We start from the raw sequence: 69763 nt of genomic DNA, 5'->3' as shown, positions 1-69763 counted from the left end.
CGTTGTAGGTGTTTTTGGGTAAGCTTGCAAGAAATTAAGAGCACGTAAATAAAAGCTAGGGGCTGTTTAGATAAAGACACAACTAAATTAGTTTTAGTATAGAGCTTTTGTCAACAAGAAAGTTATTTGTCCCTAGGCAATCGATAACTAGACCGGTAATCATTATTGCAATTTTATTTGAGGGAGAGGCATAATCTAACATACTTTCTCTACTTGGATCATATGCACTTATGATTGGAACTCTAGCAAGCATCCACAACTACTAAAGATTCATTAAGGTAAAACCCAACCATAGCATTAAAGTATCAAGTCCCCTTTATCCCATACGCAAACAACCTACTTACTCGGGTCTGTGCTTCTGTCACTCACGCCACCCACCATAAGCAAATCATGAGCATATTGCAAACCCTACAGCGGGAATCCCTCACGCTTGCGCGACACGGAGAGCATCATAGGACAGCACCAATAATAAAACATACAACGCAAACCAATCATGATCATCAAATAGCCATTAGGACAAACAGATCTACTCAAACATCATAGGATAGCCATACATCATTGGGAAATAATATATAGCGTTGAGCACCATGTTTAAGTAGAGATTACAGCGGGTAAGAGAGAGGTTACACCGATGCATAGAGGGGGGAAGAGTTGGTGATGATGGCGGTGAAGTTGTTGGTGAAGATGGTGGTGATAATGATGGCCCCCGGTGGCACTCCGGCGCCACCGGAAGCGAGGGGGAGAGAGCCCCCCTCCTTCTTCTTCTTCCTTGACCTTCTCCCTAGATGGGAGAAGGGTTTCCACTCTGGTCCTTGGCCTCCATGGCGTGGGAGGGGCGAGAGCCCCTCCGAGATTGGATCTATCTCTCTGTTTCTCTCTGTTTCTGCGTTCTGTTCTGGCTCTGTTTCACCGTTTCGTATATATATGGAGATCCGTAACTCCGATTGGCCTGAAACCTTCGCCGTGATTTTTTTTCTCTGAATATTAGCTTTCTTGCGGCAAAAGAAGAGCGTCAACTGCCTTACGATGGGCTCACGAGGGTAGGGGCGCGCCCCCTACCTCGTGACCACCTCGGGCACTGGTTCGCGTTGATTTTCCTTCCAAATTTTCCATATTTTCCAAAAATAAGCTCCGTCCGTTTTTATCCCGTTTGGACTCCATTTGATATGGATATTCTATGAAACCAAAAACATGCAACAGACAGGAACTGGCACTGGGCACTGGATCAATATGTTAGTCCCAAAAATAGTATAAAAAGTTGCCAAAAAGTATATGAAAGTCGAATAATATTGGCATGGAACAATCAAAAATTATAGATACGACGGAGACGTATCACCAACCACCTTGCCACGAGGGTGGAGGGCGCACCCTCCCCCCCTAGGGCGCGCCCCCCTACCTCGTGGGCCCACGGTGGCCCTCCTCCACTTATTCTTTCAGCCACACACTTCATCTTCCTCCCCCAAACATGAAAAACCAACTCAAACCCGAGTCCAAGCTCGTTTTGCTGCCATTTTCGATCTCCTTGCTCAAAGCACCTCTCACAAAACTGCTTGGGGAGATTGTTCATGGGTATGTGACTCCTCCATTGGTCCAATTAGTTTTTGTTCTACTGCTTTATTCATTGCAAATTTTTGCTGCTTAGGTGACCCTATTCTTGAGCTTGCATGTCAAATTTATATGGTCGAAAGTAGTTTTGATGCATGATATAGGCTCTAGGCACTTGTAGGAGTAGTTGTTATCAATATTATTGAGTTTGGTTTACTTTTATTTTGAAGTTACTAAAAATTTCAAAATTTTTCAGAAAATGATGAGGAGATTATTGAGGGGCTCATCGAGCCAAAGCTCAAAGGAAAAGGCACCGGAACCTAAGTATAATTTGTCGCGCACCGCGGAGGTTCGGGCGTGTGAATGGCCTTCCGAGGATTTCTTAGAGTAGCCGGGATTTATGAAGATTTTCATGAGTTGGCTCATAATGCAGGCCTCACCGCTTTCCTCCACGACCAATGCGATCAGTATCTCTTACTCACAAATACCTTTGTGCAAAACTTTCATTTTCATTCTAGGAACTCACCACCTACGGTGGAGTTTCATTTATATGATGAGCATAAGAAGATGTCACTTTATGATTTTTGTCGGATTTGTTTAGTCCCTTTTGGGGGAAAGACAGAAGAACCACATCATGATGATGTGGAGGGATTTATTAATACTATCACTGTAGGGGAAACTAGGAAGGTTTCCGATGCACGAATCACTATCATACATTTTCCTGTCTTACGTTACTTTGCATTATTTGCTAGTCGTTGCTTAATTGGTCACGGAAACTATGGAAACCTTAGTATCCCTGATATTATTATTTTGCTCCAAGGTTTATACAATGATAACACTTTTAGTATGGGCAGCATTATTGCTAGACGGTTAAGTATGAACCGTACTAAGGGTCCCATCTTTGGAGGCATCTATGCTACACGCCTAGCTGCACATTTTAACATTCCTATTAGGCATGCTGAGAAGGAAGAAAAAGTGCTGCCTCGTGTTTATTTAGATTATAAAAGTATGGTGGCACATGATTTTATTGTTAAGAATAGGGCAGGAGAGCTTAAATATCAATTGTTCTTTAATAAACATAATCCTGAGACTATATTCGGAATACATGCCTACATTACATTGACGAATTGGAGCTAGTTCTGTGTCACCCTATGTTATGACTGTTACATGATGAACCGCATCCGGCATAATTATCCATCATTGATCCAATGCCTACGAGCTTTCCATATACTGGTTTACGCTTATTTACTTTCCCGTTGCTATTGTTACAATCATTACAAAATACCAAAAACATTACTTTGCTTTCATTACTCTTTTGTTACCGTTACCATCACTATCATATTACTTTGCTACTAAACACTCTGCTGCAGATACTAAGTTTCCAGGTGTGGTTGAATTGACAACTCAGCTGCTAATACTTGAGAATATTCTTTGGCTCCCCTTGTGTCGAATCAATAAATTTGGGTTGAATACTCTACCCTTGAAAGCTGTTGCGATCCCCTATACTTGTGGGTTATCAGGGATCCAAGAGGCGAGGAAGATCGCGGCGGGTAAGGCTTTTCCCATGTAAAGCAAGTATTTGAAGGGAAAACTATGTTTCTGATTGTGAATCCGGACTTCTCAGGTGTATTGCCGAGCTACCTCACAGTATATCAGATGCCGCGCAATTCTACCGAGCCGAAGGAAGGAACACCGCTGATAAGCTCTTTTGGTCGCAGTATTTGGCACCGAATTATCCGGTGCCTTTTGCTGATCAACTGAAACAGCTGATCGAACTGCATAAGGCGGCGGAACTAGCCATGAAAGATATGGTTATCCGTCTATGGCCTACCGAGCCGATTCCAAGCAGCTACTTCGGGCTCGTGAGGCGGCTTATAAGCGCTTGCCCTCGACTTGACGTCATCAAGCGGTCGGTCTGTATAGAAGGAGCGTGAATGGCCTTCGCCCTCGCAAAGGTGCACTGGGGGAAGATGGATGCCGAAAAGCTAGTGACCGAGGGACCGCCAGAGGGGAAGGAGCACCGCAAGCCCGAATTGTATTATAAGAGTGTCCTGAAAGGATCCTACCTTGCAGCGGAGCTATGTACCAAGGACATCATATTTCCATGAATGCCGATCATGTTGTCCTTTGTAATGTTTGAACAATGTCGTTTATATGTCGCATGTTATAAAAAGTTTACCCTCCTGTGTGGCCGTTTGTATGTTAAGGCTGAGAGTTGGCCAGTCGTCGACTTCTGCCCCCACGTAAGAAGTACGGGGGTGTTCAGGATAAACCTGAGCACTCTTTATCCCGGTTTTGGGTCCTCCGAGGGAGGTGCTCAGCACAATGAACCAAGCAATCGGACTATAGGGCTTTATCACCCTCACTTAGCCATAGGAGCTTTAGTATGGTCAGCGCAGCCCCTTGTGTTCGGAAGACCGTACTAGGGGCTCCATAAGTGCCTGATCGGAGAAAAAGCCGATCCATCGCACGCTGCATTGGTTATGGCATTATGCGGGAGAAATCCTTAAAGATTTTGTGACTGCTCGAACAGCTGACCAGCTCTCGCCGTATCATGACAGTTAGTTTTCGGCTTTCTCTACTGAGGTGCTCATCCGGAAGAACCGGGACACAATCGCAGTAGTTCTCCCAGTGCTACCTTAGCTAATATAGCGGAATGTAAGGTACCAAACATGGGAGCCAGGCAAACCCAACTATTGACCCAAGACATGATTCGGAGCTGATGCATATAATGCTATAAGTTCGGGGTGCCAAACTTCCATGAAGGTGTTCGGACTTTTATTGCCGTGTTACGGGGAAAACGAAGCCCTTGGCATATTTAAGGCATGTCGCTGTGTACGGATGCCATTTGACGAAATGATTTCGATAAGAAATAATCAGCAGATAAACATCATATAAATCCACATGTTGTATTTGAATAATACGTCTATGCGTATGGGTACAAGTAATGTGATAAAAAAAGGAGTTGTGATAGCAGAACCTGCTATGACCTGGGGGAAGAGGTTGAGTGTGGATCCGTATTGTAGCCGGACGTTCGCTGCAGGGAATGTCTAAGGATCCCCTGACGCGTTCGAGCTGCCTCTGTGGAGTCCGTCCCAGTTGGTGCAAAGGTGAACCTGCAAAGGAAATATGAGAAATGTTTGCGTGCTGGAGGGCGGTTGAACCGCTGAGTTCGGCCTGTCATGGCCTTCGCCGGAGTGTTTAGTTGAGCTCTGGACGAGCCGGGGTATCCTTCCGTGAAGTAGTTCGGAGCCCCTTAACGGTGTCCGGGAGCCTGGGCGTCAACTCGAGGTTCGGCTGCAAGGTGCTGCTCGTTGTTCCTACTGCTGAGGCAGTGATGTATTTGTTGGTGCCAAAGGAAGGTTCGGCCTTGCCATGAACCGTGATGACGCCGCGTGGACTGGGCATTTTGAGCTTACGGTAGGCATAATGTGGCACCACGTTGAATCGAGCGAACGCGGTTCGCCCGAGCAGTGCTTGATAGTCACTGCGGAAAGGGGCGATTTCGAAGATTAACTCTTCGATACGGTAATTTTCTGGTGATCCGAAGATTACCTCGAGGGCAATGGAGCCTGTACAACGAGCCTCCATACCTGGTATGATGCCTCTAAAAGTGGCTTTAGTGGGACTGTGTCCTGGTAAAGCAGATTTAAACTGCTACCTCCGTCCATAAGGACTCGAGTGAGGTGGAACCCGTCTACTATTGGGTCGAGGATTAGTGCGGCTGGATTGCCCCGGTTGGTGCTAACCGGACGATCCGTGCGGTTGAAGGTGACCGGCCTAGCTTATATTGTGGGACGGCGAGTTCTGTTGAGCCGCCATCCCTAATGGTGCATCTCTTGTCCAAGTGGGCAATTTGGGTGGTATTTACCACATTCACCGATTGAATATGGGGGAAAATTTCTTTTGCCCTCCTGTGTTTGGCGATCTGGGATCTTCGTCGCCATCGTCGCTTTGAGACCCCTCTTTGTTTTTGGCGCCTACCTTGCCGGCTTGTTTGAAGACCCAGCATTCTCTGTTGGTATGGGTGGCTGGCGTTTCTGGGATGCCATGAATTTGGCATTGGCAAGCGAGTATGCGGTCCAGACTGGATGGACTCGGATTTGTATTTTTGGGCGGCCCTTTCCGCTGACCGGACTTTGAGCCCCTGAACCCGGTATTAACTGCCGTATTTTTGGTGTTTTCACCATATTTGCGGCGCTTGTGTTTGTTGCGTCGTGGTTTGCCGTTGCTATCCCTGGCTTGTGATATGCCAAGTTTGCTTGTTGTATTGATACTACAAGCCAACCAACTATCTTCACCCGCACAAAAGCGGGTCATAAGTGTCGTGAGGGCTGTCATAGATTTTGGCTTCTCTTGGCCGAGGTGCCGGGCGAGCCATTCGTCACGGATATTATGCTTAAATGCCGCTAAGGCCTCTGCATCCGGACAGTCGACAATTTGCTTCTTCTTGGTTAGGAACCGGGTCCAGAATTTCCTGGCTGGTTCCCCTGACTGCTGAGTTATATGACTTAAGTCGTCAGCGTCCGGCGATCGCACGTAAGTGCCCTGGAAATTATCCAGGAATGCCTCTGCCAGGTTCTCCCAACTTCCTATGGAGTTGGCCGGCAAGCTATTGAGCCAATGCCGAGCCGGCCCTTTGAGTTTGAGCAGGATATACTTGATGGCATGTAGGTCATCCCCGCGGGACATATGAATGTGGAGGAAGAAGTCTTCTATCCATACCACGGGGTCTGTAGTACCATCGTATGATTCGATGTTTACGGGTTTAAACCCTTCTGGGAATTCGTGATCCATTACTTCATCAGTGAAGCATAAGGGGTGTGTCGCGCCTTTGTGTCGGGCTATATCGCGACGTGGTTTCATACGAGTCTTGTCTGCCGTGTCCGGCTCGGCCGGATTTGCTTTTAGTGTGTCCGGCGTGACGATCATCGTCGCGTATTGGTGCGTGCCCCCTTGATCCGTAGATCGATCTTGCATGTTTTGCCTTGTTTTCCAATACGTCTCGCAGGTCCCGTGTGTTGCCCCGGGCCTTGGTATTTTTGTTTGAGTGGCGACGGGGTGCAGGCTGAACTTCAGGCCGAAATGCCTCTCTGGCTTGTCCACGAGGTGGCCGGTCAGCCGCATCGTACACTGGTGATGTAGGTTTCAATGGTTCCTCCTTGAAGTGGGGTAGCAACCTGCGCTTTGGGTAATTCTTGGAGGGGTGCTCGAGTTCGTATTCCTCGGCCGCAAGGACTTTGGTCCATCTGTCTGCTAGCAGATCTTGATCAGCTTGAAGCTGTTGTTACTTTTTCTTCAGGCTATTTGCAGTGGCCATAAGCCGGCGCTTGAAGCGCTCCTGCTCGACGGGATCCTCAGGCACGATAAATTCTTCGTCGCCGAGGCTCACCTCGTCTTCGGAGAGAGGCATGTAATTGTCCTCCTCCGGTTCTCCATTTGCCGCCTGCTCTGGAGGTCTAGCTTGTTCATCCTCCCGCTCTACATCGTACTGGAGGGGATTGTGGTTGTCTTCGACACTATCTGGAGTGTTATTATCTCCTGTGCCGGTATCACTACTTTTGTTGTGGCGGGACTTAGAGCGGCGTCGTTGACGTCGGCACTTGGGTTGCTTCTTGGAGGGGTCATCCTCCGCTGTCTCGTCGCCATTGCCTTCTTTGGGGATGTCCACCATGTATATATCATATGCTGAGGTGGCGGTCCAGCGCCTTGTGGGCGGTGGTTCCTATTCGTCTCCTGCATCGTCGTCCATACCGTCGATGTCTTCGGAGTCGAAGTCGAGCATGTCGGTTAAATCGTCGACAGTGGCTACTAAGTGGGTGGTGGGTGGGCAGCGGATTTCTTCGTCGTCCGCATCCCATTCTAGCGGACATAGTTCGGCCAAGGTTCTCCTGACAAGGAGAGAGACCTTAATGAATTTAGCACATTGCCGAAAGGTGAGTGCTGAAAGATATCCGCGGAGGTGAACTCCATGATCGGTGCCCAGTCGGATTCGATGGGCGCGGATGCAGGCGGCTCGGAGTCCATGGCCGGAGACGAATCCAGTGGTTCGGCGACACGGCTCTCGTAAGGGGTGAAAGTCAGTATCCGACTCTATCGCCACTGAGAGTGCGGCCTCCATGGCGGGGTCTATCCCTCCTCTCTCGGATGGCGCGATTTGCTCCGGATTGACGGGCGGAGTAGTTGCAGATGCGATCTCCCGAATACTGTCTGACGACAGAGTTACGTCATGCTTGTCGTGACTGTGTGGCGCACCTGACACGGGCTTGAATCCGTCGAAGATCAAGTCTCCGCGGATGTCGGCAGTGTAGTTCAAATTTCTGAATCTGACCTGATGGCCAGGGGCGTAGCTCTCGATTTGCTTCAGATGGCCAAGCGAATTGGCCCACAGTGTGAAGCCGCCGAATACAAAGATCTGTCCGGGGAGGAAAACCTCACCCTGGATTGCATCGCTACCGATGATCGAAACAGCCATCAAGCCTTACGGTGACGACACAGTGGAACTCTCAATGAAAGCACCAATGTCGGTGTCAAAACCGATGGATCTCGGGTAGGGGGTCCCGAACTGTGCGTCTAAGGCGGATGGTAACAGGAGGCAGGGGACACGATGTTTACCCAGGTTCGGGCCCTCTTGATGGAGGTAATACCCTACGCCCTGCTTGATTGTTCTTGATGATATGAGTATTACAAGAGTTGATCTACCACGAGATCGTAGCGGCTAAACCCTATAAGCTAGCCTATGGTATGATTGTATGTTGTTCTATGGACTAAACCCTCCGGTTTATATAGACACCGGAGGGGGCTAGGGTTACACAGAGTCGGTTACAAGGGAGGAGATCTACATATCCGTATTGCCAAGCTTGCCTTTCACGGCAAGGAAAGTCCCATCCGGACACGGGACGAAGTCTTCAATCTTGTATCTTCATAGTCCAATAGTCCGGCCAAAGGATATAGTCCGGCTGTCCGAAGACCCCATAATCCAGGACTCCCTCACTAGGTACATGCAAAGGCATATATAAACCATGAGGATTGAGTCGTGACTTAGCGTTTTGACATGTAGTGCAGCGAGCAACAAAACACTCAACATCTCGTCTCATCTTTGGTCAAAATAAATGTGCAGCAAGTATTTCCTCCATCTTCTTCATGCCAAAATGTCACATTAATCCCCCTCCATGCGCCTCCTACAACAACAAAAGATGAACAGAGCTAGCTGGAATTCATAGCTGTTAACACAGAACACAAATCCATCATTAATGACGAACTTGTCCCATGTTCTCCCTCCTTTACAATTTTACATCACATCTTTAAATTCAGCATCATGCACATATTCATCTTTGGTTGTCTCCAAACCAAATATTTTAAAGTCAAGTTGTGAAAGCATGGTATAACGACAAGACAAAGCATCAACAATAACATTTTATTTACCCTTCTTGTGTTTAATGATATAAGGAAAAGTCTCAATGAATTGAACCCATTTAGCATGTCTACGGTTTAGTTTTGCTTGACTTTTAATGTGTTTCAAAGATTTATGATTAGAATGTAAACAAATTCTTTGGGTCATAATGTTGCCATGATTCGTCGTCGTCATGATCAACCCTTCTTCATCAACAATTTCATGATTCTCACCATTGAGACTGAATGATTCCTTCGTATGCTTGTTGGATGGTGATGAAGATGAACAAGATTTGTCATGCAATCGAGTCAATTTGTTAGGGCTTGATCCCTAGTATCCACTATGTTATGAGATTGATATTCCTATGAGTGTGCTATGCTTAATGCTTGTCACTAGGGCCTGAGTGTCATGATTTCAGATCTGAACCCACTATGTTTTCATCAATATATTTGAGTTCTGGATTCTACTGCTAGCTATATGCACTAGTTATTGTTCTGAACCGTAGGCCCCAAGGTGACAATAATTGGGGATGACTATAATTTGAGTAGTTCATGTATTCACCATGTGTTAATGTCTTAATCCGGTTCTCTATAAAAGGAGGCCTTAATTACAATGCAGATTTTTGGGACATGCAGCCACGCGCTGCCGAAATCCCGTTCGTCCACACGCGCATCAGGATTGTTACTTTATATAAGCTCATTTGCAATACCTGGCATCTAAATTACTGGCCCTCCCAAATACAGTGTGCTATACCCCCAACCAATGGACCAGACGGCATTAATACTCGTATGTATACATGTCTGGCTGGTAGCGCCCGGTGTCATAGTTCGGGTGATGGCATAACTGCTGTGGACGTAGGGCAGCCATCATTAAGCAGTCGTGCTTGCTGGTTGCGCACACTATAGATCTTCTCCACACCGCGCCCTGGGAAGAAGCAAAGGAAGAAGACGAGATGGCTTCTGCAGAAGCGGAGTTCAATAGGTTAGCCATTCCAGACTTTGTCCTCACCGCCATTGGTTCTTTTCTCTGCTTACAAGCCTACCTGTAATCATCTTTCTATCTTCCTCGACCCAGCACCATGACGAAATTTAGTGGAACATGGGATTTGCCTTGTTACCCTGATTCGTTGGTTTTTGGAAGCCCTTCTGTGAGGCTCGGCACGCCGCGAGAGACGGATTTACAGATTTGTTAGATTCAGTTGATATTATGCAAGGGACAGATCTTGTGGATTCAGAAGAGAAAAAACAATATGAGGATAGAGAACGGATACATAGCCCTTGACGATAAGGTTGATGGGCCAGGAGGTAAGTTTTTCTGGCCGTGTCATTTGTTTTTGCACATGTAGTTGGAGCCCATGATCTTTCCGTTGCTTGATGGAGAACACTAATGCCAGATGAGAGAACAACCAGTGCTGAAAGGGTGCCTCGTGCTCTTGAAGACCCGATGTGTTGATGGCAAATTAATTCACGGTGGGTGTCATGATCAGACTGGAGGATAGCAGCGTCGAATTAATGCGCGCAGGGGGGGACTGGGTCTCATTAAACTCTTGTCCACTGGTGATTGTGGTGCACACGTAACGCAGAGCATTAATGACGTCAGTGTGTATTTGCATTTGTTTTGCAGTGTGTCTCGTGGTCACGGTTCAGTTAATAACGTATAGCTCAAATACGACTTGCCATGATGGGGCTACATTCACACAACCGTTGGAGATGTATTATTGATAAGCCAACTGTCTGCCCACATGAAAAAGCAACACGTACTAACAGATACATGCATGCAAAACATGCAAAAGTAAAAGAAATACGTATGAAATCTGCTGCACTCCCTTCGCAGAGGCCCTAAGCTTCAGAGTTTCTGCATGAAGATGATGGCCATGGCCAGCAGGTTCACAAGGCCTAGGATGAAAATGTTCTTCACCAATGTTTGATTTTGTTCGAGAAGCGGGACGTGGCGATGGACCGATGCATGCGAAATCAGATGGCCCCGAACTGAAGTACTTATGTACTTGTTCTCCCACTTCCAGAAATTGCATCCTTCATGCTCTGACGTAAACGAAGAAATTAGCCCAGAATGAAGAAGACAGATGGAAAGGGTGTTGAGAAACTTACTCCATGGAGTTCACACTTGTAGAAATGACTCCCTGGGTTTTCTTCCTTTCCTGAGACATGCCAGATTATGTAGCTTGCGTTGCGTTCGGGGCAGCGTATGAGAGGGAGCGGGGGCAACTGGTTGGCGGTGTGGTGTGGAGCTACGCTGAGACATGTATGAACATATGCTTGTGAGCTCCGGCGAGGCTTTCAGAAATGCAGAAGAAGAATGGGCAGTAGAAACAATATCGCCGGACGTTTAAGAAGACAAAGGGTCCAGCTAGCCGTTGGGGTTGACCGCTGATGCTTAATTAACCCGCGTCTCCTTTCCGCGTGGTGCAGCTGAAGGAAATATGCCCTAGAGGCAATAATAAAGTTATTATTTATTTCCTTATATCATGATAAAAGTTTATTATTCATGCTAGAATTGTACTAACCGGAAACATAATACATGTGTGAATACATAGACAAACAGAGTGTCACTAGTATGCCTCTACTTGACTAGCTCGTTAATCAAAGATGGTTATGTTTCCTAACCATGGACAAAGAGTTGTCATTTGATTAACGGGATCACATCATTAGTTGAATGATCTGATTGACATGACCCATTCCATTAGCTTAGCACCCGATCGTTTAGTATGTTGCTATTGCTTTCTTCATGACTTATACATGTTCCTATGACTATGAGATTATGCAACTCCCGTTTGCCGGAGGAACACTTTGTGTGCTACCAAACGTCACAACGTAACTGGGTGATTATAAAGGTGCTCTACAGGTGTCTCCAAAGGTACATGTTGGGTTGGCGTATTTCGAGATTAGGATTTGTCACTCCGATTGTCGGAGAGGTATCTCTGGGCCCTCTCGGTAATGCACATCACTGAAGCCTTGCAAGCATTGCAACTAATGAGTTAGTTGCGGGATGATGTATTACGGAACGAGTAAAGAGACTTGCCGGTAACGAGATTGAACTAAGTATGGGATACCGACGATCGAATCTCGGGCAAGTAACATACCGGTGACAAAGGGAACAACGTATGTTGTTATGCGGTCTGACCGATAAAAGATCTTCGTAGAATATGTAGGAGCCAATATGAGCATCCAGGTTCCGCTATTGGTTATTGACCGGAGACGTGTCTCGGTCATGTCTACATTGTTCTCGAACCCGTAGGGTCCGCACGCTTAAGGTTACGATGACAGTTATATTATGAGTTTATACATTTTGATGTACCGAAGTTTGTTCGGAGTCCCGGATGTGATCACGGACATGACGAGGAGTCTCAAAATGGTCGAGACATAAAGATTGATATATTGGAAGCCTATGTTTGGATATCAGAAGTGTTCCGGGTGAAATCGGGATTTTACCGGAGTACCGGGAGGTTACCGGAACCCCCCGGGAGGTATATGGGCCTTAGTGGAAGAGAGGAGAGGTGGCCATAGATGGGCCGCGTGCCCCTCCCCCCCTTGGTCTGAATAGGACAAGGAGAGGGGGCCGGCCCCCCTTCCTCCTCTCTCTCCTCTTTTCCCCCCTCCGCGAATCCTATTCCAACTAGGAAAGGGGGGAGTCCTACTCCCGGAGGGAGTAGGACTCCTCCTGGCGCGCCTCCTCTTGGCCGGCCGGCCCCCCCCCCTTTGAGCCTTTATATACGGAGGCAAGGGGCACCCCTAGACACAAGTTGATCCACGTGATCATATTCTTAGCTGTGTGCGGTGCCCCCTTCCACCATAGTCCTTGATAATATTGTAGTGGTGCTTAGGCGAAGCCCTGCGACGGTAGAACATCAAGATCGTCACCACGCCGTCGTGCTGACGGAACTCTTCCCCGACACTTTGCTGGATCAGAGTCCGGGGATCGTCATCGAGCTGAACGTGTGCTAGAACTCAGAGGTGCCGTAGTTTCGGTGCTTGATCGGTCGGACCGTGGAGACGTACGACTACATCAACCAAGTTAACGCTTCCGTTGTCGATCTACAAGGGTACGTAGATCACACTCTCCCCCTCTCGTTGCTATGCATCACCATGATCTTGCGTGTGCATAGGAATTTTTTTGAAATTACTACGAAACCCAACAGTGGCATCCGAGCCTAGGTTTTATGTGTTGATGTTATATGCACGAGTAGAACACAAGTGAGTTGTGGGCGATATAAGTCATACTGCTTACCAGCATGTCATACTTTGGTTCGGCGGTATTGTTGGACGAAGCAGCCCGGACCGACATTACGCGTACGCTTACGCGAGACCGGTTCTCCCGACGTGCTTTGCACAAAGGTGGCTAGCGGGTGACAGTTTCTCCAACTTTAGTTGAACCGAGTGTGGCTACGCCCGGTCCTTGCGAAGGTTAAAACAGCACCAACTTGACAAACTATCATTGTGGTTTTGATGCGTAGGTAAGATTGGTTCTTGCTTAAGCCCGTAGCAGCCACGTAAAACTTGCAACAACAAAGTAGAAGACGTCTAACTTTTTTTTGCAGGGCATGTTGTGATGTGATATGGTCAAGACATGATGCTAAATTTTATTGTATGAGATGATCATGTTTTGTAACCGAGTTATCGGCAACTGGCAGGAGCCATATGGTTGTCGCTTTATTGTATGCAATGCAATCGCGCTGTAATGCTTTACTTTATCACTAAGCGGTAGCGATAGTCGTGGAAGCATGAGATTGGCGAGACGGCAATGATGCTACGATGGAGATCAAGGTGTCGCGCCGGTGACGATGGTGATCATGACGGTGCTTCGAGGATGGAGATCACAAGCACAAGATGATGATGGCCATATCATATCACTTATATTGATTGCATGTGATGTTTATCTTTTATGCATCTTATCTTGCTTTGATTGACGGTAGCATTATAAGATGATCTCTCACTAATTATCAAGAAGTGTTCTCCCTGAGTATGCACTGTTGCGAAAGTTCTTCGTGCTGAGACACCACGTGATGATCGGGTGTGATAGGCTCTACGTTCAAATACAACGGGTGCAAAACAGTTGCACACGCGGAATACTCAGGTTATACTTGACGAGCCAAGCATATACAGATATGGCCTCGGAACACGGAGACCGAAAGGTCGAGCGTGAATCATATAGTAGATATGATCAACATAGTGATGTTCACCAACGAAACTACTCCATCTCACGTGATGATTGGACATGGTTTAGTTGACTTGGATCACGTAATCACTTAGAGGATTAGAGGGATGTCTATCTAAGTGGGAGTTCTTTAAGTAATATGATTAATTGAACCTAAATTTATCATGAACTTAGTACCTGATAGTATCTTGCTTATGTATGTTTGATTGTAGATAGATGGCCCGTGCTGTTGTTCTGTTGAATTTTAATGCGTTCGTTGAGAAAGCAAAGTTGAAAGATGATGGTAGCAATTACACGGACTGGGTCCGTAACTTGAGGATTATCCTCATTGCTGCACAGAAGAATTACGTCCTGGAAGCACCGCTGGGTGCCAGGCCTGCTGCTGGAGCAACACCAGATGTTATGAACGTCTGGCAGAGTAAAGCTGATGACTACTCGATAGTTCAATGTGCCATGCTTTACGGCTTAGAACCGGGACTTCAACGATGTTTTGAACGTCATGGGGCATATGAGATGTTCCAGGAGTTGAAGTTAATATTTCAAGCAAATGCCCGGATTGAGAGATATGAAGTCTCCAATAAGTTCTATAGCTGCAAGATGGAGGAGAACAGTTCTGTTAGTGAGCATATACTCAAGATGTCTGGGTATTGTAATCACTTGATTCAACTTGGAGTTAATCTTCCGGATGATAGCGTCATTGACAAAATTCTCCAATCACTTCCACCAAGCTACAAGAGCTTCGTGATGAACTATAATATGCAAGGGATGAATAAGACTATTCCCGAGCTCTTCACAATGCTGAAAGTTGCGGAGGTAGAAATCAAGAAGGAGCATCAAGTATTGATGGTCAACAAGACCACTAGTTTCAAGAAAAAGGGCAAAGGGAAAAAGAAGGGGAACTTCAAGAAGAACAGCAAGCAAGTTGCTGCTCAAGAGAAGAAACCCAAGTCTGGACCTAAGCCTGAAACTGAGTGCTTCTACTGCAAGCAGACTGGTCACTGGAAGCGGAACTGCCCCAAGTATTTGGCGGATAAGAAGGATGGCAAGGTGAACAAAGGTATATGTGATATACATGTTATTGATGTGTACCTTACTAATGCTCGCAGTAGCACCTGGGTATTTGATACTGGTTCTGTTGCTAATATTTGCAACTCGAAACAGGGACTACGGATTAAGCGAAGATTGGCTAAGGACGAGGTGACGATGCGTGTGGGAAACGGTTCCAAAGTCGATGTGATCGCGGTCGGCACGCTACCTCTACATCAACCTTCGGGATTAATATTAGACCTAAATAATTGTTATTTGGTGCCAGCGTTAAGCATGAACATTATATCTGGATCTTGTTTGATGCGAGACGGTTATTCATTTAAATCAGAGAATAATGGTTGTTCTATTTATATGAGTGATATCTTTTATGGTCATGCACCCTTGAAGAGTGGTCTATTCTTATTGAATCTCGATAGTAGTAACACACATATTCATAATGTTGAAGCCAAAAGATGCAGAATTGATAATGATAGTGCAACTTATTTGTGGCACTGCCGTTTAGGTCATATCGGTGTAAAGCGCATGAAGAAACTCCATACTGATGGACTTTTGGAACCACTTGATTATGAATCACTTGGTACTTGCGAACCGTGCCTCATGGGCAAGATGACTAAAACGCCGTTCTCCGGTACTATGGAGAGAGCAACAGATTTGTTGGAAATCATACATACAGATGTATATGGTCCGATGAATATTGAGGCTCGTGGCGGATATCGTTATTTTCTCACCTTCACAGATGACTTAAGCAGATATGGGTATATCTACTTAATGAAACATAAGTCTGAAACGTTTGAAAAGTTCAAAGAATTTCAGAGTGAAGTTGAAAATCATCGTAACAAGAAAATAAAGTTTCTACGATCTGATCGTGGAGGAGAATATTTGAGTTACGAGTTTGGTGTACATTTGAAACAATGCAGAATAGTTTCGCAACTCACGCCACCCGAAACACCACAGCGTAATGGTGTGTCCGAACGTCGTAATCATACTTTACTAGATATGGTGCGATCTATGATGTCTCTTACTGATTTACCGCTATCGTTTTGGGGTTATGCTTTGGAGACGGCCGCATTCACATTAAATAGGGCACCATCAAAATCCATTGAGACGACGCCTTATGAACTATGGTTTGGCAAGAAACCAAAGTTGTCGTTTATGAAAGTTTGGGGCTGCAATGCTTATGTGAAAAAGCTTCAACCTGATAAGCTCGAACCCAAATCGGAGAAATGTGTCTTCATAGGATATCCAAAGGAGACTATTGGATACACCTTCTATCACAGATCCGAAGGCAAGACTTTTGTTGCTAAGTTCAGAAACTTTCTAGAGAAGGAGTTTCTCTCGAAAGAAGTGAGTGGGAGGAAAGTAGAACTTGACGAGGTAACTGTACCTGCTCCCTTATTGGAAAGTAGTGCATCACAGAAAACTGTTTCTGTGACACCTACACCAATTAGTGAGGAAGCTAATGATAATGATCATGAAACTTCAGGACAAGATACTACTGAACCTCGTAGATCAACCAGAGTGAGATCCGCGCCAGAGTGGTACGGTAATCCTGTTCTGGAAGTCATGCTGCTAGATCATGATGAACCTACGAACTATGAAGAAGCGATGGTGAGCCTAGATTCCGCAAAATGGCTTGAAGCCATGAAATCTGAGATGGGATCCATGTATGAGAACAAAGTGTGGACTTTGGTTGACTTGCCCAATGATCGGCAAGCAATTGAGAATAAATGGATCTTCAAGAAGAAGACTGACGCCGACGGTAATATTACTGTCTACAAAGCTTGACTTGTCGCAAAAGGGTTTCGGCAAGTTCAAGGGATTGACTATGATGAGACCTTCTCACCCGTAGCGATGCTTAAGTCTGTCCGAATCATGTTAGCAATTGCCGCATTTTATGATTATGAAATTTGGCAGATGGATGTCAAAACTGCATTCCTGAATGGATTTCTGGAAGAAGAGTTGTATATGATGCAACCAGAAGGTTTTGTCGATCCAAAGGGAGCTAACAAAGTGTGCAAGCTCCAGCGATCCATTTATGGACTGGTGCAAGCCTCTCGGAGTTGGAATAAACGCCTTGATAGTGTGATCAAAGCATTTGGTTTTATACAGACTTTCGGAGAAGCCTGTATTTACAAGAAATTGAGTGGGAGCTCTGTAACATTTCTGATATTATATGTGGATGACATATTACTGATTAGAAATGATATAGAATTTCTGGATAGCATAAAGGGATACTTGAAAAAGAGTTTTTTAATGAAAGACCTCGGTGAAGCTGCTTACATATTAGGCATTAAGATCTATAGAGATAGATCAAGACGCTTAATTGGACTTTCACAAAGCACATACCTTGACAAAGTTTTGAAGAAGTTCAAAATGGATCAAGCAAAGAAAGGGTTCTTGCCTGTGTTACAAGGTGTGAAGTTGAGTCAGACTCAATGCCCGACCACTGCAGAAGATAGAGAGAAAATGAAAGATGTTCCCTATGCTTCAGCCATAGGCTCTATCATGTATGCAATGCTGTGTACCAGACCTGATGTGTGCCTTGCTATAAGTCTAGCAGGGAGGTACCAAAGTAATCCAGGAGTGGATCACTGGACAGCGGTCAAGAACATCCTGAAGTACCTTAAAAGGACTAAGGATATGTTTTTCGTATATGGAGGTGACAAAGAGCTCATCGTAAACGGTTACGTTGATGCAAGCTTTGACACTGATCCGGACGATTCTAAATCGCAAACCGGATACGTGTTTACATTAAACGGTGGAGCTGTCAGTTGCTGCAGTTCTAAATAAAGCGTCGTGGCGGGATCTACATGTGAAGCGGAGTACATAGCTACTTCGGAAGCAGCAAACGAAGGAGTCTGGATGAAGGAGTTCATATCCGATCTAGGTGTCATACCTAGTGCATCGGGTCCAATGAAAATCTTTTGTGACAATACTGGTGCAATTGCCTTGGCGAAGGAATCCAGATTTCACAAAAGAACCAAGCACATCCAAATACGCTTCAATTCCATCCGGGATCTAGTCCAGGTGGGAGACATAGAGATTTCCAAGATACATACGGATCTGAATGTAGTAGACCCGTTGACTAAGCCTCTTCCACGAGCAAAACATGATCAGCACCAAGGCTCCATGGGTGTTAGAATCATTACAGTATAATCTAGATTATTGACTCTAGTGCAAGTGGGAGACTGAAGAAAATATGCCCTAGAGGCAATAATAAAGTTATTATTTATTTCCTTATATCATGATAAAAGTTTATTATTCATGCTAGAATTGTACTAACCGGAAACATAATACATGTGTGAATACATAGACAAACAGAGTGTCACTAGTATGCCTCTACTTGACTAGCTCGTTAATCAAAGATGGTTATGTTTCCTAACCATGGACAAAGAGTTGTCATTTGATTAACGGGATCACATCATTAGTTGAATGATCTGATTGACATGACCCATTCCATTAGCTTAGCACCCGATCGTTTAGTATGTTGCTATTGCTTTCTTCATGACTTATACATGTTCCTATGACTATGAGATTATGCAACTCCCGTTTGCCGGAGGAACACTTTGTGTGATACCAAACGTCACAACATAACTGGGTGATTATAAAGGTGCTCTACAGGTGTCTCCAAAGGTACATGTTGGGTTGGCGTATTTCGAGATTAGGATTTGTCACTCCGATTGTCGGAGAGGTATCTCTGGGCCCTCTCGGTAATGCACATCACTGAAGCCTTGCAAGCATTGCAACTAGTGAGTTAGTTGCAGGATGATGTATTACGGAACGAGTAAAGAGACTTGCCGGTAACGATATTGAACTAGGTATGGGATACCGACGATCGAATCTCGGGCAAGTAACATACCGGTGACAAAGGGAACAACGTATGTTGTTATGCGGTCTGACCGATAAAAGATCTTCGTAGAATATGTAGGAGCCAATATGAGCATCCAGGTTCCGCTATTGGTTATTGACCGGAGACGTGTCTCGGTCATGTCTACATTGTTCTCGAACCCGTAGGGTCCGCACGCTTAAGGTTACGATGACAGTTATATTATGAGTTTATACATTTTGATGTACTGAAGTTTGTTCGAAGTCCCGGATGTGATCACGGACATGACGAGGAGTCTCGAAATGGTCGAGACATAAAGATTGATATATTGGAAGCCTATGTTTGGATATCGGAAGTGTTCCGGGTGAAATCGGGATTTTACCGGAGTACCGGGAGGTTACCGGAACCCCCCGGGAGGTATATGGGCCTTAGTGGAAGAGAGGAGAGGTGGCCATAGATGGGCCGCGCGCCCCTCCCCCCCTTGGTCCGAATAGGACAAGGAGAGGGGGCCGGCCCCCCTTCCTCCTCTCGCTCCTCTTTTCCCCCGTCCGCGAATCCTATTCCAACTAGGAAAGGGGGGAGTCCTACTCCCGAAGGGAGTAGGACTCCTCCTGGCGCGCCTCCTCTTGGCCGGCCGCCCCCCCCCCCTTGGAGCCTTTATATACGGAGGCAAGGGGCACCCCTAGACACAAGTTGATCCACGTGATCATATTCTTAGCTGTGTGCGGTGCCCCCTTCCACCATAGTCCTCGATAATATTGTAGCGGTGCTTACGCGAAGCCCTGCGACGGTAGAACATCAAGATCGTCACCACGCCGTCGTGCTGACGGAACTCTTCCCCGACACTTTGCTGGATCGGGGTCCGGGGATCGTCATCGAGCTGAACGTGTGCTAGAACTCGGAGGTGCCGTAGTTTCGGTGCTTGATCGGCCGGGCCATGGAGACATACGACTACATCAACCAAGTTAACGCTTCCGTTGTCGATCTACAAGGGTACGTAGATCACACTCTCCCCCTCTTGTTGCTATGCATCACCATGATCTTGCGTGTGCATAGGAATTTTTTTGAAATTACTACGAAACCCAACAGCAGCCAGCCGTTGGGTGGGTGCACAGGTCTAGCTTCAATGCGTGAGCCTGCCTTGCGGGCCATATGCTGGACGGGATAGAGGTAATACCCGAACTATACGAGCTTGTCTACGGTCGTTGTAAAACGTTATACGCGCTCGCTGTATTTATGTTGCACGAATCACATAGGAACGAGTGGTGTTGATATGGACCTCGCGTGGCTACATGTCCACACGCGATTTATCGGCCTTAATTACAATTAAATTTCCTTATGGACTCCACTGCCACGGGAGGATAGGACAAAAGATGTTATACACGTTCTTATTATAAGCACATATGACTATATATGGAATACATCCCTACATTGAATTGATGAATATGAGCTATTGTTTGTCGCTCTAGGTTGTGACTGTTATATGATGAATATCACCATACAAATATCAATTGATCCAATGCCTATACTTTGCTCATATTGTCTTTGTTAAGTTAGTATTGTTGCTGCTACTGTTATAATTATTACAAAACTGCTATTGCTACTGTTACCGCTACTATCAAATTATCATACTACTCTGCTACTAAACACTTTGCTGTAGAGAAATAACTTTCAAGCTGTGTGGTTGAATTGACAACTCAACTGATAAGATTTATAAATATTCTTTTACTCATCTTGTGTTGAGTCAATAAATTTGAATGAAATTCTACCCTCAAAGATTGTCATAATGCCCTATACTTATTGGTCATCAACAGCTAAACTATTAGTCATGTTCTTGCAATCCTCTATCTCCAGATTGATATACTCTTTTCATTTCTATATACAAGACCAGTATTCAAAAGGAAAGTTACATCTATACAAAGCTGAAGAAGAATTGAGAAATTTTTGCCTCATGCAAGGATACTTATACTAATGTAAACATTGCATCTAGCCACAGAAAAAAAATTAAATGAACGACAATTAATATGGATCGGAGAGAGTACAACATGTTTAGCTACCCCTTCCGATCCATATTAGGCATTAAATTGTCGCTTATTTTGTATAAAGTTGTACTAAACGAGCGACAATTAATTTGGACTGGAGGGAGTAATTCGGAACACAAAAGATTTTTCACACAAATAATCAAGTTATTTATTAGCTGACTTTATTTTTTTATAAAGGATGGGATAGTCTCTTTGTATTTTCTTTTTCGAGGGAAAGATACCTTGTATAAATAGACGGAGGGAGTATTGTGATCGGACCGGAAGTTGCCGCTGTCCCGAGGGAGACGAGTGAGTGAGCGACGACTCCCGTAAGCCGTTGATTATCCACGCGTACAAGATCCGCGACACGTCCGCCAATTTCTCGTTCCCCCCCCTCGTTTATTTTCCTCTCTCTCTTCGACCCCCTGTTTTTTTTTTCTCTCGGCGAGAAAGAATCCCCATACTTGGCAGTACTACCACCTCTTCCCCACTCGGTCGGACCACCACCTCGCCTCCCCCCCAAATCTCGCCGGATTCCGCCGCCTCCACGCGCGCCGGAGGTGAGCCGCCCTCGGATCCGCGGCCGCCTGGGCCGCTCGCCGCCCGGAGGCCCCGCGTTCGGCGTCGCAGTGGCGAGGGCTGACTCCCGTTCCTCGCGTGGTTGCAGGTCCTGACAAAAATCGCCCGGAGCTCGCGCGCGTCTCCCCCGGGGTGGTCGCGCGGCGGCGCGCCGAGCCATGAACTACGGGCCCTCGGACAGCAGCGGTGAGTTGGGGCTTGGGCGGGGCTGCTCGGCTCCGCTTCCCCGTGCTAGCTAGGGTTTCGAATTCTAGGGTTCTTGCTTGCTTGAGCTGCTTCCCACTGGACGTGGATTGCTCGGGGAGGGATAGGGGTTTTTGTCTGTGGGGGTAGCCAAAGGTCGCGTTTTTGGGTGCCTGGTAGGTTTATGGGTGCAAATTCTTGCGGGTTCGGGGGTTCGAGCTAGGTCTGAGATTGCGTGATGGCAGGCTAGCATTAGGGTTACCTTGGGGCTTGCGTGGAGAAATTTTGGAGCTTTGCACGCGGGCAGGGTTTTATGGCGACTCTGGCTCAAGTCGTTGTGGGTATATATGGGCGTGAACTTTGTACCATTTACGACCGTTCCCTGTAGTTCGAATGTGTTTAGGCCCTGATTGGGAGCCCTAGACATCGAGACACAACCAGTTACGCTTTGCACCACAACTACAGTAATAGTTCATAGAGATTATGACGAACAAAATGAAGTACAAGGAACACACAAGAGACACATATCTCTCCTTGAAGCACATTCCATAGCTTATAGTAGTGTGCTTTACCATAATTTCAGAAAAGTTATACGGAACCACTCCCAAGTTATAGATCACAGGATTACACAAGAAGCACATAGTGATATCAGCAGTGTCAATATAGCATGTCACCGTGGCCGCAGTCGTACTACCTCCTAGTGGTTCATCTAGGAAATAGAGGATTGCCCTAGCATCGCAATAGCAAGCCAGCAACCCCTCCAAGGTATCCACACTTGGGGGTAATAACACCATGTGTCGCTTGGCAATGGCTTTCAATGCGAGGGTGGATGGATGGCTCGGGTGAATGCTGAAAATTCTTTCAGTTTTCTTGAAATACCACGACATCCTCAGAAATATGGGCAAAACAGCACACCGAGAAGACCCCTAGTCGGCCTGCCCATGTGAAACCCCTGTGCATGTGGGGGCCCCTCTTTCTCCTGCACGCTGCCTTGTTTGATCTATATATACTCCATGCCCGGTGGATGGATGGCTCGGGTGATTTGAATGCCAAAATTTCCCTCAGTTTTATTGAAATTCCACGAAATCCTTGTAAGTATGGGCGAAATAGCACATGGAGAAGACCCCTGTATATAATTTGCATCTTCGTTCGATCATGCTCTTGCCAAGTGTGCAACATTTTTTAGGTTCATGTATTTTGGACATGGCCGGAGAGCTCCTGTTCGACCAATAGTTGGTAGTGGCCCCTAGTAGGACGTGCCAACTTCCAAGTATACATAAAGATCATATCTGGTGAACACTCACAGAGTGCAGTTATATGCATTTCCCCTTGCGATATTTGTCGAATCCAAGACGAATATGTGCCATCCTTGTTTGGATAGCTTGGCCACTTTTTCCTCAATCACGTGTCTCAGAATCCCCGTACAGAGCAACTCTTTAACCGGATCTGGTAACTCGAGGGCACAGAGATGTCCTTCTTGTTGTACAGAGACGCAGATTCCATCTTGGTTGACTGGCCTAGAACATGCTTATCGAGTAACCAGAAGTCACTTCGAGATTGCACAGTTATGGAATAGTGTTTGGTAACCCCTAAGTAAGCCATTCTAGATTCCACTGCTTGAGTCTGCGACAATCTCAAGTCTAGGTTATAGGATGCACATTGTATATTAGACCAACCGATGACATGAATAAGACAATGTTATATTGATGTGTCATGGTGGTTTAATCCAACCGTATGTTCTTTAACATGTGTCTGGATTACTGGTTTAATATCTCCATATCTATAACCTGTGAATCATGGTCGTCACCCAATACCTAGTCCACATATACCTCTCCTTGCATGTTTATCAACTAGGGATCAGCTTACAATAACCAGCAACATTATTGATATTATTCAAGGAACATGTTATCAAATAAATCATGAATGTAAAGAAATGCAACCATCATTCATCTATATAACTCCTTTGTGGCACATCACCAAGGTTCATTGGACTTAGTGAACAGCATGCTTATCAATTCTATTTATGTTATTTATTTGAACATTACAGGCCATTTTTATTTGTCATATTCATAAGAACAATGTGAAATACTCTCTGCTACTATGTCAGCAATTGTGATTTTTTCCCTGTTGCGAAGCTTGTATATGAACAGCTCTACAACTTGCACTAAGTGCTGGTTCCTAAACTTTTGTGTGGGTTACAGGAACTGATGATGACCTTCCACCACCATATCCGAATAATCCGAATAATAGGAGTATACGAGGCAGCGGGCGTGCCAGTGGTAATGGCAGAGCTATTGTTCCTGTCAGTGGTAATGGAAGGGCCATTGCTCCTGCCAGCTCGTACCCTAGAGCCCAGACCGATATGGAAACACAAATTCAACAGCTTGAGCAAGAAGCGTATTGTGCAGTTCTGCGTGCTTTTAAAGCTCAGTCTGATGCCCTCACATGGGTTGGTACTGCTAGACCTGTCCCTGTTAATTCAGGTGTTTGTGCTGAAAATTTATATGTTATTTCTCAAAGCTGACCTTAGATCAACTTTGCCTTTTTTAGGAGAAGGAGGGTCTGATTACCGAACTTAGGAAGGAGCTAAGGGTATCCGACAAAGAACACAGGGAGGTGCTAAACAGGGTCAATGGTGATGATATTATCCGCAGCATAAGGTCGAATATAGATAAATATTTGTGCTATTCACTGCAATGTTGATATGTTTTCTGTTCCCAGCACTCTAAATTTCTGCCTTGATTCAAATTAAGGGAATGGAGATCAACAGGAGGCCTTCAGGCAAGCTTACCCAATAATCCTCAGCCTATACATCATGACCCGGCGCCTAGCCCTACCACCTCTGGCCGTAAAAGGCAAAAGACATCTCAATCCGTTCCTCCCCTACCTGTACCGTCTCCTCCTGTTATGCATCCACAGCAGATGGCTACACCAACACAACCTTCATCTTCAGCAGCTAAAAAGGGATTTCTGCCAGGCACTAAAGGCAAAAAGACAAAACCAGTAAGCACATATCTGATGGCTTGTTCTGTTATGAAGCAATTTTTTTCTCTTCTTTGATGGAATTTCATGTGCTTCCAAGGGCCAGAAGATACCAGGGGGCTCTGCAGTCAAATCTATGCCACCTTCAGCAGGTCCCAGCGGAAGGGGACCACATATGAACAGAAACTTTCCTGGTCGCCCTGCTGCTCCTGAACCTTCTCAAGGACAGCATCATCTTAATCCTTTAATTGGCCGTAAAGTCATGTCTCGGTGGCCTGAAGATAATAATTTCTATGAAGCCACTATAACTGATTACAATGCGGAAAAGGTGTGCTTTTAGCTCATTAGGATTATAGTTTTGTTAATCCAAGCCCCAGATTTTCTGAGGGATTCCATTGCAGGACGTTTATGCGCTAGTTTATGACATAAATACAGCTAATGAGACCTGGGAGTGGGTTGATTTTAAAGAGGTACACGATCTTTTTTATGTGGACATTCTGATAATTATTCACATTTTCATGCTTGGTGTTTTCCTTTCTTTGATATTGGACTTACAAAAAAGTAGTTAAGGTACAAGCATGATGAGGAATAAGATTGCGTGGTTAGGCAGGGTTAGCTCCGAAAACAAAATTACCGGGGAACATGGGAGGGAACATCATGATCTTTTGACTCTTGATGTGAACTAAGACAATTTTAGCTGTTGTTACATCGCCAACTTAATAGACCCAAAGTGGCCGGGCCCTTCCCTGGACCCTGCGCAAGCGGGAGCTACATGCACCGGGCTGCCTTTTTTTTTAAATCGCCAACTTGGCCATGTGATGCAGACCTACACATCATGCTTGTGTCAAATGGGCCTGTATTAGTGAACTAAGGTAATGCAACTGATCTGTTGGGATAAGTAACTGGACTATTGACCCTACCGTGTAGCAAAGAGGGACAACTTTATTTTACAGAATTATGGTCATTTGATATCGGTTTTCCCATTGCCACTAGTGTCCTGACCAGGAGTACATTCCAGTCAGTGTTTCACTCCATTTTCTTGCCAAATGTCGGGCGAACATTTTGATAACAGTTTGTGATATCAACACTTATCCTTGAGAACCGCGTCAAATTTCTAGAGAACATAACCTGGTACCTTGATTCAGTCATGAAGATCATATGGTACAGATATAAAGATGGTTAGATTCGAATGTGAAACAAATGCCATCCGTTTGGCTAATGTCCTCTGGTAGCATTTGCCCGTTATTATTGTATCGTGCACATGTCCCAATGTGTGTGCACCAAACCGCTTGATGACTACTGTCCTCTGAACTTTTCTGTTTGATGGACTTTGCTGACAATTCCTTGGGCCCTGACTACAGATAAAACCAGAAGACATAATCTGGCAAGGCGAGGACCCAGGATTATATCAAGGAGGTCGTGGTGCTCCAGGTAGCGGGGGTAAGAAGTCAACTAGCCGTGTTATGCCCACACCAGGTACAGGTAGGGGGAGAGGATTCCAAAAGAATGTGTCGAAGAAAGACTTTCCACGTTCGCAAAATGGCGTTGGGAAGAGAAGTTCTGATGACATTGATATACTTCACACTGAAAGCCTGATAAAAGAGGTTAGTTTGAAGAAAGTTTGCTAGCCTCTCTGATGATGAAGATGTACTAACCTTATGCATCTCCCATAGGTGGAGAGGGTCTTCAGTGTTAGTCATCCTGATCCTTTGGAGGTAGACAAGGCAAAGAAAGCGCTGAAGGTATGCTGGAATATATACTGATATCCATTCGATCAGGAGGCCTTTGGTTTTGACTAACCAGCAATGCTTGCAGGAGCAAGAACAGTCGTTGATTGATGCGATAGCAAGGCTTGCTGAGGCATCTGATGGCGAAAGTGGTAAATACTAAATCATTGCTTGTTGACAAAATAGGAGGATCTTTCTGATGTTGCAGAAAACCACCCAGACAATTTCCAATTTAGGATGACTACCCTGATCAGGGGAGCAGTTTGAGATGTCATGGCTGTATACCATTTTGCAGTGTATTCACTATCCACTATAATTATACTCAGTTTCCACTTTAGAGAGGTAGGATCCTTGTAATGCAGTGGACAGTTTATAGAATGTGCCAAATTGTAGATAGTGTTCCTCTCTTACTTGGGAGATATGAGGCTAGCCTATCTGTCTATCCTTTATGCCTAGCGGTTACAAGATTGCAGCGTTCTACACCGCAAACATGATTTTTTATGAGTTGAACATGCCTTGTAGCTGTGTAGTAATTGCAATGCCCTGTCATGTTTTCATGGGAACAGATGAGCGGAACCGTGGCCGAAGGATGGGGCCATATGGTGGGCACCCGCATCAAGCAAACTATGCGGATGCCATGGGTGTTGATGGCGACCACATGGTCGGAGGCGCTGCCACATAAATGGATCGCCGGAACATGTATACACAAATTCGATTAGAAGCCCGTCCTGTTGTAAAATCTTATTGCTAATGTTTATTTAAAACTTAGCCATAGGTTGAAACCATCTGGTTTTGAGAGACGATCAGTTTTTGTTCTCTTCTTTTTCTTTTGGGGTAGGACTGCTTAACGTGTTGTAAAGCTGCTGCTCTGCGGAGCTATTGTGCTTCTTGTTATTGCACAAGTGATAGTGCAATGGTGATTGATTAGACTTGGACATTTTGACCTCTTGTTTTCGAAACGTCGCTAACCTCCTCATTACTCTGGAATCATGTTTTATTCATGTCATTATCTACAATGGTTATGTGAGAGTATACACTAGGATATATTGGAACGATCATAGCCTGGTAATGGGTTGAGTTGACCGCTAGCATGGTTGTGCTACGTTGAAGCAACTTTTTTTTCCGGATGACAATCTCTTTTAATTGATATATCTACTCCCTATGTTCACAAATATAAGATGTTTTTGATATTTCAATATGGACTATGTATGGACTGATAAGTGAACAAATCCGTTAAAACATGTATATATAAATCTGATTCACAATTTTTTTTAGAACATCTTATATTTGTGAACGGAGAAAGTAGTTATTTGGATGAAAATGTGAAGCAAACAAGAAGTCTGTCTGAGGAGCGAGTGTGCGGACCAAACCAATTTAGCTGTCGATCTGAATACAGTCTGTAGTACAAATGCTCATGAAATATGTGAAAAGTAAAAAATAAAATATGTGAGGTTCCTTCTGGCCTGTAAGAAAAAGTTCTACTGTTTGATATTCTTTATAACCTAGTAAAGATAGAAGAAATTCTGTCAGGAGTTCGTTTCTTTAGGGAATAATAATTTTTTGTCATTTATGTATTTTAGCAGAATGGACCGGGAATATGCTTCAGCCGCCGACTTGCAGTCGCTGGCTCGTGAGGTTTTTTTAGAGCGACAGCTGTGATGTGTCCACTGCCACTGCCACGAGTTCCTGGATCCAATGGGACCGGTTGCATTGCATGCCGATCAGATCGTTGGACCATCGTGGCATATGTACATTAAAACGGCCTGTACCCAATTATAACGAATCAATTTGGGAACGCTACCGATTTATTCTCCTTAGTATCTTAGATTTTGGAGAAAATAGCTCAAGGACTACTCTACAAAGTAGAAGTAGGCAGCTCAGGTGAAGGAGTAAGCGAGTTGCTAGTACATGCCCACCGGAATCGAATCGACCAAAGGATCATATCGCATTGCACGTTAAAAAGCAATCCCATCTCATCATCTCCAATAATAACAGCTCTTCCCACAAGAATAATTCCAAATGCACGCAGCACTCCAAACAATACAATACATCGAACAAATGAAAGTACTGGAGAAGAAGGTTTTCCGAAAGAGTCGTCAGGCGGGGACGGCCTCCTCCGAGTCGTCGGCGGCCGCCTCCTTCTCATCCTTGACGACGGCGGCGGCGCGGCCGTCCTTGGCGACGGCGGCGTTGCGGCGGTAGGCGTCCTGCTTGGCGGCCTCCACCTCGAGGAGCCGCTCCTCCTTCCTGGCCTCCGCCTCCGCCTGCGCCGCCGGGTCGTCGTGCGCCTTGGCCTTCTCCACCGTCTCCTGCACCACGGCCATGCCCTTCTCCTTGCCCGCCCACGCCGACGCGCCCAGGTTCGCCCCCGCCTCCTTGGCCGCGCCCGCCGCGCTCACCCCGCCCTGCATCTCTCTCGACCGACCTTCGCCTAGCTCGGCGCTACAGGTTTCTTTCTCGTGATCTAGCTGTCTTGCTGGTTCGTCGTTACTACCATGTCCGCCCGGCCGGTTCGAATTTATAGGCCTGGTTTATTCTATGGTAGCCGTATGTGGGGCCGCCGTATGTGTATTATCTGAATGATGATTTGAAGCTGGGGGCTCAGCTCAGGCGTACATGAATGTGGACCGACGGTGGACACGTGCCCTACCAGGTCGGCACGCACAGTGGCGCACTGCGGCGGCTGCCTCGTCTGGGAGGGATGCTGCTGTCCATGCATCCTATTCCTATGGCGTCTGGAATTAACACGAACCGATTCGCGAAAATAACAGGGACCGGTCTCTGCTCTCCGCTCTCGCTACCGCCATTATGCTTTCCTTTTTCTTTTCAATTACCGGTGTCTGTCGACATAGCATTGCTATATTCGGCATAAAGGAAATGTCGGGGAGGGAACATCACGTTTTCAGCCCCTCTCCCACACAAGCTACTCATATAGGGTTTTCCCGCCTCCTACCGGTGTCGTCGCTGCTCTGACTTATCTTCTGTGGCCTCAGGGCAATGGAGATGTGGTGGATCCCGACACTTGCTGGTGGGAGGGCTCTTGCTTTATTTTTAGGTGTTTTTTTGAGTTTGTTTACTGTTTATATCCTGTTTAGGAAGATGAGACGGCGGCGGCTTCCTGAAGTTGGATCCGGTCTTCGTTCATCTATGTTTGTGTGTCTCCATGTTGAATCCTTCTAATCGACACTTCTCTTCATCAACGACGTTTGTTGTTCCGGTGTGCTGGTCCTATTGGGCCTTGACACGACGACTCGAGTGTCTACTATACCAAAACCTATTTGGACGGTAACATTGAAGGAGAAGAACAAGCTATGATACCTAATGTAGCGTTGTTGACAACAGCGTAGCCGCTACAGCTCCAGTTCCAAGTTCCAAGGACCTAGTCGACAAGGCCAAGAAGCTTCCCCAATGGCTTGCAATCCCAAACTGCCCGTTGATCGTTGTACTCTACTTATAGCCATTGTCTTTCTTCTTTAGCTAGGATTTGGACGACTGTGACCGTGGCTTGTTCGTTGTAATGGATAGAAGTGAGTGTGGTTAGGTGGAACTTCTAGCTAAACTCGAATTCTAGATCAAGCTTCCATGAAATTCCTAGTCCTTGTGAGTTGAATCTAGTGAGTAGCTCACAATTGGTATTTAGAGCCTTCGTCCTGGAGATCCTGCTTCACAGCCACACGCACTTTATTCAGTCATGGAGGAACTCAGCCCTGAGAGCCGCGTTGTCTACGAGCTCCTCCGCTACAAGATCGTCAGCGACATGGACGAGAAACTCAAGGAGCAGGCAAATCGCTTCTCCATTCCATGAGCAAACTTCTGGAGGCGAATAACGGCATGCTTGATGGCCTCATGTCGGTGCGGGTGTATGGGATCCGTGAAGAGCTTGCGCCCGATCTCGAGCAAATCAAGGTGAGCCTATACAAGCAAGAGACCGTGGATCCAGGCCTCAAGGGGGCGGGAGTTCATCATCGTGCAATGCTGGTCATGGTCGTGCCGTCACCGACGCCCTTGGCTTTGACAATGAACACCGGGGGAAGGCCCATAATGTTATGTTCCTCCCCCAGTCAGAGGTGTGTGTGAATCTAATTCTTCTCTGAGAAAATCCCCCCCCCCCCTTCAAGATTTCCATGTTGTGGATGCTACTAAACATTCCCTGTTTTCTCTACCAATGGAGCTTCCAAAATTTGACGACACCAATTCAATGTTGTGGCAGAATTGATGCGAAGATCAGTTCCGTCTCTGGGGTAGTCCTATGCATAGGTGGATTTTCATGGCCACGGCTCAATTTGAAGGTGCTGCTGCTAGGTGGCTTGAATCAGTGCAAAGACGAATGCCCAATTTCAGTTGGACTGAATGGCCGTATCAAACTCTTCACAGAAAATTGTTTCGAATCGCTTCAACCAGTCCTGGGGAGGATTATAGCGGGATTGCTCCAACCAGTTCTGTGGAGGATTATGTTGAGCGCTTTGCTGAGCTCTATGATCAACTCACTGCCTATGAGGATGCTCCTAATTCTCTGCACAAGCCCAAGGTTGCATGAGGAATTGGGAGAGGGTTAATTGCTTTGTATAGAGATTGTTTTTAGTTTAGTATAAAACAGTAGGAGCCTCTACCACTTGCTGTAAGTTCCTTAATTTTTTTTTAGCCCTCTTTGGATGCAAAGTTTTCTTTGGAGTTCCGTAGAGATATCATGACTAGAGAAACTATAGTTGTAAATGCTTCAAGATGTTTGAATCAAGTAAATGTCGCAGTTCTACGAACTTTTGTATTCCAAATACCATGGATAATTTATTTATTTCCAATATTAAAGAAAAGTAACCCCGAAAAAAGAAAAGTATCCTGGATCTCTTTCTCTATAACCGACCTTTTCCCGTGTCTATTTGCTCGCGTCATATGCGTCATTAGGCAGTAGATTCATCTTCCATGCCAATATAGTATTTCTAGTATTCTTTCATGTATACTATAGGCACCAAGTATGTACTCTGTACATGTGATGTGACACAACTCTCGACCTGGGATCATTACATAGTGACCATGTTTTCCTTCTTACAAATGTGCACCTCCCAGAACTGAAGATTATGGTAGAAAATTGCGCAGATCTACCGTGCCATAGAAGGGGCGAGGAGATGGAATTAACTTAGATTGCTACAGCACCCTCAGGATTTACACGGTTTAGACGAACAGTGCCAAGAATGTACTCAGGCAGCTCTTTCTCTTCCTTTGCCTGCAAACACAAACATATTAGCATGACTCGCCTTGTTGATGCACAGAGTGAAGTCTAGGCCACTTCCTTTGTCCCCCAAAAGGATAGGATCGAAGACAAGCATGACATAAACCAGCAGGGGACCAGATCAAAATGGAGAATAGTCTTACAAACATTCTGAATTGCAGTTTCTGCAGGATTAAGTAACCACTAACGATGGGTTTGATAGAAAGAGTCGAAGAGTTGCGTAAAAGCTGTCAAGCCGTCTTGCAAAACCAGCTGGCTTCAAGGTTAGGTGTTCATCAGTTTTGCACAGGTTGCGAAGAGCGTTTGCCCAGTTTTGCAAAAAACAATGTTTGAAAAGCAATGACTTCTGTTGCCAAATTATCACTGAGATGAACAGAATACCAAATGTGAAAATGAGAAAGATAAAATATCTCATCCAGGTTAGGTTCCTTGTGGTGGAAGTGGAACCAGCTCACCCAGGTTCAAGTACTAGACTTGGCATGGGTCCTCGCATTTTCTGAATTTATTTCAGGCATTCCGGTGATGTGCGTTTAGTGGGAGACGAGCGTTCCCATCGACTACGAGGTGCCTACGGCGACTTCGTCAATCTCAAGATTTGCCGGCTCAGTCTCTCGGAGGTGCTCATAGGGGTGAGTGTACGTGCGTGTATGTGAGCGTCTTCGTTTGTAATGTGTTTCTAAAAAAAAAAACTCCCAAGCTTGCACCGTTTTGGATTCTGTTGGTACATTGAAGTGCTAAATAAATAAGATAGCTCGAAGTGCCATAGATATTTGTGGATTATTCATTTGCTGGAATCTACCATCAACTATGTGAGCAAATTGCGGAAAACAAAAATGCAAAAAAAAGGCGTTTCAAAGTCTGATTTGTATGATCATACCTCAACTAGAATAGCAAGATCCACGACGATGCTTGTCACATATCCCAGGACTAGGCCAATAATGCTCCGTGCAACAGAAGAGGAACCAATGTCAACATCTATCTGCAAAGTTATTTCATTTATACCAAGATTTGTTCAGATTCAACATAGCAAAAGTATAACCCTGGAAAGTAGGCAAAAAACAGATATGCGACAGAAAAATCAATACCATTGTTTCATCTAAATTTGTTATATATGTGCATTTTTTTGGTGGGGAATATACGTGCATTCTTTTGTAAGTTGGCTTCGAATTTGATCTTTACCATCGGGCTTATTGGGGTGCACGGTAGAGATACATATACCGAGGGTGTTCAACAAACGCAAAGTTTTGCAGTACTCAAGTACCTCGAGAAAGTTATCCTGCCGAAGATAATTGCATGTCACTGCTTTCCCCAGGAGGCAAGCTCTCGTCCCAACTGCACGCTTTACCATCCAATAACCCTGAGATCATTTTGTACGTGAGTTCACGTGCAAACACATGCGATTACTCAAGAAAAATACATGCAAGGTGAGAAGACAGTGACATGCAAAAATAGTGATATGCAATTAGTCAAGAAAAATAGTAACATGCAAGGTGATAAGATACAACACTAAAGTGTATACCTCAACAATACTTGGTATAAGCTTAAATCTGGCATCTCGAAATGCATCAGTTCCATCAATGAATCTACCCAAGAGAGAATCTTTGTTCACTGGCTTCTCTGCTGCGTAGTACATAACCAAGTTATAGTTTGGTTTTGCTGGAACCTACATGTTTATTCAAATGGAGTTAATCACTTGTGCAGGATGTCATCCATACAACAAAGATGACAACATATATGAGACGATTTAGATATTGAATGAGAGAAATTGTGTGCTTCTTCAGCATTTTACCCTTTTGAACAGGGAGGCCCCAACTGTAAATCTATTTAACCATATACAAGAAGAATGTACAGAAGAGGGGGGCGACAGGGGAGGGCTATACAAGGGGAATATTAGAGAAAACCACACTAAGAGAGAGGGAGGGAAACAAGAAGATCAAGCCAAGATCTAAGAGAAGAAGCTAAATCTTCCTTCATTCTTAAAGAAAGAAGAGGTCCCTTCTAAAACTAAACAGCCATGAAGCCCTGCTAGGAGCAATCCCATCAACAATCTTCATGACCTCAAAGGAGAAAGGCTTGTTAACTTTAAGCTTCACCTTAGATATCACCTCTTCCATAGACAACAGATGGGGATCGAAGTTAATTCCAAGGATATTCCAGCAGGAAGCACTGAAGCAACAGAGCCAGAAGAGGTGATTGCGAGTTGCCAGAGTATCCATGCTGCAGAGAGGACAATTAGTGCCACTAGGAAGACTGAATTGGCATCTCAGGAGCATATCTCTGGTGTTCAGGCTATCATTCAGGAGTGGCCAGGGGGGGTTACGATATGTTGAAGTTTACGGGGTACGAGGAATACAAGACCGAAATATGATCTGTACAGAGCACAGGTTGCGCATGTGGGGGAGGAAAAAAAATCCTAGGGCTCTGATATTTATATAAACGTGTATGTGCGGTATAGTATGCAGAAAACTCCTCATATAATGGGGATATTACACGGCTAATATATATGAGTATTAACATTCGACACCCTCTGGGAGCTTGTGACTGCGAAGATGGGAAGAGTGCTCATGGCAGCTTTAGTGACGGTGATCCGACCACCCAACAAGAAAAATATGAGCAGGTGGTTACCTGGAGTTCAATGAGATCAACGAGAGGTACGAAATCACTGGTCTTGGGTTTTAACAGACCAAAGGGAGGCTGTGGTAGTTTTGCAAACAAAAAGACCTGCTAAGTTGGAGGTTTTGTCATCCGCAACATTGATCGGTAGGAGGCAGGATTTATGATGATTGAGGGTGTGCACACTGGTCTGTTTGCACATTAGTCATTTGAAAAATGTAAAGTATTTGGTTCATACAACAGCTAGATAAATGTAACAGCCCTTTGCCAGTAGTGTTTGATAACTTATTGGGGTAGATCGAACCCAGGTGGGACACGACACAGACCCGCTTTCCCGGTTACTACGCAGTAACTGATATAGTTTCAGCATGTACAGCGAATGTTGTACACAGGCGGAGGTTCCTAAATTGATGGATATAACTTTAACTTGGTTATATCTGTATCTGTATGTATGCTCCAGAAAAAATTCTTTAGCTGACCATAACTGGTTACAGATTGCAGTAAGATCACGTGTGAACTTTTACAATAAAATCTAAAGTTGCATCAAAGAATCCACATATTTGTTTAGTTCTCAAACTATTGGCTATAATACTGTACAATTTCCCTTCAAGCTACCTAAAATACAAAAAATATTCTACCCTTCAAACTACCTAAAATAGAAAACAGATTCTTAAAAGGGTGCTAGGCCAGCGGCAGGGTGGCGCATAGCACCTAGGCAGCCACCATTTAAGACAACGAATAAAAATTGACAACAGTACTTACCTGTAAATTTACAACCAGTATGAAGGGAATCTTCTTTGCAGCTTCAGACTGTAATTTAAATATCGGAAAAAAATTAAGCATACATTAATAGGTATGTTGTGTCATGTCAGAGTAAGGCACTACAAACAACTTCCTCTTGAGTCTGCATTAATGCAACAAGGAAGCTCCCACTATAATGTATGCTAGAAAGCTGTTTGTACGAAGTTCTCTGTACTAAAAGTGGTGTTGGTTTGCAAGTGGGATTAATGCTCATTCAACAATTTTACCTGAACAAGGCTTTTTGGGTGCAAGGCAACCGAGTCAAAGCGCTCGTTAACCTTGAACCAATCAACTGCAATAAGCTTTAGAAGAGGATCACCTCCAGCAATCTGTTTAAATCAAGTTAACATCAAGAGACAGGCCAAACAAGGAGAAACAAAAACAGTGTCAGAAGTAATTCTGGCCCCAAAATGAACTCTGCATTAATTGCAAGATCTCTAGCCGATTGGGGCCATTTTCTCAAATGACCTTGCCGGGATAGGTGTTTTAACACAAAGCATACCTCCTCACTATATCAGATGTACAGAAACTAGATTGGAGATGTGGAAGCACTAGCCGCATGCAGGTGCAGCAACCTCAACATATAATAGCATTAATAAAACAAAGGTCTACCTGTTAAGTGGTATACCCAAATGCTGGGTGAATATATATCTAACCAGTTCGACAGGAAGTTAACTAGTGACAGCTGCATAAACTTATAGGTCCTTCATAACAATAGCATTCAGGCAGCCACATTTGTTAACCATAGCAACCTTATCCTGAGATCTTTGAAACGGTAGAAACCATATAACGGCTCATTCTTGTCATTGACTAGTGGAGAAGTAAATAAGGTAGTTTTAATAATTCTCTTGATTAATTAGTAGAATAACTTGTAATACTCTGACCTTGGCGTAATCTGTCAAGTAAGTCTTCCCTCTTATCATAAACTTCTCTCCACCAGGTGAACTCCAAGAATTTGGGTCATCTTCACTTTTCGCTTGTCGAACGGTGCCATGGAAATGGCTCGAGTCAATAGCTATGGGAATAGAATTTGTAACCAATTCGCTCCTCTCAAGCGAAGCTGTAGGGAAAAAAATGAACAAGAATTTCAACTTGGAGTTGAATAAGAAGTAAAAAACAAATTTGAGAAGAACAGCAAAACAATGATACACCAATCCAGAACTCTGGATTCTAGTAGGAGATGATGTCCTTTTCCCCTGGAGATGGAAAATTCGTCCACTAGGTTTTATTAATTTGCAAATTCTTTCTCAGCTAGTTAATAAAATGAAATTGGCTGATATCATGTGATATTAGTATAGAAATCATCATGGGGAAAGTTGATCGTTGAAATAATAATTGATAGGGTAGAGGTAGAAACTATCAATTCTTCTACGAAATCAGAATTATTACAAGAAATCTATGGACAAGTATAGATTTGACCCATTTTGACCCTCTTTTTGGGAATGACAGACATATATGTACAACTATAGTGATTCTTATCACCCTCGTATTTATTACCCTGCAGAGGAGACAAATCAAATTGAGTGGCATCTACGTATGCACCAACTATTGTTCCCTTTGCCCTTGAAGCAAGAGAAAGACAATCTCCAACGACAGAGTGCATATTTGGATGCATCATCCCATGCAGGCAAAAGGTAAGAATGCAGCAACAGGATGCCCGGATCATAAATCAAACAACATGCCACACGCAGACCATCAGTTTGGATGAATTAAGACATATCAATTGGTGACTTCAATCTTTCTTTAGTTTAGTCCATATATCTAATCATATGCAAAATGAGTGAAATTTGCAACTTGCAGTATAGCACTTGAAGAGCTGAAGGAGTAAATGTGTGCTACTACAATTTGGATGCCTCCTTACATCAATCAACAAGTTGAAATAAATTATGAAGTGAAGATATTAGATTTACATTTTGAAAGGATGCTAGTACTGACTATGAGTGTTTGTACGGACAGGTATCAGTACAGAAACATGGAAAAACGAAATGTACTACTCCCTCCGTTCACTTTTGTAAGACGTTTTAGACATTTAAGGCAGTACCCAAAACAGTTCAATTTCAGCTGTCTTAAACGTCTTACAAAAGTGAACGAAGGGAGTACAGAAACATGGAAATCGAAATGTACCGAATGAGTACAAAGGTGGGTGATTAACTTTAAGAGCGTAGTGTTAGGCAGTGGTTACAGTTCACTAGCTGTTACCATGTCAACAAAATAGGTCAGGTTACTTCCAATGTTTGCATGTGCTTACTGCCATACAAAGAGAGATGTGACTCGAGTTTTTAGCGTGTTACCAAATACGTGTGGAACGGAGGGAGTACATTACTGTGGCAGCCTGTCAGGCACCGTAGCAGTGCCCTACAATATGGTGCCCTACACACAACCGTGAACCTAGAGTAATATAGCATGCATCAGAAATACATGGTATGGTTTCATTTGATACATAGTTTCCTTGTCAATTTCTGGGTGTTGTTTCAAAAAATATTAATAAGCACCATATTTCGCAAATATAGCCAAGTATGTTCCTTAAACTATCTCCCCTGCCAAAAAAATGTTCCTTAAACTATCTGAACATATTGCCCCAAATGTGCTCTATGAAAACGCCATGCTTTTGTGCTTCCCCAACACACTATTTAATATCTGTTTAATTGACACTTGCGGACTTGCCTATGTGTATATACAAATCTTTTTTGGCGGGCGTATATATACATATCTCTATGGCACAAATGTATACAGACTGGTGTTTGTCTATGTGCACACATGCATATATATTGGTGTGCATCACTACAAGACTCAGTGGTGCTGAAAAGGTAGAAATATCTCAAGTGTTTTATCATTATGACCTTTAGTTCGCTTCATAGCTAAACCTGCAATGGCCCATGATACGTTCTTCAACTTCACCTTTCCAGCCTGCATAGAAATTTGCAAAGAAAATTGGATCTCCATTTATAACTGAACACAACAATATGACCGTTTGGATTACATAATTATGGTTTAAAACCATAAATATTACCTTCGGGGTTGTAACATCATCATCATCATCATCATCATCACTATCACCTTCAAAGGATTCTCCTCTAACAAGTGCATCATAGAACTCATCATTAGGTTCTGAATATTCAAGTTCACTCTGGATGATCAAGGATTCAGATACTTTTGACTTCACTACTGTTGAAGGCAAATCAGGTGTGATGGCTGGATTTGCTGCAAAGTATTCTCTTAGACCTGTTCAATCATATATGCAAACAACATCGTCATTGCATTATCCAATTTGTTGAGATAATATTTTTTGCAATAAAAGAAAGAATGGTCAACCTGCTACTTGGCTGAGCAGAGCAAAAGGGATACTTCTCTCAAAATTTGAGGAGGTCCTTCTCCTCCATCTGTCCCAGAAACATGGGGAGATCTCCACCATGCGAGTAACAATGCACTTCGGAGTAGATTCTGATGTGTTTAACCTCTTTATTTCCCATGTTGTGGCTGGAAGGAGAAGGTTAAGGCACTTAATAAATTCCAACAAAATGTAAAAAAAAGAAGACATTGGACAAATTTCAGTATTGCAACTACGAGAATGGTGGTTGAAGCCATTTATGAACAGCTAGGGTAAAGGCACTTTCCACCCATGTTGATTATAGCAGGTGCAATTTATTTCATCTTGACCTTCATGCTATTAAGTTCCATGCACCAACTAGTAGAACCAAAAGTCCAACTAATGGAGAAGGCTGGGCTATCCACATATACTTCAATACCCCCTCTCACGTGTAGGCTCCACCAGGCCTCAAACGTGTTATCAATGAAGTTGGAAACAACTTTTGTGGATAGCACATTGGCCGGGTCTTGAACTGGAGACCTCTTGGCTCTGATACAGGCAACTATGGCCTTGCCGCTGACGATCGCCATACATGTGTCAAGTGTAATAGCTAGCTGTGTTGTTTCTCCTTTGTATATGGTTAAATTGTCAGGTGTAATAGCTAGCTGTTGGTTTCTCGTCTCTAGACGGTTATATTTGCATATTTACTTGTGTATTCGGGCCCTTTGGCCCAATAGCAATACTCCCTCCGTAACAAAATATAGTTCATATAGATTTTTAAAGAAGTCAAGCATTGTAAATTTTGACTAACTTTATTGACAAAAACATCTACGCCTACAATACCAAATAAATAGCTAGCTGTGTTATAGAGAAATGCTATTCATCACCCAGGGGTTGCATAAGTTATTTTGCACCCACGGGTTTCCTACGTCCTTACATTCAGAACTTACGTTTGGTGTACAAATAGTTACGTTTACATTAGTCCGCTACGTAAAAATCGGCATACGAAAAGCTAGATATGAGTCATAAAACAACAAAAATTACATTTATATGTATATTTTATGACGTGTTTTTTTACATTTGTAGTTTTACATCGCGTAAAACAAAATTACAGTCGATATACATTTTCTTATGTTCTTCTTTACTTCTTACATAGGACAAAATTTACATCACTTGGTTGAGGTGGTTTCTTGATGATTTTGGTGTTTCTACTACTGCACCCACTCCTCTCTCATCAGACAGCACCCATGCGATCAGCATTGTTGGAGGTCCTGTAAAGCATGAGCTCACCAAACATATTGATATGGATGATGCTTACATGAGATCGAGGTGCAAGACCAGATTGTGGATCACAAGTTCGTGCCTTCCTGAGGTTCAGCTAGAATATTTTTTACTAAGCACAAACTCGACCTCAACACAGCCATTTTCTCTTCAAACATGTATAATTAAGCTCAACAAAGTTTGTGCCTTCCCGAGCTTCAGCTAGCAGATTTCTATAGGATCATATTTGCAGATGTACTATTGTAGTTCTGTATATTCTGGCCCCTTTGGCCCAATAGCAATACAAGGTCCATTCATCTAACGGCATGCACTATGGTGACACAGGCCCGAGGCAGACGACCACGGTCCAGCCATCAGCGGGTGTGATGTGCACACGTTACGGTGACAAGACATGGGTGCAACGCAAGGCAATCGTGACTCATCACAGGTCGAATTTCCCCACCATGTGAGCCATTTCAGGTTAGGATCTAGCAAGTTTACTTTTACCGCAGGGAATTATTAATGATCCTTCAAGAAGATATATAATCTATAGTAAAAGTAACTATGCAACCCATTTAGGGTTAGTGTTGAAATATCAATTAGTTTTACTTCTAGTTATAAACTTATAATGTACATATACCAAAAGGGCCAATATGCAAATTTATTTTTAGTACACAACTTGAAATGAAGTGATCATACTCTCTGAACATAGGTTGAACATGCCAAAAGTTATGGTACAGATAAAACGAACTCAGTGACTCATGGTCTACAACTGCAAGAAAACTAATCAAGAAAGGTCAATCTTACGGTTGATATGTGTACGCTCATATCCATGTCTTGGAGGTTTTTGCTTGTGACTAGCAGGACTTTGCAAAATGTCTGCATAGAGGGACAAAGAAAGGTAACATAACTAAGTTAACTTTGAAAATGTAAAAGATCATGTTACTTACTATATGCCCCATCTTGTCCACGAAACCATTGTCTGGAAAAGACAAAGTCCTTCTTTGATTTCCACCTGAGAACAGTCCTCATACTTAGTAGAAGTAGTATTTTTCACAAACTGCTGACCAGGGGACAACAGTAACTCTTAATAAACCTAACATCACCACACTTAAAGCAGAAGTGGTATCCTAAACTAAAACAAGCATGATTTACTAAGCTCAAGATCTCCAAAAATGGCTACTAATCGTGCTTCAAAAATCATTTGAGATCTTCTACAATTATTTGCCTTTTGTACTAAAAACAATACAGCAAAAAGTATTTCTTTAATAATCAGGCCATTGTTGTTAAAATTGCATCACAATCATATAGAGGGAATAACCCAAACTGTAATGAGAGGAAAGTACCAGTTTAAATATTTTGGCTCATAGGTCCCGTAAACCACATCACAGTACCCATCAATTGTTTCTACCAACTCCAAATCAGAAATCAACATATCCCACCTGCATGGGAGAATCTTATTAGAGCTAGCTGGCAATGTATTCAGAGATAACATGCATTTGTTTCACCCACAAAGAGAAAACATCTAATATATTTACTGTAAAGACCAAATCAACTGCTAGCTTACTCGTGTCGCTTATGCTTATCCCGACTGAGAACCATTTCGAACACTGTGTCGGGATTTGCACCAACCACGCCAATAGACTTGAGAAGTATCCCCTTTCCACCCTGCAAGAAGCAGTAATTAGCAAAAGTTTTTAAAGGTAGAGCCTATTTCTTTCAAAAACGAGGGCAATAGAAGGGTGGATAACAGCTTCAGAAAAGTGAGATGCATGCTCATTTCATGCCTAAAATTGAACACTTTGCTCCAAGGGTTAACATTAAAAACTGACTTAAGAAATCAACATCGTGATTTGACCAATTTTCAGCAAGAAAGTGAAACTAAGATACAAATAGGAACGTTATCTTGCCAAAAGTTTGGCAATAAACCAAACACAAGCTAAATGTGATAGATGAATTGGGATACCAATGGCTTCAGAGAAAACAGGCCCTAAACCACAGCAAGCATTCAGAAAGAAATTGCTGGTTGCTAGGGATGGAAGCGGATGCTCTGAAGCAATTAATCCAACACTTTAAGCATTTCACTCACTAAAGCACATAGCTATGTGGTTCTAATTTTGTACTTCAGATTTCTGTCAAATATTTGAATTGGCAAAAGCTGTAAAGAAACTAGTCTAGACAAGTATTAGCTAGCAATATGGTCATGGAATAGGGTTGTCTGACTAAACATTGACTCATTTGGACATATATCAGCGACTTATAATCTGTTATGCAGCTTGCTTATTGCTAATCGCTCGGTACTGAATTACATGTTGCTTGTGAAAGATTGATAGCTCAACAACCATTAAGGTAATGGATCATGACAAAGCAGTCGAGAGTTCATTGAGCATCAGCTTATCACAACCATCTTACCAATAAGCTACAGCAATATCTTATACATTTAACCTTGTAAAGCAAAAGAACTTCACCTTTGAGTTTGCAATATCTTCAAAAATTCTAATTCCTGCATGATGATAACAAAAATAGAGATAAATCCGATTTCTGATATCTAGAGATGACTCAACAGAATGAGAAAAAAATTCATATTTCTTCATCTGCATCTAGGGATATTGTTAAAGAGTGTTGAAGTACCTTTCTTGATCATCTTAGATTATTGACTGAATCGACCGGGCATGCAACTCAATACAGTTAGTATTAGAAAATGATCAAGTGCTACAGCCTGACCATAATTCATAGCAGTTAGCACTACTAACGGAGGGAGTGTAGTTTCTAGGGGACCCACAATAATTCCACTAATTTCTACATGGTACCACTTGATAACTTAAATCACACCCCTCATCACTGCCTCCGTTATCACCCTCTGTTCATTCACACCACCAGACATTTGCAGGAAATCACGACCTGTCTTTCCCACCCTAGCTGCAACCAGCAGTGGTCTTGAGTGTGCATATGCAGGCTGCAACAGAGTAGCTGTATCACCGTGCTTGTAGGTCACAAGCAATGGGCCTCTGTTAGTGATGCGCTTGCACTTTGTGTGCTGTTGTTGGGCTGCTGCGTGAAAGAAGATGAGGAAGATGTTCAGGTCGTCTGATTTGTGTGGCTGCTAGAAGAGATAACTAGAAGGAGGAATCACAAATCAGCTGGCATCACTAGGAGGAAAGAAAAGGAGGAAAGAAGTGGCGTTGTGCTGCTGCTGTTCTGCTAGTTGCTACATTAAGCAGACAGAGAAGAAAAGCTGCAAAAGGTTGCTGTTTTGGGTAGAGATGATGGAGACCAAGGATAAGGGCATGTCGGCAGATGAGTACTTGATCTCGGTAGAGGCCATGTTAGAGGTGGTCAAGGTGATCATGGTAGACATGATGGCCCTAGTGGTGAGTACAACAATGGTGGTGGGTGACAAAGTCGTGGCAACTGACGCAAGCTTCAGTGAAGTATCGAAGAGGTCTCAGCACGGGTATTGCAGTATGTAACAAGATGGGCATGTGATATCAACCCCATGTTGATGTGTAGTGTTTGACAGTGACGGTTAGTGAGTCTAAGAGTTCAAGACTTCAAATCTGTAATCTGGTGAGAATCTACAACAAAGACCGATTGTAATTTTCAGTACTATAAAATAAATGAAGGGGGTGAGTTCCTGTGGTACAGGGGCACAAAAGTAGTGCACTCAGGGAATGCTGATATGTAGGGGATGAGTTATCAACTATTGTTTTCTGTGATGCAACTATGTATGCTGATAAGAAACAGTTAAACACAGGTTACAACAACAGACTCAATTATAAATCATATAACTCCCGTATCAGAATAGCAAACTGCAGAACTGCTAGTATCAAGTTAGATCCTTCCAGATCAATGTAAGATTTTGTAGTCCGACAAGCTGGAGTAATCAAAAGAGGCACAGTAGCAGGACCATATAACTAGTCTTTTTTTTTAGTTGGCCATATCACTATATTCATTGGAACAGAAGACCAGAAATATGTAACTGCAAACATGCACAGTACCTTATTAAGCTATAAATAGCCAATAGCTCCAAACTGTCGGACAAACTAATCAGATTTTGCTTTTGTGGGGATAACTAATAAGATTAACTGGCGGTTAAATTGATGTACCAGAGGTATATAGCAATTAACTGGCGGTTAAATACACACATGTATGATCAGGATTCTCGACTTTGTATAAACTCTATATGACTCAAATCCAATTTATTGTGCATGGTTCCTCTTGTAGCACAAAACTGTTGACAGCATCTTACAGAAGATTAGAAGATGAATTAAGATAAAACAGTGTCTTACAAAAAATGCTAACTCATTGCATGTCTAGTGAAGCACAGAGTTACAAAAGATGATATGTGTGACTTCATGTATGTAGATATACTTGAGTAACCATCTGAAAGCATAACTTTAGAGAGGAAACCAACAAGTGAATACAGGCAGATGCACCATATTGCTTTTTAGGGTGCCAATCGGTGTAGCATAAGGATATACTCCCTCCGTTCACAAATATAAGATGTTCTAACTTTTTTCTGAATCGGATATACAAGGAGATATCCCATGGTGTTGTGGATGATGTGGTGTTAGTTGACGATAGTCGGACGGGGGTAAATAGGAAGTTAAGAGTTATGGAGACAAACCTTGGAATCAAAAGGGTTTTAGGCTTAGTAGAACTAAAACCGAGTACATGATGTGCGGTTTCAGTACTACTAGGTGTGAGGAGGAGGTTAGCCTTGATGGGCAGGTGGTGCCTCAGAAGGACACCTTTCGATATTTGGGGTCAATGCTGCAGGAGGATGGGGGTATTGATGAAGATGTGAACCATCGAATGAAAGCCGGATGGATGAAGTGGCGCCAAGCTTCTGGCATTCTCTGTGACAAGAGAGTGCCACAAAAGCTAAAAGGCAAGTTCTACAGGACGGCGGTTCGACCCACGATGTTGTATGGCGTTGAGTGTTGGCCGACTAAAAGGCGACATGTACAACAGTTAGGTGTGGTGGAGATGCGTATGTTGAGATGGATGTGTGGCCACACGAGGAAGGATCAAGTCCAGAATGATGATATACGAGATAGAGTTGGGGTAGCACCAATTGAAGAGAAGCTTGTCCAACATCGTCTGAGATGGTTTGGGCATATTCAGCACAGGCCTCCAGAAGCTCCAGTGCATAGCGGACAGCTAAAGCGTGCGGAGAATGTCAAGAGAGGTCGGGGTAGACCGAATTTGACATGGGAGGAGTCCGTTAAGAGAGACCTGAAGGATTGGAGTATCACCAAAGAACTAGCTATGGACAGGGGTGCGTGGAAGCTTGCTATCCATGTGCCAGAGCCATGAGTTGGTCGCGAGATCTTATGGGTTTCACCTCTAACCTACCCCAACTTGTTTGGGACTAAAGGCTTTGTTGTTGTTGTTGTTGTTGTTGGATGTATATAGACAAGTTTTAGAGTTTTAGTGTGTCTGTTCACTCATTTCAGTCCATATGTAGTCCATATTGAAATATCCAAAACATCTTATATTTGTGAACGAAGGGAGTACCATTTAATGTTCGAACAAATCTCCATTCATGTGCTTCAAGTGCATCTCCAGTATCACCTCCAAAGTTTGTGTTAACCCTTTCATGGCTTTGAAGATCGGAGGACTGCCGAAGGAGCATTTCTGGTCCTGTAACGGAAGACATAATAAAAGAATTGTTGATAAGCAAGAAATCAGCCACGTTTTACTTAACTTCTAGTATAATGCAACATTTATGGTAATATAATGTAGTTCAAAAATAATAATACTTTGCAATTGCATTAACTCAGTATTAGGATAATCCACAAACAAATTATAGAGCAAGACATTCAACATGGTATCATGTGCACTAAGATACAATGGCAGCTCAAATTGTCTGGAGGAAATTTTCACATCCAGAAGTTATCCAGTCTCTTTGGAGGATTTTATTAGAGGTCTTTGGTTAGGAGGTGCAACTTATCGTTGGGGGGGCGGGGGGGGGGGGGGGGGGGGGGTCAGAATCATTGGCTATTGAGGGGAAACTTCTCAAGGCAATCACTGATGTTGTACCAATTGTCAAAGTACTTGCAGAAATGGAAGCTGCTGCTGGAAGATCGAGAAAGCTCCCTGAGGGTTCAGGTGATTAAGATGATCCAAGAGATGGCAAAGTGATTCCCTTCGTGTCTAAGGCTATGACTGTATTAGAGTAAACTGGAGAAAAGCCCATGTGCTGTGGCATTAGTTGGTAATGTATTTTGTTCAATAACCACAGGTACTTGTGATTTGATGACATTGCAGTCCCTTTAACCCTGCAAGTGTTCACAAGTATGGCTGTAAAATGTGTGGTACGTTTTTTTTAGCGGGGGTGGTAGGGTGTTAGCAGGTCACAAGTACTCCCTCTGTCCCATAATATAAGAACGTTTTTCAAGCTATGTTAACTTGAAAAATGTTCTTATATTGTGGGACGGAGGGAGTACATAACATGCGAGTCTCTATTACTAATGTCACAGTACATGGGGGTTTCTGAAATTCATTGTATTATTAGTATATGATTGGTGACATTTACTCGATATGTAGATCTTTTAGTCCATAAATAACCGAATAGGAATAAGCTCACTTTTGCAGAGTATAAAACATAAACGTGTGTTTCAATGTAAAATAGCACGACATTCAAAATGAATCAAATCATCTAGAAGATAGCCAGCAAATTTTGTTCTCAATAAAATCATATTGGTGGATAAATCCGAAGATAATAGCAGTTTACAAATTTACCAGAATGGAATTGGACTTGAGTACGCATTTCCCAACTAAGCTAAGGAACTGGCCATTCTTATAGTTTACTCAGCTAAGGAATTGGCTCCCAACTAAGTGCACATTTGTACAGCGAGAAACTTGCATTTCCAATCCATATTCCACACTGGCAAATAGCACGACACTCAAAATGAATCAAATCATCTAGAAGATAGCCAGCAAATTTTGTTCTCAATAAAATCATATTGGTGGATAAATCCGAAGATAATAGCAGTTTACAAATTTAGCAGAATGAAATTGGACTTGAGTACGCATTTCCCAACTAAGCTAAGGAATTGGCCATTCTTATAGTTTACTCAGCTAAGGAATTGGCTCCCAACTAAGTGCACATTTGTACAGCGAGAAACTTGCATTTCCAATCCATATTCCACACTGGCAAGGGCATCTACAGGTACAGTAAAACTCCTCCATCTAGTTATCCTCCATACTGCTTAGACTTCCTGCCATGACAGAGGTTGCTAATTTGGTTTGCTTTCTAGTAAATTCCCTTGCTGCTTGCTTGGTTCGCTCCGTTGGAGCTACCTCGCTGCGTTCGGCTGCAAATCGCTAATGAGCCAATGCAAAAAAAAAGACCCATCTACGCTGGCAAACACCAGAACGGCAACCTAAAAACAGGCACTGTTGCGAAAAAAGACGCTCAAAAGAAATAGCTAACCTTTAGCCCACAACCCTGGGAAAAAGAACACCACGAAAAAGGTGCGCGTACCCTTCTAATCATCATACAAGTTGATATTATTAGGGCTTACAGAAAAGCCTACACTAACTTCTAATCTTGGATAGGTAGCTTCATTTAGACACCTTTTTTTTGCTTTCTCTCTGTCAGTTGTACAAAAAATACATGCAGTAGAATGCTACTGTTCTCCGTCAAGAAAAAACTGATATTGTAGCTTTATCACGTTACCTTTGCCAATGCGTACAAGTTTCCCCAAGCCTCTTCTTACCCGAGGTCGATGCCCATCGAGATTAAACCTCCAAGTGTAAACAGTTATATGTCATGCTTTGACTCAAGAAAAGCAGTTTAACTTCAAAAGTGGAAAATAAAGAACTGATTATCATCCTCATTGAAAAACTTCCATACTCGTTTTCACTCTGCAATCTGTTCCAGTTGGCCCCTCTTGTCAGGTCATACTCAGCCTGTTATGAAATATAAATAAAAAGACTGTTCAAGTGAAAGTAACAAGAACAAATCAAATGCAGCAGGGATTGATTATCCATTACATAACAAATGGAGGCACAACTTCTAACTATACAAAGAATAACTCCTGTATATACATTCACAAAAAGAAACTCCTGTATATACATGAGCAATTCAATGATCCAAACAAACAATTTTATACATTAAATTATGTTATGGGCTCGTAAAGCAACAATGACACTACTAACACCAAGGAACAAGTGTGAGCACTAATTGTAATAGTATTAAATGCACTTCTTATGTTACTCCTTTCCAAAACACATTCATATTATTTTTATCTGTAGCCAAACTTTGTAAAGTCTGACCAAGTTTATATTAAAGAAATATCAACACCAACTATATGAGCATATATGCCATGATAGACCCAATGATATTGCTTCGGTACTGTAAATGCTGATAACTTATCTATAAACATTGTCAAACTTCACAAAGTTCGACTTAGACTAAATTAATACGCAATGTATTTCGGAACAGAGGGAGTATTTGCCAATTGCTAGCACTTCAACATTCCAGAATTTCCCCATACAAAAAAAAATCAAGAATTCTCGACTCATTCCTCCGGTCCTCCTTCTCTCACACCAGCAATCAGGTTTCTAGCTAGCAAGTTATATTTTGAGCACAAACTATTCAAGTGTCATATTTACATTTTCTCGCAGAACGCACATGTGGTTGTGATGATTCGTGGGCTTATACCAACCAGATTTTGTAAAACTGCTTTTGTATTTGCCAGATCTTTCGGTACAGTCCCCAGGTTTGAGAACTTGGTAATTGCTTTTCGTAAAACCCGGTAACTGTACCAAAAGATCTGGCAGTTGCGTCAACTAACCTGGCGTAGTTGCTTTTTTGAAGAAAAAAAACTGGTAATAAGGTAAAGAGACATGCTGAACTCTGTTCGCAGCGGTACAAAGAGATTAGGTGGGCACACTGTACCGAGCGCGGTACAAAGAGATTAGGTGGGCACACTGTGTAGTCACGTCCTTTATATTTAGCACACTTATGTGGCCCGTAACAAGTCTCTTGCATTGCAAATTTAAGTTAATCAGATCACAACAGTATTAATCACCTGATTACATGCTAAATTCTTCTGTGTATTCATCAGAAACCTACATTTCTCTTGCAATATTATGGCAGTTCATATCATAGAGAAAGAGCAAGAATATTATCCGGTGAGTTATCACAATTTTAATACTAATAACGCAAGTGGGAAATAAGGAAAATGAATTATATCGGTATATTTACTTCAGCAGAAGTGCCTTAAACAGAAGCATTATTTTAGCTTGTTAGGGTAAAACTTGGTCCAGTTGAACAAGGGAATTGGTGTATTGCTTCAATAAACACCAGAACTACTCTATCTGGATAAAAGCAAGTAGTATTTGACAGTACTTGCTTAATACCTGTTGTTTAGCCTGCTCAAATGCTTCAGTCCATTTCTGAGCTTCACCAGGAGTTGCACACGCAATCTAGTAAAAGACAGTAACAATAGATCTTTCATTGCCAGGAGAACTGTATGCAAACACACAAGAGTGTAATAAGATGAATACCTCTCCTTTCTTCGTTTGATCCAATCTACTGTACAACCTCAAGACATAAACATCCTAGGTTTTCAAAACATATATATATATATATATATCAGATATTTCTTTAATAAGAATATATGTCTGTTCATTCACTTCATTGTCAACTGAAGCACCAATACAAAATTAGACCATTACGGCATTACCCCGTGGTTGACCTTTTTGCGACCAACCTCCTCCACCACAAGAGTGTGACTGACAAAACCCTTTCGGATAGGTTCCTACAAGCAGATGTTTATGAGTAAAGTAATCCTCCACAAGAATGCCCAAGAAAAACTTGAGAGATAAAATTCTGCAAATGAAGAACCATTGTGGCAGTGTCCAAACATAAGTCCACCCATATGTGGTAGTAGTTCGCGGGAATCAAGGCGCACACCCTTGGTGGGACGTGGCCTAGGTGGGCCGCAGACCCACTCCCGCATGTTGTGTTGACCATCAAGTCAAGGCAAGCATGTTGTTAGGTGGGTCCATGGGTAAGACCGGCCTGGTTTGTGAGAGCTGGGCAGGTGAAATTTCAAGACGGTGTGCGGGAACTTGTCCTGCCCAACAGCGAGCAACGCAGGAGAATTTTCCCGGCATGTATGCATCTCGGTAAAGCTGTTGCCTTGTGAACATGAGGTCACGGGTTCGAGTCCTGGAAACATCCTCTTGCAGAAATGCAGGGAAAGGCTGCGTACAATAGACCCAAAGTGGTCGGACCTGTCCCCGGACCCTGCGCAAGCGAGAGCTACATGCACTGGGCTGCCCTTTTTATAACATCTCGGAACAACTCCTACATGAGAATGCGGTATTCTGTAGCTGATAAGACACATGCAGGACACACTGACCAAGGTATTGATGTCAAAATCCCCTGAGGGTACACATTTAAAACGCACACACAACTCAGCATTTTCTTCCGAATTCCCCCACTTCTGACAAGTTTGGTGGTAAAATCTTCAGCGGAAAAATAAGCGCACGTGCATCATATATTAGCATAGCAGCAACTGAACCACAACTGTGTAGAATTTACAAACCAGATTAACCTCCAAATGCACATTTAAGCATTTCTCAGTAGATACGACACGTCCAAATGCATGGACACCACATTCCCTCGTAACAAAATAGGCTTTCTCAACTCCCATGGACGTTTCAATTCTCGCCCGTGCAAAGTTCTACCTCTACCTCTACCTATTTCGCAAAAAAGAAAAAGGAAAAAAAACTCTACCTCTACCTCATGCCAAAATCAAGTCAGGAATTGCAAGGACAGAGTATAATTCGCACAATTCAGCAGTTCATCTAAAAACCCCCACAACTGTGACTAGACAGACCTAACAAACAAGCAGTAAAGCAAGACGTAACTGAGCGGTCCCGGCTTCATCCACAACTCTGACGAGCCATAACCCGAAATCCCCCAGAATCAAAGGGACCATCAGGCGCATCAGAACCAAAATCTAGCGGCGAGAGCAGAGCGCGGAGAGAGGGGGCGAGGGGAGCTCACGAGTCCCGGGTTGTCGTGCGGGTCGCGCTTGTACATGGCGACGCACTTGCCGCGGATGACGAGGAAGCGGAGGTGGCAGTACTCGTGGCCGATGGAGTTGACGCCGAGGTGGTAGACCCACCCGGAGTACTCCGACGAGCTCCGGCCGCTGCCGCTGCTCCGGCTGCCGGCGTCCGGCGAGCCCGGCTCCGAGTTCTCCACCTCGATCACCTCGCCGGCCGGCGGAAGCGGCGAGGGCGGCTGCGCTGTCGTCGCCGCCATCTCCGACCGCGTCCGGTGGCGAAGGGGCGAGTGGTATTTTCGGTCGCGCGCTTGGCTTCTCGCGTTATTATTTTCTGGGGCCGGGCCGTGGACACCTCACCTCGGCTCAGATGTTACCGCTCCCATCACGCCGAAGCTGCGCTGGAAAGGTAGCCGTTGGCCTCGAGGTGTCGCGTCACCGTCGCCTCTGCCTTTCTTTTTCGTTGGAAGAAGTCCTCGGATTATGTATGTTTTGAAACAAAGCCCTTGGGTGGGTGTGCATGTCGGCTGCGGCCAGCTGTCAATGGCTGGAAATGAATGTTAAGTAGGTGGGTGTGACTGAATTAATCGAGAATTACAGGTCGAAAAAATATGAAACATGAACCATGCATGCACGTTGCACGGTCAGAAACTTGGCAGCAGTACAATGTTGAACGAAATGGGTTTCAGTTTGTTCGCCAGGGTACAAGGAGCGGGTGACGGCAACGAATATTATCAACTTTTTTGCACGGAAGGTTTTGCGGTCGCGCCTTGCGAGTAGCGTGGGTGAAAGCGTGCCTTTGCAGATCATTAGCACGTGAACCTAAAAAAAACGGGTCATTCCCACGTGACGCGAATACTCGATCTTTGGAACACGCTACAATCACATATACTCCCTCCGTTGCTGAATATAAGTCTTTGTAGAGATTCTCCTATAAACCATATACGAATGTATATAGATGCATTTTAAATAAAGATTCATTTATTTTGCTTCATATATAATTCATAGTAAATCTCTACAAAGACCTATATTTAGAATCGGAGGGAGTATGTTATACAAATGTACTTGCCCCTATAAACACACATACACCCTACCCATACGACCACTTTCGATATATTACCTCCGTTCTGATTTATTGGTTCCCATTGTATTCTGTGTCAAATTTTGACCATAAATATAACTAATAAAATGTTTATACATGTCACCAAAAATTATATCATTGCATTAACATTTTGTTTATTAAATCTTTGGTCAAAATTTGGCACAGATTACAAAGAAGACCAATAAATCAGGACGGAGGTAGTACTAAGTTGACACAACATTTTAAGATTGACGAAGCCATCATGGACGTCTTGTATTGACGAAAACATTTTCTTTCACTAAACAAACATCGTCAAAAAATCTACAATAAATACAGAAAAATATGCTCACCGGCGTCAAGTTTAGAATTTGAACCCGCGTAAAATAATTTCACCATAAGAAACCTAACCATCTAAGCTACACTTAGTTTTCCCTTCTCTATGCCCGCATTTCTGTTGCAACTTGGGCAAGATTTATTTTGACTCCTTTAATCACCCTTGGTTTTTTGAACGGTTGGTCATGCGTTGTTGAGGCCTTCATCCTTTTTCTTCGCATTTGTGGCAGTTGTCCTTGTTTTTTTATCCAAGGAGGGTGTATTTCAACTGACTCTTCGATGTTTATGTGTTATTATCTTATTGTTAAATTATTAAATTATGCAAAATCTTACATTTATTTGGATTAATCTACTATCAAATTGTCAGAAAAGGCAGAATTGCATGTATAATATTTGTGAATGAAGGAAATTACTTGAACCTAAACAAACATGAAGAAAAAACAAGCGTGAATATCTTCCCGGATCATGAAGACACATAAAAGAGTGGAGCTAGAGGACCCATGCACCCTAGCAGTGTATCTTGGCCCCAGTCGCACGGAGGCTTTCAAAGGCTCCCCTTTCACAGGAAGATATTGTGGCAATCCTTGTGCTTGGAATCGGATTTTGGATGCACAAGGGGGTCGAAACATACCCTAAATTGGCGATGTTTCGCTATGGCGGTGATGTAACACCCCGAGACCGACGTGCCAGGTGTTCTTCAGTTATTCGCTGTTGTTGCCTTGTCATTGCTTGCATTTCATGCTTTGCATATCATGTCATCATGTGCATTTCATTTGCATACATGTTCATCTCATGCATCCGAGCATTTTCCCCGTTGTCCGTTTTGCAATCCGGCGCTCCTATGTCACCTGGTGTCCCTTTCTACCTCTTTTCGTGTGTGGGTGTTAAACGTTTTCGGATTGGATCGAGACTTGTCATGCGGCCTTGGTTTACCACCGGTAGACCGCTTGTCAAGTTTCGTGCCATTTGGACTTCGTTTGATACTCCAACGGTTAACCAAGGGACCGAAAATGCCTCGTGCGTGTTGCAGCCCAACACCCTTCCAATTTGGCCCAAAACCCACCTAGACCTCCTCCATCATCTCGGTCGTTCGATCACGATCGCGTGGCCGAAAACCGCACCTCATTTGGACTCTCCTAGCTCCCTCTACCTATAAATATGTGGCCTCCCCCGAAATTTCGCGCAGTACAAACCCTAGATCCAACTCCCTCCGCGCCGCCGGACATGTCCGTCCGCGCCGGACGCGTCCACCGCCGCCGGCCACATCACTCCAGCCAAACCGGTGTTGCCACGTCATCCCGGCGACCGCTCCCAGCCAACCGGAGCGCGCCACATCAGCCCACGCCGCGCCCTCTCTCTCCTCCCCCGCCGCGTGGCCCGCGGGGCCCAGATCCGGCCCGCGCGGGCCCGGTCGTCGTCGCCGCCGTCCGCAGGCGCTTGGCCGCACTTGCCGCGGGCGCCGCCTCGCCGCTGCCGCCTGCTCGATCGCCGACCACCGCGTGCCGCCGCCACCTCGCGCTGGCGCCGCCACCCCGCTCTCCACCGGCGCCCTGCTCCGCCGCCTCGGTCACCGGTTCTTCGCGCCGTCGCCGCCGTGGAGGAGCACGCCGCCGTCCTCCGTCCGGCCAGCCTCCTCCTCCTCGACCACGCCCCGGCCGGCCTCTCCTTCCCCGGCGAGTCCCTCCGGCCACCACGAAGTCCGGCCGCCGTCGCCATGAACTCCGGCGAGCCTCGGAGTGCGCGCTTCTATAGTGCCCGGCGAGATCTCGATCTGGATCTAGAGCACGGTTGACTTTTGCCTCCCTAACCCTAATTTTTATGCGATTTTTGACATGCCGTAACTCTGCATCCGTAGCTCCGATTTGTGCGTGTAGCATATCAAAATGTTCGTCTCAACGAGTACATCATTTCATCTCATTGCATCATTTTCATTGGAGCTCATCTTGATGCCTGAAATATTGTTGGAAGAGGGCTATGTGAGGAGTTTGTCAGATCTGTTTCAGCAAATGGCATTTTGTCATTTTTGCCATGTTTAATGTGTGCATGCTATGATCGTGAGCTCTACATGTGTTTTGTAGAATGCCATGCCATATTTACAGGGGTGTATGCCATGTATTTTTGTGATATTTGTGGTGACTAGCACAAGCTTGCAAAGTAGCGTAATCGGTAATGTTGTTTTCAGGGACTTAGAATTTCACTGAGTCCTTGTCCTGATTTTGTCGTTATGCCATATGTTCATGTTGTTTCCTAGTGATCCGTGCCTCTTTTGAGGATGATCAGTAAGGATGTTTTGTTAATATTGTGATGCTCTATCCATCTATGTCTTTGTTTGCATTTTTGTAGCACCCTAGCTTGAGTCAATCGAGCTCTACTTTTGCTATAAAGTGAATCCTGGCAGATTGCTGACATGATTAGCGATTTTGCCGAGGATGTTGCTGTTGATCCGTGCATGCCATGTCTAGCTTCTATGCCATGTATTCTTGATGGGTGTATGCTTAGTTTGTCATGCCATGCTCTGTAGTGAGTGCATCGAGCTCGTAAAAATGCCTACTCGTTAACTGATTTGCATGCTCCAGTTTTCACTAAGTCTGGAATCTGTTTATGTTTTTGCCATGTTCACATGCTTGCAATTGTATTCTATGATCCCTTTTGTCTCAAGGTCACTAAGGGACTTTTGTCAAGTGCTTTGAGTATCTTCATGACATGCCTTGCTTTGCCATGTTAAGTTCCTGTAGCATGTAGTTTTCATGCTCTAAAGTGTGCTTCCTGATGATAAATTCCAGACTTGTGTTAATTTCACTAAGTCTGAAACCTGTTATCATTTGCTCTTTTGCCATGCTTGTTTGAACCTGTTAATGGATGAATTAGTCGTAGCTCAGTGTTCATCTTTTGTCAAGCATCATGAGTGGATCCCTGCCATGTATTTTGTTGTCATGTTTGAGTGCTGCAGCATATTTAACTTGTTGCATTTAGATGGCTACTTGCTGATTATCGCAGACCGGTGCCATATTTGTTTTGTTTGCCATTTCCAAACCGTGCATCCGATTCCGGTGATCTTTATGTCGATTTTAATTGAAATCATCTCACCTTTCCAGTGGCACTCTTGGATTTCCAAGTTAAGGCCAGGTTCAATCATTCCTTTCCAAATCATGCATATGCATCACATACCGCATCCCACATATCATACCATGTTCGTGTGTTGGTTGTTTACTATGTTGTGTGCTTATTTTCGGTGTTGCTTCTTCGGGTGGGTTCCGATAACGTCGCGTTTGTGAGGACCCGTTCGTCTACGTCCGTTTGTCTTCTTCATGGACTCATTCTTCTTCCTTGCGGGATCTCAGGCAAGATGACTATACCCTCGAAATCACTTCTATCTTTGCCTTGCTTAGTTGCTCGCTCTTTTGCTATGCCTATGCTGCGATACCTACCACTTGCTATATCATGCCTCCCATATTGCTAAGCCAAGCCTCTAACCCACCTTGTCCTAGCAAACCATTGATTGGCTATGTTACCGCTTTGCTCAGCCCCTCTTATAGCGTTGTTAGTTGCAGGTGAAGATTGGAGCTTGTTCCATGTTTGGAACATGGATATTTTGTTGGGATATCACAATATCTCTTATTTAATTAATGCATCTATATACTTGGTAAAGGGTGGAAGGCTCGGCCTTATGCCTGGTGTTTTGTTCCACTCTTGCCGCCCTAGTTTCCGTCATATCGGTGTTATGTTCCCGGATTTTGCGTTCCTTACGCGGTCGGGTTATAATGGGAACCCTTGACAGTTCGCCTTGAATAAAGCTCCTCCAGCAATGCCCAACTTTAGTTTTACCATTCGCCACCTAGCCTCTTTTTCCCTTGGGAGTCGCGCTCCTGAGGGTCATCATTATTTTAACCCCCCCGGGCCAGTGCTCCTCTGAGTGTTGGTCCGACCGAGTAGACTGCGGGGCCACCTCGGGGCAACTTGAGGGTTGGTTTTACTCGTAGGATGTCTCATTTGAGTGTGCCCTGAGAACGAGATATGTGCAGCTCCTATCGGGATTTGTCGGCACATTCGGGTGGTGTTGCTGACTTGTTTTACCATTGTCGAGATGTCTTGTAACCTGGATGCCGAGTCTGATCGGAATGTCTTGGGAGAAGGAATATCCTTCATTGACCGTGAGAGCTTGTGATGGTCTAAGTTGGGACACCCCTGCAGGGTATTGAACTTTCGAAAACCATGCCCGCGGTTATGGGCAGATGGGAATTTGTTAATGTCCGGTTGTAGAAAACCTAAAGTTGATCTTAATTAAAATGCATCAACCGCGTGTCTTACCGTGATGGTCTCTTCTCGGCGGGGTCCGGGAAGTGAACACGGTGTTGGAGTTATGCTTGACATAGGTTGTTCTAGGATCACTTTTTGATCATAGTTGTTCGACCGTGCTTTGCCTTCTCTTCTCGCTCTCATTTGCGTATGTTAGCCACCAAATATGCTAGTCGCTTGCTGCAGCTCCACATCATACCTTTACCTTACCCATAAGCTTAAATAGTCTTGATCGCGAGGGTGTGAGATTGCTGAGTCCCCGTGACTCACAGATACTTCGAAAAACCAGCTTGTAGGTGTCGTTGAATCGTGCAGATGATGCAACCAAACTCAAGGAGGAGCTCGTTGAAGATCTTATCATTTGTGTTGTTTCGTTCTAGTTGATCAGTAGTGGAGCCCAGTTGGGGTCGATCGGGGATCTGTGTAGCTTTTGGGGTAGTCTTCTTTTATTTTGGTTCCGTAGTCGGACCTTGATTGTAACTGGTTGATGTAATGCTTTATTCATGTAATTGTGTGAAGTGGTGATTGTAAGCCAACTATGTATCTCTTTCCCTTATGTATTACATGGGTTGTGTGAAGATTACCTCACTTGCGACATTGCTTTCAATGCGGTTATGCCTCTAAGTCGTGCTTCGACATGTGGGAGATATAGCCGCATCGAGAGCGTTACAGGTGACGTCGGGGTTGATTGACGCTGGTGACGAAGAATCCAGTGGCTAGGGGTTGCTGGAGGTTGAGGCGATTGTCTGGCAACATGGTGACGGCAGAGGCGAGTTACGACACTAATAGCTAGGTTTGAAGAATGTTCCAAAACCGTTCTTGGGCAGACATATATACTCGCGCATTGTCGGTCAGACCGACTGGAACGATTCGGTGACATTAAAATGAACAACTCCTTTGTGAAGAGAGATGCCTCTGGTGAAATATGACCCCTTGGGTCTATCTTCTTTTATTGCATACACCATTACAATTTACTTTCTTTGATATACCATTTTTATTATTTTATCTATCTATCATTCCTACCACACCATACAATGTATCCTTGTAATCAGCAGGACAGGAAGCTTGACAACCTTCTTGAAACATTGGAGGCAAGAGTGTTCTGTGTGGTGTGCAGGCACCAAGGATTTCGTTTGATGCAAAAACTTCTAGTGGTTCGATAAACTTTGGTTCTCAATCAAGGGGAATATTTATTGCTAGGTTAGTTCACCCTTAGCTTGGGGTTACCTAACCACTTTTACGAGAGAGCAAGTAGAAGGCAGCCGTTAATTACTGCGCGCATCAATACGCACGATCTCTTTTAATTTTGCTGGGACGTTACGATGGTGGGCCCTTAACCCACGTCTACATGTTGACCGTCAGATTAGAGACCCCATGTGGCCAGGTGGACTTGTGGATAAGATCGATCAGTATTGTCAAAACTAGACTGGATCATCATCATGCCATGTGTGTGGGAATACTTCGCGCCTAAGGCACGACTACACGGGAACCTTTCTGTCGTGGGTTTGTCACGGCAGATGTCCTTGTGAAAGGACTTAGTCGTGGAGCCATCGCTACGGGTTAGCTTAAAGGGGTTAAACCGGACAAGGGGACACGAGGAGTTTTATACTAGTTCGGCCCCTTCGAGGAAGGTAAAAGCCTACGTCTAGTTGTGATTGGTATTGCTAGGGTTTCGAAGGCCAGGGAGCGAATCCGCTTTGTCTGGCTCTCGAGTTGTTGTCTGTCCCTAAACCGCTGCCGGGTCGCCCCTTTATATACATAGGTTGACGCCCGCCGGTTTACAGAGTCCTGAAGCCGGATCATAAACGTATCCACTTCGGTCTCTATCCTTCCTATCTTACAATACAAGTTACATGGCTAAGTCGGTTTACATTTACAAGCTTTAACCCGCCTTTGGGCCTTGGGCCTCCATGAAGCGCCATCATCCTTGCATCTTCATGGGCTTCTAATCTTCAAGGAGTCAACCCGGCTACATAAGGCCGGTTTACCTCCAATAGTAATATCCCCAACATTAGGCCCCAGATTGGTTTGAACTCGTTCATGTCAATCTTCTACACTTAGAAAAAATCTTCCCTCGTATCTTCACCTTGATCTTGTAAACCGTCGTGACGTCATACTTCCAGATTATGGTAAACCGCCCCGACATCATCTATCCATTGATGTCGACAATTACCTTCATTTAATGTGTATTCAGCCACCAAAGCGACACTTTTATTAACTTATCCATTTTTTGGGCTCCTCGATTCCCGCACTTGCCGTTTTATCGCTTCGCCTTATAAATAGGGGCGGAGGACCCCTTTCTTTCTTTCCGCCACCCATTCATCTCTTCTTCTTCCTCTCGATGACTCCGCACCCGAGCGCCGCCGTCATCTTCAAACCTCGCCTCTGCTTCGCCGTCGGCCGCTGCATCAACCTGTTCACACCAGAGTTCCCCATCGCCCTTCCGCTGCTTTTGCGGTCGCAGTAAGTCTTTCCCCCCTTCTTTCTTAGATCCATTAGGGTTTCCTTGCTCTTCATTGTTCTTGAGTTTCATCAGAGCTTATAGCGCTGCTCTTTCTTGGCCCGTAGATGAATGCTTCGTACTTATCATATCCCTTGCCGTGATGAATCTTTTGTTACCCGCACAAATCCTTATACGCAAAAAACTGCTGCAGTCCTTCATAAACTGTTTCGGGTCGTACCCTTTTTAGGTCGAAATATTTTGCTTTTCTGTCTTTTCTTAGATCCGAAATTTTTATACATCACTGTGAAATCTGTCTCTCCTCACACCATCATAAGCGGTTTAACTTTGCATAAACAATCTGTACCATTAGCCCTCTGATAAACCGAAGGAGCCCTTTACCTTCATAGTTATACTCCGGTTTAACAATGTCTGAATATTCCTGTCCTGGTATTGCCTTCTTCTTCTTTTTATTTATTGCATTGGTCTCCGGTTTACACCATTTCACATATCAATATGTTTCTTACTCCCATGTATGTTGCATATAATCATGCGTAATTTATAAACCGGCCTTTCATTTTCAGCTTGTTTGTTTCGCAATGGCCAAACAATTCACTGCCTGCAACTGGGCTCGTTCCCGGGTTACTGAGACTCAGTTGAATGATATGGTTAGCATCGGCTCCCTGCCTAAGAAAACTGAAATCAAATGGTGAGTTCCCGGAACAAAAAATCCTCCAACCCCAAGGCAGGGCGAGGTGGTGGTCTTTGTTGACCATATAGGCCGTGGCTTCAAACCGCCAGGGTCAAAGTTTTATCGAGATGTGCTTGCCAGCTTCCAACTTCATCCGCAAGATATTGGTCCCAACTCGGTTTCCAATTTATGCAACTTCCAGGTCTTCTGTGAAGTATATTTACAAGAAGAACCAACTGCAGAACTGTTCCGGGATTTCTTTCACTTAAACTAGCGCACAGAGTTTGTAAATGGCCCGAACACAGAACTTGGTGGTGTCTCGATTCAAAAGCGGAAAGAAGTTGAATTTCCTCATGCCAAACATCATAGCCACCCAAAGGAATGGAACCAAACTTGGTTTTATTGCAGAGACACTTCGCCTGAAGATGAAAATCCCCTCCCCGGCTTTCGTGATCACAGACTATTCAATACTCACCCAATGCCACAACGCCTGAGCTCTTCAGAAAGGGCGAAATATGCTCCTCAACTCGCCAAACTCCGGGCCTTTATGGCGAATGGTTTAACAGGCATGGACTTTGTGCGCTATTGGATATCCTGGAGTATCTTGCCGCTAAGCCGGCGTCCTGGTTTAATGTGTGAGTATACCGGTGAGGTTGACGACCCTCAACGCCATTGCAACATCCAATTATCTGAGGAAGAAGTTACTAAAGATGTAAAGAAGATTCTGAATGAATCGGAACTGATCTATAGTCAAACCGGTCTGAGTCCCTTCTATGCCAAGAACAAACCGCCTGCTGTAAGCATTATACTTCCCCTTCATCTCTAATATTTTTAGCTTATGCAACCTATAGCCCTTCTTCTTTGTATGTAGGGTGATGACCCCTTCTGGAAACGGAAAACCATAGAGAAAGCGGCAAAGCCGACTGGAGACAAAGCGGTCAAGCCATCCCGCCCAAAAACCAAAGCCGTAAAACGAACATCAAAATGGAAAACGGCTGACCGGATTAACATGGAGCTTGATGATGATACTGATGATCCAGAAGTTGAGGTAGAACTTGACTCACTTGGCTCTCTTTTCATGCATCTCATTAACAATGATCTTCCTCAGGAGGACGCAGAAGCTAGTCAAGCCGATGATGTAGAGGTAATTACCCTTTCCTCCAGTTCAGACTCTATGCCAACACAAAAATCCCGCCAAGCAGTCCGGAAAGTAAGCTTTTCTCATCCTCTTGCTCACTTGGATCCAACATTTATTTTGAAGACTCAGCAGCATGAAGCTCGCCGGACAACCCGGCATAGTGGCCAACAGGTCACTTCAACCGGTTTACCTGATACTCCGGTTCGAAAGCGCCGGTCTGAGGTCTTTCCTACTTTTGACCATTCTTACCCCAAGGCAGGTTATTTCAGACAACCTCTTAATCCGTCCGATTCAAATTATCAGGTGACACCCCCTTCATCTTCTGGTGAATCTACAACAACTCAACTCCCCCCTTTGAAAACCGTGGCCGGGTAAGTTGTAAATCATAACCCGGGTCTTCATAGCACTTTAAGCCACTGATAAAAACTAGATTTACCTTTTAACAAGTAGACAGCTTTCTGTCGCTTATCCCCCAAAGGCCGGTTTAACTCTAACAAGTTAATCCGGGTTTTAATCCATGCGTCTGTTTTTGAATCAACATACATTAGCCCCCAAGTGTCAAGGATAATGTTTACATTGTACTGGAGACTTGTATAAACTGTAGAAAGTTAGAGCAAATATGCATTAGCCCCCAAGTATGAAGTGCATAACCTATTATGCGATTTGTACTTAGAATATGTACGTATCCTGTCATTTGGCATGTCTTCAATGTTTGCAGTCTGATCTGAGGAATAAAGAGGCCCGAAACATTGATTTGCAAAACAATGTGAAGTCCCAACAAGAGGAAGCCACTAAAACCAAAGAGGAGCTAACGAAAGCCCTAGCCGCCATGGAAAAGCTTAAAGAAGCTTTCAACAAAGACTGTGCTGACTGGGAAACCGAGAAATCCAGTTTAACCAAAAGAGCTGTAGATGCCGAGGCAGCCCTGAAGCCAGTGGTTGATGAACTAGCCGGTTTGAAACGCCAAATCAATTCTATGACCTCCGCTATCTTTGGTAAGTGCCTGCTTATGTGTGTTGCGCCAGTCGATGAACCTTACAACTGACCAAAATGTTGATAAAATCTTTGGCAGGCACTCGGATCGCTCATCTTGGTACAGATATGCGGATGAAGCTCAAAGCGGCATACACATTGGTTGAACAACTATACTCTGGGTCTCAGCGGGCTATTAGCATGACAGCTTATAACAAACCAGCTCCAACTTTGATTAAAGAAACACTTGAGAAGCTGGCCATGTTACCAGCCCGTATTGCCGAGTTGAAGAGAGCAGCTGCCAGAGCAGGAGCTTTAACCGTCCTTATTCGAGCCAAAGCCTGGATTCCAGACCTTGAAGCGGAGGATATCATTAAAGGATACCCAGGCGTTAAAGAAGACGGTTCAAACTTCAACAATGATGACCTTCGGTGGCTGACCAAACAGATGCGGCCAGCAGCCAGCAAGTTGGCCGATGATACTGATTTGTCCCATTTTCAACCGTTTTATGATGCAGAGGGGAAAAGACAGCCGACCGACATCCATGAAGTCGAAGAACTTGTGCCTCCGATTCGTAAGCACACTTATGCTCCTGATATTAACCCTTCCAATCTTATCCATGAGGAAGCAGTGTTCCAAGCTTTAACTGGAATCGATTGGTCAATGGTTGATTTCCAGCGTCTGGGGAGGGATGAAGAAGTGCCCACACCAACTGACCCTCAACCGTCAAACCGTCCAGATGAAGAGTCCTGATCCGGTCGCCGGTTTACATGGCTACTGTGAAAAACAATGATACTGTTGGAGCCGCTTTGAAGCTTCATGTAATAGGATAGCCAAAACTCCGTTATCTGCCATGCCATCGAGCATGTTTCGTAATACTTCATGACAATCTGTGCCACCCTTTGGGATATATTTATGCATAACCCATGATGAGTTGTGTTCCTGGGTTCAACAACCTAAAAGTGCCTAGCGGTTTACCGCTAGACGGGTCAATATATCCAGGAACTGTACAAGATATAGATGAAATAATCAAAATGTTTGTACAAAAACAAGATACATAACATACCTCAGTGGTTGACCAATGGTGTATACGGCAAAGGTGTTAATACCAATCCGGAACGTTGATAACCTTATCTCTGTATTGCCGGTTTATATATAAAACCGGACCGGGATAACTACCGGGCTTTCTTTATAACACTGGTGATTTAGTCAAACCAGACCGGGTCAATAAACACCGGTTTATAACTGATCATGTGCCAACAACTTGTAGTTGAAAAGCACGCCGGGTCAAGGACGCCGGTTTGTTAAAAATACTTATGAACTTCAACAAATAAAACTCAAAAAGGAAAATACGCAAGGCTTTTTACGAGCTGCCAGGCTCCAAATTGAGGCTTTTCATGGGCTGCCAGGCCTCTGAGTTAAACCATTTAACAAAGCCTTTTAAGATGGGCCTCCAATTAACCAATCATCGTTTTAACTTTGACAGGTTCAAGGTCTATAAAAGAATGACATGTCAAACGTTCGATGGGTCATACCAGGATTACCTGGACAGGAGTGGCTTACTTGATGAAGGCAGGTTAACCCGGGTTTTTAGGTGAATACACCAGGCTTCCAAGCCGTGGCTTGATAGCCAATTACAAGGTTCCTTTCAAACTCTTTGTTGCTTTGCACAAAGAGCCCCCGAGTAACTTTGTGAGCTGTGCTCGGTGGGTGCCCATGTTTGAGTTTATGCTTTGCGCAACACTCTCTTTGGCCCCACATAATTTCTTTTCTGGCTAAACGCCTATCAAAAGGTGTAGCTGTGGTGTGATAACAACTAGGCCCCCTAGTGACATCCCTTTGTCATGTCAAACCGAGCAATAGGTGTAGCTATGGTTCAGATATGACCAAGCCCCCTAGTGATATTCTTTATATCTGTGCGGCTGTAGAGACCGATTTAAAAACACCGACTTGTCAGTAGAAACTCTTGTAAGCACACACGTGATGTAAAAAGAACAGAGACCCCGCTTTAACGGAGGCCCCGGTTTATTATATAATATATACATCGTCATAAATATGTACATATGAAGAGCCTATGGCTCAAGTATAGTAAGGCCGAAGAAGAGCTATGTTCCATGGCCGCTTGGTCTCCTCCTCTGATTGACGTGAGTCGTTATGCTCTCAAACATCAATGAGGTAGTAAGACCCGTTGTGCAGATTTTTGCTGACCACAAAGGGTCCTTCCCAAGGTGGGGATAGCTTGTGCATGTCAGTCTGATCCTGGATGAGCCGGAGCACCAAATCGCCTTCTTGAAAGGTTCTGGTTTTAACCCGGCGGTTGTGATAACGTCGGAGATCTTGTTGATAAATTGCGAATCGTGCTGCTGCAAGATCACGCTCTTCATCCAACAGGTCCAGAGAATCCTAACGTGCCTTCTCATTATCAGCTTCAACATAAGCTGTTACACGGGGTGAATCATGACGGATGTCACTAGGAAGAACGACCTCCACTCCATAGACCATGAAGAACGGTGTGTAACCCATAGACCTATTTGGTGTGGTGTTGATGCTTCATAATACAGAAGGTAGCTGTTCAACCCAACAACCTGGTGTCCGCTTTAAGGGAACCATAAGCCTGGGTTTGATACCCCGTAGAATCTCTTGATTTGCCCTCTCTGCTCGACCATTAGATTGGGGGTGAGCCACCGATGCTAGATCGAGCCGGATGTGCTCACGTTGACAAAATTCTTCCATCTCCCCCTTTGACAAGTTAGTACCATTATCTGTTATAATGCTGTGTGGAAAGCCAAACCGGAATATCACCTTCTTGATGAATTGAACCGCCATGGCTGCATCACACTTGCTGACTGGCTCTGCCTCCACCCATTTGGTGAATTTATCAACTGCTACTAACAGGTGGGTCTTTTTGTCCTTAGAGCGCTTAAAGGGTCAAACCATATCAAGCCCCCAAGTTGCAAACGGCCATGCAATTGGAATCATCCGCAACTCTTGAGCCGGAACGTGCGCACGGCGGGCGAATTTTTGACACCCGTCACATCTCTTGACTAAATCTTCCGCATCCGCATGCGCCGTCAACCAGTAAAAACCGTGGCGAAAAGCTTTAGCAACCAAAGACTTTGAACCGGCGTGGTGATCGCAATCCCCTTCATGGATTTCTCGCAAAATCTCACAACCTTCTTGAGGAGAGACACAACGCTGAATTGCTCCTAAAACGCTGTAGCGATGTAACTCGCCGTTGAGTATGGTCATGGACTTGGAACGCCGGATTATCTATCGGGCCAATGTTTCGTCGTCTGGTAACTCGCCCCGGTTCATGTAAGCCAGATATGGGACTGTCCAATCCAGTATCGCATGCAGGGCTGCCACCAAGTGAGCCTCCGGATCAGGAACAGGCAAATCTTCTTCGGTTGGCACCTTGACTGACGGATTATGCAACACATCAAGAAAGACATTGGGCGGGACCGGTTTACGCTGGGAACCAAGACGACTTAAAGCATCCGCCGCTTCATTCTTCCGTCGGTCTATATGGTCCACCTGATAACCCTTAAAGTGACCAGCCACTGTGTTCACCTCTCGCCGATATGCATCCATGAGTGGGTCCTTAGAATCCCAAGTGCCAGACACCTGCTGAGCCACTAGATCTGAATCGCCGAAGCACTTAACCCGGCTTAAATTCATCTCCTTAGCCATCCGAAGACCGTGGAGCAAAGCCTCATATTCAGCTGCATTGTTAGTGCAAGGGAACATTAAACGGAGGACATAACAAAACTTGTCACCTCGTGGGGAAGTTAGTATGACTCCAGCCCCCGAGCCCTCCAACTGTCTGGACCCATCAAAATGAATAGTCCAATATGTATTATCTGGTTTCTCCTCAGGTGCCTGTAATTCTGTCCAATCATTGATGAAGTCCACGAGTGCCTGGGATTTGATCGCTGTGCGGGGTATATATTTGAGCCCGTGAGGTCCAAGTTCAATAGCCCACTTGGCAATCCGGCCAGTTGCTTCTCTGTTTTGAATGATGTCGCCCAGAGGAGCTGAATTGACCACTGTGATGGGATGGCCCTGAAAATAATGTTTAAGCTTCCGTCTTGCCATAAACACTCCATACACCAGCTTCTGCCAATGCGGATACCTCTGCTTTGACTCAATGAGCACCTCGTTGATATAATAAACCGGTCGTTGAACCGGATATTCCTTGCCAAGGTCCTTGCGCTCTACCACAATGGCTACGCTAACAGCCGGGCATTAGCAGCCACATATAATAATAATGGCTCCTTATCGACCGGCGCTGCAAGTACGGGCGGTTCAGCTAGCTGCCTCTTCAGATCCTCGAACGCTTTATCAGCTGCCTCACTCCAGACAAAGTTATCTGTTTTCTTGAGCATCTGATATAAGGGAAAGGCCTTCTCTCCCAGGCGACTGATAAACCGGCTCAAGGCTGTAATCCGGCCGGCCAGACATTGAACATCGTTGATACACGCCGGTTTAGCCAAGGATGTAATTGCTGCATTTTTTTCTGGATTAGCCTCAATGCCTTTGTTTGACACCAAAAACCCCAAGATCTTGCCTCAATGCCTTTGTTTGACACCAAAAACCCCAAGAGCTTGCCTGTCGGGACACCAAAAACACACTTCTCCAGATTGAGCATCATCTTGTAAATCCGGAGATTGTCAAAGGTTTCTCTTAAATCCTCTATCAACGTTTCCTCCTTTCTAGACTTTACCACAATATCATCCACATATGCATGAACATTGCACCCAATTTGTTTATGAAGGCAATTCTGAACACATCGCTGGTAAGTTGCCTGGGCACTCTTGAGTCCAAAAGGCATGGAAACATAGCAGAAGGCTCCAAAGGGAGTTATGAAAGCTGTCTTCTCCTGGTCCTTAACCACCATTTTGATCTGATGATAACCCGAGTAAGCGTCCAGAAAACACAAACGGTCACAACCCGCCGTAGCATCAATTACCTGATCAATGCGAGGGAGAGCAAAGGGGTCTGCGGGGCAAGCCTTGTTTAAATCTGTGTAATCCGCACACATGCGCCAAGTGCCGTCTTTCTTAAGAACCAGCACCGGATTAGCCAACCATTCTAGATGAAAATCCTCTACAATAAACCCTGCGGCCAACAGACGGGCTACCTCTTCACCGATAGCCTTACGTCGTTCTTCATTGAAGCGGCGGAGGAACTGCCGGACTGGTTTAAACTTAGGATCAATGTTGAGTGTGTGCTCAGCGAGTTTCCTCGGTACACCTGGCATGTCAGAAGGTTTCCATGAGAAGATGTCCCGATTCTCATGGATGAACTCGATGAGCGCGCTTTCCTATTTGGGATCCAGGTTAGCGCTGATGCTGAACTGTTTGGATGAATCGCCAGGAACAAAGTCGACCATCTTAGTATCTGTAGTCGATTTGAACTTCAACGCCGGATCATGTTCTGTAGTCGGCTTTTTCAAAGAGGTCATGTCTGCCAGATCAACTTGCTCCTTATAGAATTTCAACTCTTCCGTGGCACAAACCGACTCAGCATAAGCCGCATCACCTTCCTCACACTCCAAAGCAACCTTTCTGCTTCCATGTACTGTGATGATCCCCTTATGACCGGGCATTTTAAGCTGTAGATAAACATAACGCGGCCTCGCCATGAATTTAGCATAAGCCGGCCGCCCAAACAAGGCATGGTACGGACTTTTGATCTTTACAACCTCAAATGTCAATGTTTCTGACCTTGAATCATAGTCATCTCCAAAAGCTACCTCTAAGGCTATCTTGGCAACAGGATATGCAGACTTACCAAGCACCACACCATGAAAAACCGTATTTGACGGTTTAAGATTCTTATCTGTCAACCCCATACGGCGGAACGTATCATAATATAAAATCTTGATACTACTTCCCCCATCCATGAGTACTTTGGTAAACTTGTATCCCCCAATTTGAGGGGCTACCACCTGTAACATCCCAAATTTTTAATTTGGAATGTTATACATTAGGTCATCATGCATATCATATTTTATTTTGCTTTTGGTTTTGATCCTAGAAAATCCTAAGCAACTCAAGGACCCACGGAGAGAGTTGGGGATTTCGTTATTTACATATTTGAGTTTTCTCACATTATGTAAACAGGATCATTTGATTTTATTTATTTTATCATCAATTATTTCTATTACAAAAGTATGAGAGAGGGAATAAAATGACTTTTCCAAAATATAGAAATATTGAGGATTTAATAAAAAATCAAATAAGATTTAATTCAGAGTTTTTCGGTATTTTTATTTGAATTTAGGAAAAATGCGCGTTTTTCAAAGTTGTAGTTTGGGCCCAGATAAATGTTCACTTTATCGGGCTTGATTTTAGGAACCCACCAAAATTAATTTCGTGATTTTTGGAGTCCGTTTAGTATTTCTTTTTTATTTTTCTTCCGAGCGGATTTAAAAAAAAACGCGAACCGACTACGGGCCTTATTCGGCCTGGACTCCGCCGGATAAGGCTATAAAAGCCGCCGCCCCGGGGCCCGAAAGCCCAGCCGCCGCCGCCACCTAAACCCTAACCCTAGCCCCTGTCCCGCCGCCCGCCGCCGCCGCCGGAGCCGCGCGACTTTCGAGGTTCGCCGCCGCCTCGTTTTCCGTGCAGTTTTTTTTTAAAAAAATTCTGTTCGTCATTTTTTTCTTTTTCGTCGGATTTTCCGCGGTTATTTTCTGATCGCGATTTCTGATCCGATTTTCGTTTTAGTATAACTTTTCGCTCGTTTATCGGAATCAGGCGATTCAAGCGCCTGGAGTTTCGTCTCGAAACCCTCTTTCTGAATAATCAACTTAAACAAGTTTTTGCTACTGTAAAATTTGCCCTAGATTCAGATTACTAGAACGAAGTTGTTTTCTTTCGCCATTTGATTTCTTTTGCTTCATTCGATTTGATTCTTTTTGCCAACCAGGGTTCTTAAGTTGAACTTTCTGGTTAGATCTTCTATTTGAGTTTTACCGGTGCATTAGATGAGTACTTATTGTATGCTTGTTGTTTGTCTGCGATAGAATACCCGGAGTGCGCCGCCTGTTACTTCGAATCTATAGGTTTCGCGGATCATCAGCAAGGCAAGTAACACTTTGATCATACCTTTTTCTACAACCCAGTTTTATTGCATTAGATCAATCCTCACACATTGTATGATTAGGATCTAATTAAATGGTGGGATGGGAAGTAGATGAGGTAGTACCTATTAGCTGTTTATTATCAAACCTTTGGGAGTTACTTCTACGTTTTCTTGTTATGCCGTGCTATGCTAGTAGACGTGGATTGGGTGAGTGATATCCATGACAGATGTGAGATTGTTAATTAATGGTTTATTTAAGGTGGCAACCTAACACACATCTGGGTGGATTGAGGCACCTGGGGTTTCCAGGACTTGCCTGTTTTCTTGGACCGCCACCCAGGCTCAAAGGGATCATGAGATTATTCATACTAGAAACTCCATTATGGGCTCTGGCATAGTTGACTAAGTTGTGCGAACTCTTACAGTGGTAGACTAGCAGATGTAGGGGTTGTAGGTGGTACGGTCTACCCGATCGTAAGGTGCTAGCGCTTCTGAAAGACTATGTCTCGGTCATCCGTCTTCTCAAACATCATGTAGTGCGAGAAACCAAACGGAGGCGATCGAGTCTTGTGGGGAAAAGTGCGCAAACCTCTGCAGAGTGTAACAAACTAATCATGGTTAGCCGTGTCCCTGGTTATGGACAACTTGAGTATCTAGTACCTGGATTATCATGTGAATCTCAACATGTTACTCTAAATTAATTTTGATGGGTTTAATGATGTTACTTAATTGGGATTGAGAATGCTGTCAACCATTCTCAATGTTTCACAACCACCATGATAGTAATTAAATTTATTCCTTTGAAGTAGGGAAAAATTGGCTTTACGCAAAAACTGTACCCATAGAGCTTTCCACCAGCCTAATATGCATATAGTATAGCTGTTGCATTCCATTACTCTCTATGTGTTACCTTGCCAGCATATTCCATGTGCTGACCCGTTTTCGGGCTGCAACGTTAATGTTGCAGACTTTCCAGACGATGATTGAGGAGTTTTAGGTCGTGGTTC

General features: G+C 44.2%; 4 protein-coding genes and 1 long non-coding RNA gene across 10 annotated transcripts; 2 read left to right on the top strand and 3 right to left on the bottom strand.

Moving 5' to 3' along the window:
- Nucleotides 1–10629: 10629 nt before the first annotated feature.
- Nucleotides 10630–11278, bottom strand: LOC147971404 (uncharacterized). Its single transcript, XR_015603310.1, has 2 exons — nt 11047–11278; nt 10630–10980 (listed from the first exon to the last, which is right to left on the bottom strand). It is a non-coding gene; the product is annotated as an uncharacterized LOC147971404 (long non-coding RNA).
- Nucleotides 11279–21411: 10133 nt separating this feature from the next.
- Nucleotides 21412–27457, top strand: LOC125509022 (protein EMSY-LIKE 3). 3 transcript variants are annotated; one of them, XM_048673864.2, is made up of 11 exons: nt 21412–21564; nt 21672–21769; nt 23968–24215; nt 24317–24426; nt 24520–24769; nt 24855–25076; nt 25150–25218; nt 26110–26352; nt 26422–26490; nt 26564–26627; nt 27042–27457. In XM_048673864.2, exons 2-11 carry the CDS (start codon nt 21742–21744, stop codon nt 27155–27157), a joined length of 1419 nt encoding a protein of 472 aa, XP_048529821.1. In that variant the 5' UTR covers nt 21412–21564; nt 21672–21741; the 3' UTR covers nt 27158–27457. The 3 variants fall into 3 exon arrangements, with proteins under 3 accessions (XP_048529821.1, XP_048529820.1, XP_048529822.1); XM_048673863.2 differs by having other exon boundaries at nt 24849–25076; XM_048673865.2 differs by lacking the exon at nt 25150–25218 and having other exon boundaries at nt 24849–25076.
- Nucleotides 27458–28430: 973 nt separating this feature from the next.
- Nucleotides 28431–28987, bottom strand: LOC125509024 (uncharacterized). Its single transcript, XM_048673868.2, has one exon. It carries the CDS (start codon nt 28884–28886, stop codon nt 28572–28574), a length of 315 nt encoding a protein of 104 aa, XP_048529825.1. The 5' UTR covers nt 28887–28987; the 3' UTR covers nt 28431–28571.
- A 145-nt stretch (nt 28988–29132) lies between these two features.
- Nucleotides 29133–31215, top strand: LOC125509023 (uncharacterized). The gene is made up of 2 exons (XM_048673867.2): nt 29133–30542; nt 30686–31215. The coding sequence occupies exons 1-2, from the start codon at nt 30277–30279 to the stop codon at nt 31029–31031; spliced, it is 612 nt and encodes a 203-aa protein (XP_048529824.1). The 5' UTR covers nt 29133–30276; the 3' UTR covers nt 31032–31215.
- A 151-nt stretch (nt 31216–31366) lies between these two features.
- On the bottom strand, nt 31367–51075 carry LOC125509020 (ENHANCED DISEASE RESISTANCE protein (DUF1336)). 4 transcript variants are annotated; one of them, XM_087526064.1, is made up of 22 exons: nt 50716–51075; nt 49385–49459; nt 49206–49259; nt 49059–49124; nt 47548–47603; nt 47371–47438; nt 45204–45329; nt 42129–42186; nt 41196–41351; nt 41030–41125; nt 40634–40698; nt 40491–40562; nt 38429–38593; nt 38127–38338; nt 37957–38023; nt 36001–36176; nt 35344–35445; nt 35078–35125; nt 33222–33365; nt 32964–33059; nt 32580–32681; nt 31367–31696 (listed from the first exon to the last, which is right to left on the bottom strand). In XM_087526064.1, exons 1-22 carry the CDS (start codon nt 50974–50976, stop codon nt 31610–31612), a joined length of 2352 nt encoding a protein of 783 aa, XP_087382190.1. In that variant the 5' UTR covers nt 50977–51075; the 3' UTR covers nt 31367–31609. The 4 variants fall into 4 exon arrangements, with proteins under 4 accessions (XP_087382190.1, XP_048529817.1, XP_048529818.1 ...); XM_048673860.2 differs by having other exon boundaries at nt 41251–41351; nt 42152–42186; nt 50716–51074; XM_048673861.2 differs by lacking the exon at nt 49206–49259 and having other exon boundaries at nt 41251–41351; nt 42152–42186; nt 50716–51074.
- Nucleotides 51076–69763: the final 18688 nt, after the last annotated feature.

This window comes from Triticum urartu, chromosome 5A (assembly GCF_056163025.1).
Source record: "Triticum urartu cultivar PI428250 chromosome 5A, HENAU_Tu73, whole genome shotgun sequence".
NCBI lineage: Eukaryota > Viridiplantae > Streptophyta > Magnoliopsida > Poales > Poaceae > Triticum > Triticum urartu.
Note: the sequence above shows the minus strand (reverse complement) of the source record. Positions and strands in the feature narration are given on the sequence as shown.

Excerpts from the sequence above, each read along its gene's own strand:
- LOC125509022 (XM_048673863.2), top strand. The coding sequence starts at position 21,742 with ATGAACTACGGGCCCTCGGACAGCAGCG. Across the intron at positions 26,353-26,421 it reads CTGAAAGCCTGATAAAAGAG|GTGGAGAGGGTCTTCAGTGT; the intron begins GTTAGTTTGAAG and ends CATCTCCCATAG. Across the intron at positions 26,491-26,563 it reads AGGCAAAGAAAGCGCTGAAG|GAGCAAGAACAGTCGTTGAT; the intron begins GTATGCTGGAAT and ends CAATGCTTGCAG.
- LOC125509023 (XM_048673867.2), top strand. The coding sequence starts at position 30,277 with ATGAGCAAACTTCTGGAGGCGAATAACGGCATGCTTGATGGCCTCATG. Across the intron at positions 30,543-30,685 it reads TGTTCCTCCCCCAGTCAGAG|AATTGATGCGAAGATCAGTT; the intron begins GTGTGTGTGAAT and ends ATGTTGTGGCAG.
- LOC125509024 (XM_048673868.2), bottom strand. The coding sequence starts at position 28,886 with ATGCAGGGCGGGGTGAGCGCGGCGGGCGCGGCCAAGGAGGCGGGGGCG.
- LOC125509020 (XM_087526064.1), bottom strand. The coding sequence starts at position 50,976 with ATGGCGGCGACGACAGCGCAGCCGCCCTCGCCGCTTCCGCCGGCCGGC. Across the intron at positions 49,460-50,715 it reads CGCACGACAACCCGGGACTC|GAACCTATCCGAAAGGGTTT; the intron begins GTGAGCTCCCCT and ends ATCTGCTTGTAG. Across the intron at positions 31,697-32,579 it reads ATCTTGCTATTCTAGTTGAG|GCAAAGGAAGAGAAAGAGCT; the intron begins GTATGATCATAC and ends TTGTGTTTGCAG.